Source organism: Citrus sinensis, chromosome 4 (assembly GCF_022201045.2).
Source record: "Citrus sinensis cultivar Valencia sweet orange chromosome 4, DVS_A1.0, whole genome shotgun sequence".
Lineage (NCBI taxonomy): Eukaryota > Viridiplantae > Streptophyta > Magnoliopsida > Sapindales > Rutaceae > Citrus > Citrus sinensis.
Window position 1 is genome coordinate 5464250 of NC_068559.1, and position 70551 is coordinate 5534800.

Consider the following 70551-nt stretch of genomic DNA (forward strand, 5'->3'; position numbering starts at 1 on the left):
TCAGATTTGATCCAATGGGTGATATGGTAACTTATGAGTTAAGGCTAGGCATATTCAACATAGTCATAATAAATGCCCATTGATTTCATTTATTGCATACAAGAAATTATATCTTCTCAAAATGCTATAATCAGAATTCCCTCCAACACAAGCATGAAAACAATTTTGTTCATTTAGGCACAAATTTTTTATTTCCTTTGTCATTTCATTTGTCAACATTGAATCGAAGATCAAATGCGAAAAAAATTCTCTAACTCGTAGTAAAATTAGTCTATTATATTCCATTTTCCATCCAATTCGATCAAGTTATGATATTTGTTCTTTTCCCCCAAAAACATCTTCTTTTTTTCTTTTTTTTTGGGCAATCGCTAGAATAATAACCTATCTTTCAAGACTCTAAAAATGAGAACAATTGATGTCATTATAGTGTTTGGTAAGGCTCAATTTCCTTGCACAAGAAAAAAGTGACAGTGATAGTGTAAGCACTCGCAAGGAATTTTGCTTCCGTTGGAAGAAATTAAGAGAAAGTTGGTAAGGTCGGTTGTGCCTGAGCCACACAAGAAAAAGCAAAATGAACCTTTTGGACAACTTATTCCTTATTCCTTGTCCACACTGCTTGCTGTTTCTTCATGTGTGTTTTTCAAAAATCTTTTAACTCCATTCCCAATCTAATAATGAGACTGATGTAATAGCAAACATATACAGTCATAAGCAAATCTTATGTAAAAGAAAAATTCAATCTCAGATATAGAATCATATGCAAAATTGTAAGTATCAAATAAGTTCAAAGATTATCTATAGATCAAATTCGAGCTGCCTTTGAGATTCAGTTCACATCTACTCGATTATGTTCCTCGAAATGAATGTCACTATTGGCTTTTGTATCATATCAATTTGTAAATATCACAGTTTGATCAAGATTTAAATTCCTTTTCTCAAAAAAGAAAAATGAAAAGGATAAAAGAAAAGAAAATAGTTTGAGAGACCCTGAAAGATTGCATGTATGGCAGAAAAACAAAATGGGAAACCTTTTGGGCGGAAAATAGGTAAGATAATCTTGATTCATTCAAGCAAAAATGAAATATTGGGATTTACATTATAGCGACTGATATAATACAAAATGCACAAATTACTCTTTGGTTTGAATCAAGGTATGCCTGGGTTAGATGCCCTGTAATCTTATAAAGAATAATCAGCTCAAACCAATATGAATACAAGCTCTATTTTCCTCGACTCTGAGGGAAAAAAGCAGTTCAGAAACTATGATCTCACTTTATCAAGCCGTGCTCTTAGCTCTTCTAGTTCTTCCTCATCATCTACACCTTCTGCGATAGCTTGTTCCTACAAAATTATGACGAACTTTAGTTGCAGTAGGGTTCTCAACAAAACCATGCAAGGAAACTAGAAAAGTAAGCAAAGTAGTTAAGCATACTTGCTGTGAGGTGCTTGCTCTCTGGGCAGGTACCCTTGACCTTTCTTTCCTGACAGCTTCTGGAAGCTGTGCAGCCGTCTCACCAGCTATTTCTGAAAGGACTTTATCAACTTTTTCTTCAGTTTCCTCTTCTATATCATCTGAATCCAATGCTGTGTCAATTGTATCATTGACCATTTCTTCAATAATTCCAGCCTGAAAACCACATTGACAATGAGTTACTGGGAATCCAGAGGCATTTTTAAACGATGTTTAACCTACACTTTGAAAGGAAGACGAAAAATCACAAAAGTACAAACAAACCAAGAATCTGTGATAGGGGAAGTAAATAAAAAGGCTCCAGTATAGTTTCCACTAGTGAAAATTCTGAATCTACATCATGTAAACTGCAAAGACTCTCTCCCTACCACGAATATCAAGCTTTCTTATTAAATCGTCAAGAGGATGCTCAGATATGCTTATCTGTTACTTGTTATTAATTATACATTCATTTTTTTTTTATTCGACATTTTTGAAAGAATACAAATCCTCAATTAATTATCGTGACAAAAGCTCCCTACGGAATATTGAAGCTGGATAAATCCTAAAGCATTATTATGACAGTTTATTTTGATAAACTCTTCAGTCTCAATAAGTAACATAAAAACCCCATCCTGACAATGATGGAAAAAGATGGACCGGTCACATTGCTGAATGTCAAAAATAAGAATACATGACATGAAATACGGAGAAGGATGTTTTCCATTCCCAAAGCATCAAAGCATCATAAAATTTAACTTGTCCGCCAGGCCAAAGGTAATAGTACCTTAGTCATTTCTTTGCTAAATTCTTGCATCGTGACAGCCACTTCTGGAGCTTTCATAAGGTTATTGACAAGCTTCATGACCTCGGTACTCTTGGACAAATGACCCACTGTACGTGCGATTGCTGCAAAATCATCCCAACACGTAAGTGCTGATGAAGCTATTTGAACGGACAAGAGAAGGGGAGGAGGAATTCCATCATAATTGTACATATGAAGGAAAACATGGAGAACAATATCACGATTTATTTATTAACAGCTATTCCTCATTTTTCACCCCATTATATCAATATTGCAGGTAAAAATACCGAAGAGCTCGTCTAAGAGATCCAACATTGGTCTAAAACCAGGTTTTTGCCACTGAAATCACATTTATAATTCCATAAACATTATAGCTGCTCTGGAATTGTTTCATTAGGTTAACATTCTGGTTTGAAACAGTTTCATTCCACATATCTGGCATGATATCGCTAGAATGACATACGTGAATGCATGTCAAGCTATGAAGTAACATACCAACACTTTCTCCAAGATGCATCGATATTGAGTTCAGTTGAGCCTTATTTTCATAAAGACGATTCACAGCTTTTCTGGACATCAAAATTTCCTTCGCAAGTGCCTGGCATATGGTAGCAGGCATGAAATGTCAAAACATTAAGAAATGAACGTAACCATAAGGTGCATAAAAAAACCTTTGGCAAAAGGAAGAGCACATCATAGCATCCCACGTGGCTAAGAACCAAGATTCTAATACAAAAATGCATAGGCTATAAGCAACTGTTTAAAATTTTGACTAGGATGCACAAGGAAGAATGCTAGCTATAAGCTTGACACTCCTGACTTCATCATATCTTCGGATAAACATCTGTCATCTTTCCCACTATTAGCATCTGGCATCATTTTTGCTATCGACAATGCTTGTTACTGTGCTGAAATCTATATTGTGGCTTCCTAATCCTAACATTCAACACCGATGAAAATCATAGGACGCTATGCAAATATATGGCAAAACAATATCAAGTAAGCAATTTTATGAATTTTCTAACAAGGCTCATAAAATGCAGCCGTAAATGAATTACCTTAGCAGAGCCCATGTCATTTCTCTTGGCAGACTCTTTAATTGATTTTTGCACATTTTTCTCCTCTCTCTGAATATCTAGAACACAACACAGCAACAATAACAACAACCCCGTATGAATTTTTTTAGCGTAAAATATCATCAAAAACACACAAACCCATCATTCAAAACACTAAATTCAACGCAACCCATGTTTCAGAATTTAAAATAATTTGAAAAAAAGAAAAGAACTTGCCTCTGATCGATCGTTCTATGTTGCGGCACTCTTGACGGAGCCTTCTTTGCCAATCTCTCAATTGCTGTTGTGGGTTTGGTTTTGGTTTTAACATACTCTTCATCTTATCCATCTCTTAATCAAACACTTATTCAAAATCTCTCGATCCCACACTAATAAAATTTCAAATTGGAAAAAAAATGTAACAATAATAAAAATAATGCTGCAAATGAACGAAGAACAACATTCAAAGGGAAAAAAAAATAGAATTGCTTAAGTCCGAAGCAGCTTTTTCTATTTCCGTATTCGATTTCCCAGATTTTTTCACTTTTTTTTTTTTTTTGGGCAGGAGAAAAGGAAAATTCTTCGAGTTGCCTTGGGCAGCCAAAACGCAGTCGTTTCACAAGTATTGTTCTGTAGTAAACCGCATTGCTTTGTGAGTTGGTCGGCAATTTTAATTTTATTTTTTTAAACCAAAAAAATAAAATATAAAAAATAGAAATACGTTTCGGTTGTTTAGGTCCATTTCCACACCATTTTAGAATTTATGTTTTAATGAGATCTTAGGTAAATTGTTTCAATCAAGCCTTCTATGGTAAAATATATCAATTAAATTTATGATAAAAATTAATCATTTAAGATCATTTTTTTCATTTCTAAAATATATAATTATTAATTAATTTTTTTCTAATTTGTTAACATATCTTTCTCAAAATGATAACATAATATAGTTGTACGTCAAAAAGAAAATTGTCAATTTAATTTTGAAAAACTTCTTTTTGCGAAAGCATTATTACCGATATTAAAAACAACTTCTTATGAACAAAGCACACAATTATTTTAGAAAAATTAAAAAAAAACCATTCAAAAATAAATAAGACAATTAAATAACAAACTAATTAAAAGGAGAATGTAAAGATAAAATATAAAAATTTAAGATGAAATCATAAATTAACTTTGATGGTTTTAAGTTTTAATCGTTAACCAATGACCATGAAAAGAAGAAAAAATAAACAAGTGATTTTTTTTTTAAATAATTATCACCGGTATTAAAAACAACAAATGATGAACAAGCACACAACGATTGTAGAAATTAAAAAAAAAAAAAAACCGATCAAAACAATAATATTTTCATAAAGCAAAAACACAACTAGAGAGCAAAACTAATTAAGAATAAAGTAGAAAGATAAAACCAGAAAATTTGATGTGGAATCATGAATAACTTCGATGATTTGTAACTTTAAGTAGTGTCTCATGGCTGTAGAAAGTATAAAAAATAAACAGGTAATTCTTTTTTTTTTTAAGTAATGTGTTTATTGTGCCATTGTTTTATGAGAAAATATTGTTAACGGAGAAGTTTAATTTTTTTTTAAACAAAGGTTTAAAAGGAATAAATAATGTTTTAATTAAAATTTATTAATTTAACGTTTCATAGAGATTTTATAGGGATTAGAATTATTAATACTAAATAGACTTCCTATGAGTTTTGATAATTTATCCAGGAAAAGATAATTACAAAGCAAAAATAAAATAAAAATTAATAAAGATACAATCATGATTGAGATAGCTATAAATTAAGAATTTATATCTTTTAAAATACAAAATAATATATTCAACATAAATATGAGGCCTTAATCTATAATGGTCATAAGCAAATGCTTAAGTTGCATAGGGGAAGAGCTACTCCTGAAAATAAATTATAAAATAAATTACAAATACTTACCTCATGTTTTCTAAAACTTTACTCCACTTTTTCTTGTTTGAAGGTAATCCTTTTTTATTGCAAACGATTTATAGTGATCTTCTCTCTTAATTTCAATCTTTAATATTTTTCATCTTCTAAGTTTCTTCATCCAACCGATTTCGTCATCTTTCACTCTCGTCAAAATCAGGCAATTTTCTATATCTTTTTTTTTTTTTTTTTGCTCAACCGAAAATTCTCTCTCATCTCGCTATGTATTTTTTCATTTTAATCTTGTTTTATTTGTCATACAATTGTTTTTCTTATCTTTATTTGTAGGAAGTACATAGTTATAGGTTAATTTTTTTCTTTTTCTTTTTTATTGTCTTTTTTTTTCTATATATTTTTGTTCTTCACACACGATATATGTTTTTATCTCAAATCTTTAGGGAAATATGGAAACACAACATATTTATGTGGCTTTGTACTAATATTTATAGATTTACATACATTGTGAATTACATGTGTAATCTTGTTTAAATCACATATATTGTAATATTTATCTTAATTATAGTTTAAAAACAATAACAATGTTAACTTTTTATTAATATTAATACTAAATTATTTAACAAATGTTTGTTTATGTATTCATAAAATTTATAATTTGTTTAATTAAAGGAGGTTAACTAAACAAAATTTATAGCATTAGTTAAAAAAAATTACTTTTTAACTATAAGTATGAACTAAATGTTTAGTAAAAACTGTTTTTGAAAATGGTACTACTAAATAATACTCATTGTTTTTACCTTTTTCAATTGTGTTCATTAAAACATACTACTATTTTCAGTTTTTAAATAATTGATACAGGTATTTTTATTTCTTTTGAAATTTAAACTCAGTGATACATGGATTTCTCCAAAATCAATTTAATGATCTCTTGTCTTTTGGCAAGTTTGTTTCGTCTTGTCTCTCTAACAAGTTAGATTGGAACTAGCTAGTCGTGGCTTTCTCTTACTTTTACCGTCCCTGCATCTTTGTTCTTTCGATGTTTGGTTCAAGTAGTCGAGGAGCTGCTGACTTACAGAGCGAATGTGCACGTTTGACACTTGATGAAGAGGAGGAGGGTGGACTTGAGGTGGCTGGAGAGGAGGCCGTAGATAATGGAAGAATTAAAGTAGACTCACGGTTTTGTCTTGTGGGACATTTCCTAACGGATAAGGTGATCAACTTTGTTGCAATGAAGAACACCATGGCAGCCTTGTGGAGGCCGAGAAAGGGTGTTTGCATCAAGGACCTATCTTCTACACTATTCTTGTTTCAATTCTTTCATGAAGTCGATGTAAGGAGGATTCTCGATTCTATACCGTGGACATTTGATCAACACATTCTGCTTGTCCACAGACTAGGTGCTGATGAGCAACCTCAAAATGTTCCTTTGTTCCACACTACCTTTTGGATCCAAGTTCACAATATGCCACTGGGCTTCTAGTCTGAAAGAATCTTGCAAAATATTGGCAACTACATAGGTTTGTTTCTAGAGTCGGACGAGAATAATCTCAAAGGTGTTTGGCCAAATTACATGCGCCTGAGGTAATCTCTCAATGTAAGGAAGCCTCTCAAACGTCGAATGCATTTGAAACGAACATGAGGGGATTGATTTTGGGTGGATTTCAAATACGAACGACTCAATGTGTTTTGCTTCATCTGCAGCCTTTTAGGCCACACCGAGCGCAACTGTCCTACCTTGTATGATTCCATAGAAAGTAATGCTGCTAGACCCTATGGTATATGGATGAAAGCACCCCTTAAGCGTGGTATGATGAACTCCGGTGAGCGGTGGCTGAGGTCAGAGCCACCAAGGATGGAGGAAGGCATCCCTGGTAATTGCCCAAAATCCGGAGTTGTTACGATAATGGGTGAGAATGAGGCCACAAAATCTGCGAATGATGGGAGTAAATTTTGTGAGAAAGAGAAAATAGATAGGTATGGGCCTATTGGTTTGGAACTACCTAATTCTGACATAGCTTGTAGCCAAATGGGAATTAATGGCAAGGATTTGGGTGCCTCTGCTAGTGGCATGGCTTCAATAAAAGTAATTGAAACTAGCTACGACTCACAATTAATCATCTCCGATGCGAAGCGTAGAAGATCGAATAATGGGTCGTTTTTAATAGTGGGTCAAGAAGAGATGGATATTTCGACCAGGTTGGAGAATGTAAATGATCCAAAAAAGGGACCAGCGGTGGGACCTGTAAACCAGGCCCACCGAGACAAATGAGTTGCCTAAGCTGGAACTGTCGTGGTTTAGGCCACCCACGCACAGTTCAGGTTCTTGTAGAGCTGGCCAAGCAGCATAATCATGCTTTTATTTTTCTAATGGAAACGTTGTGTCATAAGGATAAGTTAGATAAGCTGAAAATTCAGCTGGGTTACGTTGGTTTGTTTGTGGTGGAAAAGGTTGGCCGGAGTGGTGGGCTAGCTTTATTTTGGAAGCCTAATTATAAGGTTCAGCTTCTTAAGTTTGGGAAAACTTTTATTGACATGGCTGTAGGGAATTCTGAGGGGAAGCAATGGCAAGTCACGGGCTTCTATGGCTTCCTTGAGTCTACCCGTCGCCGAGAATCTTGGAACTTGATGCGTTCTCTTGCTTCTTCTTCCTCTTCACCTTGGGTGTGCATTGGTGATTTTAATGACCTCCTCCACTCAAGGGAGAAGCTGGGGAAGCATGTTCACCCGAATTGGAAGCTGCATGGTTTTCAGGAAGCCGTAGCGGATTCGGGGCTCTTCGACTTGGGCATGAGTGGGTATCAATTCACTTGGGAGCACTCTTGGGGGTCTGAAGATTGGGTTGAGGAGAGGATTGATCGTGCCCTTGCTTCTAATTCCTGATTTCATCTCTTCCCGAAAGCTAAGGTTAATAGTTTGGAAGCTTCTTACTCTGATCATCTCCCGATCTTTCTTGACCCTGCTCGAGTGGTGAGTTCTCCGAGGAATAAGAAGTTTCGGTTTGAGAATAATTGGCTTCGCGAGTCTGATTGCATAGAGATTGTGATGGATAGTTGGGTTTCGTCAGTTGGGATGCCCCTTCAAAACAAAATCGATTCTTGTGGTTCTGCTTTTTTTGTTGGGGCAGCCATTTCTCACGGGACTTTCGAGCTCGCATTTTGGATTGTAAGAAGAAAATAGCTTCGTTGCGAGGTACTCGTGATTCCGCTAGTGTGGACTGTTTTTTCGAAACTCGTAAACGCTACAACGAATTACTCCACAACCATGAGATCTTTTGGAAACAGAGGGCAAAATCCATTTGGCTTAGAGAAGGGGATATGAACTCGAGATATTTTCGTGCCATGGCTTCAGCTCGGAAGAAGTAAAATACAATTGGAAAGCTTCGAAATGCCCAGGGACAGTAGTGTACTACTCCGGAAGACATCAACGAGGTAATCGCCAATTACTTCACTCAGATCTTCTCCTCTGAAGGTGGCCCTTGTAATGAGGCCCTCTAGTGGGTTGAGCTAAAGATTTTAGCTGAGCAGAACCTTACTCTTCTAGAGCCCTTTAGTACAGCAGATGTCCGAGCAGCCATTTTTAGCATGCATCCAGATAAGTCTCCTGGTCCAGATGGTATGAACCCCGCCTTTTTTCAAAATTTTTGGTCTATTGTTGGTGGTGATGTCTCTTCTGCTTGCTTGAATTTTATTCACCAATGTGTGTTCCCTGCTGGTTTGAATGAGATCCTTCTGATCTTGCTTCCTAAAAATCCCAACTCGGATTATATTACTGAGTTTCATCCTATAGCGTTATGTAATGTTATCTATAAAATTGTTGCTAAAATGTTAGCTAGTCGGCTTAAGTTAGCCTTGGGGTCTATTATTTCAAAGTCCCAAAGTGCTTTCATTCTGGGTAGATCTATCACTGATAATGTTATGATTTCAGCTGAGGTTATGCACTATCTAAAGAGGAAAAGATAGGGTAGGGAAGGGGATGCAACTCTTAAAATTGACATGTCAAAAGCCTATGATAGAATCGAGTGGAACTTTTTGTCTTCTATTATGCTCAAGATGGGATTCAACCCTGATTTTGTTAATCTGATTATGCTATGTTTGTCCACCGTAACCTACAAAATCTCTCGCGATGGGTCGGAAATAGGCCCCATTGTTCCTAGTCGTGGTCTTCGGCAAGGGGATCCGTTATCGCCTTATCTTTTCATTATTTGTGCTCAAGGACTTAGCTCTCTCATCAATCACTACGAGGGAGCATGTATGCTTCATGGGATTAGAATTGCTCGGGGGGCTCCATGCCTTACTGACCTATTTTTTGCTGATGACTGCTTCATTTTCTTCAAAGCTAATGATCAAGAGGCCCGCGTAATGAAGGCTGCCTTATCTTTGTATGGGGCTGCTTCGGGTCAGAGAGTCAATTTCAATAAGTCCTTTATTTCCTTTAGTGCTGATACTAACAAAGTGGTTGCGCTTTCGATTTGCAGCCTCCTTGGGGTTCAGGGCACTGTCAACCATGGCAATTATTTGAGGATTCCCTCTTTTATTGGCAGAAGTAACTCTGCTGTTTTTAACTACATCCGAGAGAGAGTTTGAAAGCGGCTGCAGGGGTGGAACCAAAAGTTACTGTCAAGAGCAGGCAAAGAAATTCTTCTTAAGACAGTAGCTCAAACTTTGCCCAACTATGTGATGAACATTTATCTCCTGCCCATGGAGCTGTGTAGAGAGATAGAGAGAATGATGAACTCCTTTTGGTGGGGCAGAAAAAGGCATGGTAGTGGGGGTATTATATGGATGAAATGGGACAGGATGTGTAAACCAAAGACTCATGGGGGCATAGGCTTTAAAAGATTGCATTTGTTCAATATTACAATGCTTGGTAAATAAGGCTGGCGTCTCCTAACCAAACCCAATATTCTGGTAGCTCGACTTTTTAAGGCTAGGTACTACCCCAACACTTCGTTTACGGAGGCTCGGCTGGGAAGCAATCCTAGCTATTTTTGGAGATCTATTTTGGCTGCTCATTAGGCCATCCTTCGAGGTAGTCGTATTCAAATTGAAGGGGGTCGGCAAATTGTTATCGGAAGTGCCCCTTGGTTACCAGGCAAGGACAACAGCTTCATCTCTTCTACCTTACCTGTAAATATCACCTCTGTAACAGTTGACAGCCTCATAGTACCTAACCAGCGAAGATGGGACTATGATGTTGTGGATGATACCTTCAACATCAGGGACCGAGACCTCATTTTCCAAATTCCTCTCGGCTCAAGGCCGGATGATGATATTTGGTTTTGGCTGTCTGACTCCAAAGGTCTGTACACGGTTAAAAGCTGCTACCGAATGCTAGACTTTATGCTCTCTCCCCCAGCAGCAGCGCTTGGCGTAAATTATGGCATCTCCATGTTCCAGCAAAAGTTAAAAACTTCATCTGGCGAGCAATGGCCAATGTCATCCCAACTTCAGGCAACCTTTTGCAGCGTCGAGTTGAGGTACAAGCTTTCTGCCCCATATGTCACTCTTCTTCAGAATCTATTTACCATATCTTGGTGACTTGCCATTTTGCTAAAACCTGCTGGATTTCCTCTGTTATTGGCTTCAATGGGAGTTGCTTGAACTTTGTTCATTGGTTGGAGGATTTGTTTGCCCGCTGTAATTTAGATGAGTGTAGTTTGGCTGCTATGATTTGTTGGGGCTTGTGGTTGAATAGAAATAACAAAGTCTAGAAAGGAGTCAATGGGAGGGTCCAATCTATGTTGAATGTAGCTGGACAAAGTTTTTTTTTTTTGGCAGCAAGCTCGTAAGAGTGGTTTTTTTCTCCCTCTAGTGCCTGATTCTTCAGCTCATGGCTCTGTTTGCTGGAAAAAGCCTTGTGCTAGGTGGCATAAATGCAATGTTGATGCAACTTTAGTTAGATCAAGAGGTTTCATAAGTTTCGGGGCTGTAATTCGGTCAGCTGGGGGTGATTTTATCGCGGCAAAAAGCGACATCCTTCCTAGTAGATTCGACCCTCGTGAAGCTGAAGCTATCGGTGTTAAGGAAGCTCTCAGTTGGCTTAAGAAATTTTCTTTCAAGTCTGTTGTTTTAGAGATGGATAGCTTACTAGTCTTTAATGCTTTACATGATAAGTTTTATTATCCAAATGGTTTTGGCACTATTATTGCTAATTGTAGAGCCTTGGCTCAGTCCTTAGGAGAAGTGGCTTTCTCTTTTGTTCGTAGATCTGCGAACTCCGCTGCCCACACTGTTGCTTGGGTGGGGAGTTCTATGTCAGGTTCGGGAGAGTGGAGTCTTGTTCCTCCTCCTTGGTTATGTGATTCTTTGGTTGTTTAATGCATTTCTTCCTTTAAAAAAAAAATAATTGATACAGAAAATGATACTAGATGTGCACTTAAATATTATCAAATCATATTAGATTAAATTGGATTTGACTTTTCATTAGTTTGGATTATATTGGGTTTCAATAAGTGATTGGATTTTATTGGATTGCAAAATATAAAATCAATATATGATGGATTGCACTTGAATTTGATAAAATCTAATGGATTTTAACTATTGAACACCCTACTACAAAGGTTTATTTATATGATCGAAGTTTATTATGTTGTTATCTTCACTATAATCATAATCATAGTTTTGATTGTAATTAATAGTTGTGATGTAAAGTAAAAATTTTATTGCAATTACTATCAAAATTGTGTAACATATTTATTGAATGGTAAAATTATAAAACTCATCATCTAATAGATAAGTGACCCATAGTAGTTGGGATAATTGAAACTCCAATATTTGATTTGCTCATATTTTTTCTATTTTTACAATTAAAATTGTAATTCTTATTATTCCATATAATTGTTAAAAAATAACACTTTTATTAAAACTACGTGGAATTCAACAAAATAAATGACATGTCGTTTACATAAAAAATAAAATGACACCTTTTCAGCCAAATATTCTTAAGTCAAATGACATGATGTTTTCAATTAAAACATAAACAACGAGTCAGAAATAGGATATGCTACACATATTATTTTCGCATGTCGGTTAAGTGAGTGAAATAAATGATATGATATTTACCTTATTATCTTTGAAATGACATATCATCTTCTAAAAAATCTACAAACGACGCATAATTTTCCATACACGTCTCCTTTATATTTAACTATCTGAAAAAAATAAAACCTTATTTTCCCAAAAAATTAAAACCTAATTTTGTATAAGTGTTAAATATATAATAATAATAATAATAATAATAATAATAATAATAATAATAATAATACAGAGTACAATTAAAAAGTATTCAAATTTCATTTTTTTTCAACCATAAGATGATAAAAAAAACACAAGTCATGGAATGTGAAAGAAGTCGATATATTGCTTTTTTTTATAATGGTTAGTAATTAGAACTTGAAGTGTAATTGACGATTTTTATTTTAATCAAAATGTTTGTATCAGATCGAATTAAATTGGATTTTACTTCCACTTGTTTGGATTATATTGGATTTCAATAAATGATTGGATCAAATTGAATCTAAAATATAAAATCTAAGATAAAATGGATTGGGCTTGGAATTGATAATCTAATGAATTTTAACCATTGAACCTCTTAACTACACAGGCTTATTTATATGACAAAAGTTCATTATCTTTTGAGCGTCACTATAATCATAATTATATTTTTAATTGCAATTAATAGTTAGTTGTAATTTGCAATTGTTATTGCAATTACTATTAAAATTGAGTAACATGTCTATTGGAATTGGAAATAAGCAATTTTCAAATTATAAACTCATCTTCTAATAAATGAGTGATCTACAACAATTAGGATTTAAATTATGACTACAATTTTTTATTCACTTGTATTTTTTTTAAATTACAATTTTAGTGACTATTATTTCATGTAATTGTTAAAAAAAAGAACACTCTTATTAAAATCTTGTGAAATTCAATATAAAAGACGACGCGTTATTTATGAAGAAAACAGAGAGATGTCATATCATCTAACTGTTAGAAGTATGAACAACATGACATATTTGCTAAGACATAAACAACAAGTCATCAATATTATGCACCGACGCAAACTATTTTTGCTTATTGGTGAATGCATTGGATGACCTAAGTGTCATGTCGACTTTATTCAAAATCTCAAAATGACGAGTCATCTTTCATAAACGTCACCCTTAATTTAACTCTCTAAAAGAATAAAGTCTTTTTTTCCTAAAAACATATCTATTGGATTGTAAATAAGCAATTTTCAAACTATAAAACTCATCATCAAATAGATGAGTGACTCGTAATAGTTGAAACTGAAATTAAAACTCAAATGTTAGATTCACTTGCATTTTTTTTATACAATTATAATATTAATGATTATTGTTAATTGTAATTTTTTTTAAAAAAATTATTAAAATCATGTAGAATCGAACATAGTAGACGACGCTTCATTTGTCAAGAAATCGAACAGACGTCATGTCGTCTACATTTATTGCCAAGCATCTTGAGAAATAGGATTATATATGTATAATATATGTCGGATTCTTGTAATCATCCGGCCTGCGTTCGCCCTATTTTTTCTTTTGTAATATTGGTTTTTGAAACAAATTCACGAAGTCGAATAAGTTCATCTCACTTTTGCTTATAGGTACATAAATTAGTTAGGACATTGTAAGAATCTTGATTTCCTCAAGGAAAGTCTCAGAGAGTTGAAATTGAGCTGGATACAACAATGTCTTTTTCTTAAAATTCCTGTCAAAATGAAGAATTTAGAACTTCAAAGAGGAAAATGGAAGAAAATATCCTGACTAATCAGTGATCGTTAATCAAAATAGTACATTTAACCCTTGTAATACTAAATTAGATAAAAATTGAAGAATCAGCTACGCGAAATTGGATTGTGTACCAAGTCATAAAATGTTCAGCACTTTGAACTGTTAAACCATTCCCCATCTCCCTACTTGAATGCCGTAATGTTAACCTAGTCGAATAGTCCTTGATCATGCCAAATATCAACCAAAAAGTCGACCATCTCCTGCAACACCCACCCACAAATGAAGTGACATGAGAAATTCATCAAGAACTATGAGCCGTAATGGACGCACTTTCTGATTGCAGAGAAAAGAAATCAGTAATAAAAATCAGTGAAGGTGTGTATCGCTGTGGACATAAACTTACAGGTAAAGGGATTGGCTCAGGGAAAGGCCGGTTACTCAAGAGAAGCTCTTCATATGTTGTCGACCAGCTGCAACCAAAAATTGTTGAAGTTATTTTGAACCCACAATTCATAGAACAGCATGGAAATATAAGCTCAAGGCACATCCAAACAAGAGAGAAGGTAATGTCCGATTTTACATCCATGAGTGGGAAGAGAGGAGTTCCTATTCGAGGGCCAAGAGGACAATTGGTAGCCGCTAAAAGCTGCAGCTACTTACAGTAAACTGTTTCCAGGCACAAAAATTATATAGAAAATAACCATAATTATACCTTATTATTGGATCCTTGTCCATTCTTTGTGGCCGTTGAGATTGATCCCCCACCCACTTTCTTCTATTCTCATGCCAAGCAAGTTCAGCTACACAAGACATTCAAAGAAAATAATTGAGATCGTAAAATAAGTACAAAGGAAGATCACAAACCAAAAAATGTACTTTCAAAATGGTTACAAAACAAGGCAGAAAAATATATATGATACAATCATTCAACTCGATATTGCATCTTGATTTGCTTTTTGCCAAAACCCACTGAGCTCAGAATGTTTACTTATCATTGAACTTTTCAGAAATAATTATAAAACAAATATAGGTCTGCACACATAAATTTCTTAGTAGATAGACATCTTGAAACTGCAATTTTCATGATGATAGTTTCTGATAATGGAGCTAAAGTAATTCAGTTGGTTATGTTTGGGTTACATTCTGCAAGGCTGCAGTTAACACCTACAACATTTTGGACCCTTTCAATACAATTATGTCTATATTCAAGGGAGCTACAAACACCAGTAAGTAAATGACAATAAATGGAAAGAGTGGCTAAACTGAGACTTTCAGTTGTTATATTTGGAAATCTTGAGAACTCTCAATATTGCCTCAGGAAAAGATGTTGGATTGAATTAACAGTAAATAATATCAAGAGCGACTTACCATGATTAACAAACACAGAAGTGTCTGCATTCTTCTCCATTGACATATTTCTTTCATTGGCAGATGCAGAATAATCTATAGATTTCTTCTCATTGGAATGGGAACTTCTAGCATTGACATCCATCTTCTCAAAACAGAAAGACCATTCCCTTCTGCAATGACACAATAAATGATAACAAGCGCTCCTTTCTGCAAGATCCTTCAATTTTCTGCTAAAAGATATGGCCACTTTGACTGTTGCAAGATCCTTCAATTTTCTGTTAAAAGATATGGCCACTTTGATTGTTGCAAGACTTCCAGAAAGCTACTGCTCAGCATAAAACAATTCTTCTGTGCGGTAAAAAGATAAAAATGGAGACCAGTGAAAAGTAATTAATCAGTACCAAGTTTGCTCCATAAACTAAAAATAATAGTTCTACTCGCTAAGAAGAAGTGAGAAATTGTCTATCACATCAATTCTTATATCATAGTCGGCTTTTACCTTAACCATATTGGTAAATTATCAAGACCTATTTGAATCTCCTAAATCATGCCCCAATCTAAGTGCAAGACTCCAAAAATATGTTATAAGCCCTACAAAACAACATTGTTCATAACAGTTGGCTTCTTCAAACTGGTAATTGCCAACTTTTTTTCAAAAAAAAAAAAAAAATTCCCCGTTTCAGGCCAAAAGCATAAAAAATTTTACCAAAAACAACAGTAATATAGTTCATAAGTAAATGCTAACTTTAGTCATAGTTTTATTTGGCATGAGCAAACTGTCGGCGCTTGTATAATAATCTCAAATTATATTCTTACATCTACAATTGAAAGAAAATTTGGATACCAAGGCTGGTAGGTAACTCAAACTTTAATCTAAAACAGAAATTCTCAAGCCGCATGTCTATGACAATTTAAACATGCCTTGAATGTCAATAAAACTACTCTATCATACAATTATCTATATCCTCTAATCTATTACCCCTCGACCTGTTCATTATAGTTTCTGTAGCCATGTAACACCACATCTATAAATGCATAGTTTCTAGGGATCTTCACTAAAGAATTGGAACCTTGCAACTGCCTGTCAACCTCTCAACTTAAAAGGTTGTAAGCTACAATTTTTCCCAATTCCTAGTCAATCTTGTTAATAACAATTATGAGCACAGGCACTGATGCCGTAATCTAGCTAGATTCATTGTAGCATAAGTTCCTCTCCATCTTGTGAACAACCATACGATTCAGCACAAACTAAAAAATGAAACAATTATTATCCTTGATTAAAATTAAACATAAAAGACCAAAATCATCCCCGCACCCAGATAATCTCCCCTAAATCACTTTGTACCTAGATCTAGACAGACCTTCTTACAGTAAAACCAAGCTTCCGACTACTAACACTTCTTCAACAACACCAAAGAAACTAGATCCCGTACTCGTCGGTGACACATCCTCTTCATTTTACATAAACCCACATAATGTTATAACCTACGCTAAGTATTTCTCTATGGACATTGCACCAAAATCACCCTTTCGTTGAAAATCCATAAACAAAGAACAAATGCAAGAATCAATCCCCTGCCCTCCAGAATCCAATACATCAAATTCTAACTGCCCACTGCGTAGCTCAAAATTAGATCTTAAGATCCCCTATTTTCCGTCCACACTTTTCACCCGACATTAAACTTGACAATTCATTTTTTTTCCCCACTCATTTCTTTAAACTTAAAATAACAACATCCACAAAACAAGAAAACCAATAACACTTGTTAATAGCGCAATCGATAAGTAAGAAAATTAAACCCACTCAGACTCAAATTACACCCTAAAAAAATACGTTCTTCTCTAAGTATTGCAATGCATTTGGGGCAATAAAACAGAAAAACAAACCAAACCTATTTGAGAATCAAAAGATTCAAGCACAAACATATTAAAAAGGAAATCAAGAAATGATAGAAAAAGAAAATAGAAACTGAAATGAAATGTTCGGAGCCATACCTGCTGTGGGCAATATACAACAGCAACAACTCAAAATTGTTCCATCAAAGAGATTATCACAAAATGCAAAATTAGATTTTGATACTCCCTACCAAATGGGGTGTTAGTTGATATTAATACAAGTCAATTTTTTTCCTTTCTTTTTTTGTATTTTACTTTAAATGCTTCCCGTTGTTTTGTTCGCTTCTCGTTCCAGTTCCCGGTTTCTGTTTTTCCTGTTTTCTGTTTTTCACTTTCTCTCTCTCTCTCTCTTGCCAGTCGACGTGGAATTGATTTGGAGTGGCCTTGGATAAGCTGTTTATCCGCTAAATGACTGTTATGCCCTCCACTTACCTGGATATTATTGGTAGTGGATGGGTATTTTCGAAAATTAGTCGTCTCTTATTAGGTGAACACAATTGACCGAGAAAATGGTAGCACAATTCCTTTCCAACTAGAAAAATCGTAAAATTTTAATTAAAATTTTTCGATCGAGTTGGTTATTCAGGTTCTATCACTGACCAACACGTGGCTTGATGATTATGTTATAAAATTATTTGCGAAGATTAAAAATGGGATAATCTAAACCTACTTTTATAAATAATTTAATTGGCTACCAATCACCAGCACCCGACCTTAGCTCAGTTGGCAGAGCGGAGGACTGTAGTTGGAAATCACCAATAGCCATCCTTAGGTCGCTGGTTCGAATCCGGCAGGTCGGAGTTTTTGTTTTTGTTTTTCCTTTTAATTAAAATAATTTTTTTATTCAAATGTTATTTAAATACAATTTTATTTATTTATTTGTTTATTATTATTATTATTTTGCTTTCTAGATACTTAAAATTCCAATGGCCATTTCAATTCAATTTAGTGTAGTACACTTTGTTTTGATATTCTATTATGCTCTTCTCTTGGTTTGTATTTTTAATTAGTTCTTTTAAGAGTTTTAATGATTTTTATCCACTGACTTATAAAAATATTGCATTTTTAATATAAACCTTATTGATAATATGTTTATATTATCTTTTTTTTTTGCTTTCTAGATACTTAAAATTCCAATGGCCATTTCAATTCAATTTAGTGTAGTACGCTTTGTTTTGATATTCTATTATGCTCTTCTCTTGGTTTGTATTTTTAATTAGTTCTTTTAAGAGTTTTAATGATTTTTATCCACTGACTTATAAAAATATTGCATTTTTAATATAAACCTTATTGATAATATGTTTATATTTTGTCACAACATATAAATAGTATTGAATTTAACTATACTTTCATTTTCTATGACGTACATTTACATTTACGTGTGCATAATACAACGATGGAATTAATAGTATAAGATACAATATCTTAAAAATGTGAATGGAGATCAAAATAAATTGCTATGGTTGTGTAATAACTTATTGGGAAAGGCTTCAAGTCCCAAGTTTTCTGCAAGGTATTGGTAGGTTGATTGAGTTGGGTGAATGCTATCCCAAAATACGAATTGTGAATGCTTTGCACAAGTTGGAGTTGTTGGATTGCATAAAAATGCTGCCTCAAAAAGTCCTGTACCGCAACACCCTCTCTTTGTTTCCACAAATCCTGTTATTTCAAGACGGGAATTTCATAAAAAATCATAAATACAAGTAATTATGCAAAAAACTGAAATTTTCTAATTGATACACTTTGATGATCTATTCTAATAAGAACATGAAGAAATTAAATGAGCTTCGATTAATGATAAAAGGATTATAATCAGTGTCAGGACTAGGCGTCGTTGGTAAAAATATTTTACAACAATTGAATTTTTCGAAAGTTTAATGTTTCCTAAGGACAACCACAAAGATCCTATGATGGGTAGTGCAAGAAATTGAAATTTTAAATTCTGCTCACAAAATTCGGGAGGCATTTGATTTACGCTTCGAAAATAACAAAAGAAACATCTCCTAATTGTGATAGAAAATTAATCGAGAATTAAATCATTTTATAGATTATATTTCGTTTCTCAAAGTTAGTTTCCTAAATGTGATTTAAGTTAAGTATTTTTTTTTGGGTTAATTTTTTTTTAAATATTTTAATAAAAAGTATTTTTAATGGACAATAACCAAACCTTTGTGGCCATCTGTATTTGAGCTTACCGTATTTTTGCGGATGCTGGATCAAGTCAATCAGTGCCTCATATATGTTTGCGTAAACGATGGTGCTTCTTGGCAGAAGTGCTTTCATTTGATTCAACAGCTTCTGAAGCTTGTGATTATAGGCTTGAGCATCTGAGTTCTGATCCTCTACGCACTTCCTTTTGAATGGATCCACATACCTCACTGTCATTTGCAATGGCAGGCATCCAATCGGAGGCAACCCAGCTACCACAATCGTACGGCAACCAAGATCATATACTTCCTGCAAGAGCACGTACATACCCACGTCGCTCACTTAATGAAACGTATTATTATATACGGTGGAATCACAATCTATCAATGAATGATTGATGATGTTTAAATGCAAGTTTAATGTGTAACATCATGTGACGATTTCGTTTATGATACGAGGTTAATATGTGTTACCTTGACAAATGATTGCAACTTGGCTAGCAAGAAATCTTGATACTCACTGATAGTGAACTGAAATTTTCTCGTGGGCAGATCATAAAAATTGAAAACTAAGTCATTAGTGCCGGCACTAACGATAACCAAAGACTCGCTGATTATTCTCTTGGCCTTTTCTTCCCCTACAATACCCTTGAGCCTAACTATATACGCTTTAAACAGCTCAATTTGCTTAGACACCAGGATGACCTTAGATGCCGCAGTTGTCAGCTCATCGAAGCCCGAGCCGGCCGACGCGAAGCTGACACCGGTAAGCAGTTCATCATTTGAGAGAGTTGGATCAAGAAACGGAGGAACAGTTTCTTTGATGCCAAGAAGTGACGCCACGAAGTCGGGCACCAGTTTTCCGTTTGAAAATCGGCCCGTGGGAATTTTCCCGGGAAAATCTTCGCCGTACGGATAGAAATTTCCCTTGAACAAAGTCTTGATGTAGTTGTTGTTTCCAGTGTCAACAGTTGAATCGCCGAACACAAGAATGGCTGAAGGGAAAGCTGAGTTGCATGTTCTGATCGTAAACATGATCAGAGTCATGATGATCAAGAAGAGGTTGGTGGATGCCATTGTTAATGATGTTAATTATGTACAGTGTAACGAGCTTGGAAATGTCAATTAATACACACTTATGACTTGCCCTAGGTGTCAAGTTATATACAATAAAATTTTCAACTTTTTTTTTTTTTTAACTTTTATTCTACTAAATTTTGGCTGAGAAGATAAGCGTTTTTTTTCTGGGTGGATTTTAATTTTGAAGTGTTGGGAGTTGGAATTCGGATTGTGGGCTGGATGTTGCTTGGTACTTATCTAATTTAAGTGCGGGTATTTTCAGAAGCTTAAGGAAACTAAAGTAATTATATAATAATCAATCAGTATATGTGTCATCCATCGATGGCCTCGCCAAGGAGTGAAGCCTTGGTGTGTGTCAGAGTCGCCAACTTAGTCTCCAAACTACTCATTGTTCTGTCAACGTCAATTTACCAAAACTTAAAAAGGCGATCACTATATTGGAGCATATCTACCGTGAAATATAAATCAATTATACTCGTAAAATAATAAATTAATAATAAAAAATTTATTATAATTTTAATCGTATGATTATAAAAAAAAGTATTCTACCTTAAAACAACTCCAACATAACCAAACCCAACTTAAAATTAATATTTTCATTATACATTGTTTGAATTTGAAGATTATGAAAAAAAAAATGAAAAAGAAAATACCACTAAAAAAGCAAATCGAACACTTGTAGAGGTGAAAAAAGAAGATCATCATCTGAATCTTTCTGAAAGTTCACACACTACAATCGTGAACGATTTAAAATAAGTTTCTATTTTTGGGGATATATATACAAAAGTTTGATTCAACCTAAAGGGTTTTTGCTTTGGGGGGTTTGTGTACTCGTGAATTACGCATTAAAACTATGATAAATGGATCGACACTGATCACATACAATTAAAAAGAACTTGCATTAAATGATTTGATCAACACATGAATGCAAGCAAATGCATTACTGTCTTTTATGTAAAAGTGGAGAAATTTTAGAATATATCTGAGGTATAAAGTTAGTCATATAATAAGTAAATAATATCATGACATGTGTGTATTTATTTTAAAAAATCATCATGTAAGTGGTGATTGTATTAAATTCAACTATATATGTCATTCATGCATTAATTGGTTGTAATACATCTGAAATATTTTACAATTTCTCGTTAGAGAGCATCCTTGATTTTAAAACTAACTACTGAGTTGGCTGTTCAGAGAGGTTTGGTTAGCGAGTGATCTCATATATATTTTCGAGAGGGTAATGCCATTGTTGACATCATGCATGGCTAATATAACGAATATTAATTTTATATAAATAATGTGCTTTTAAAATAGTTTTTAATTTTTGTATAATTACTAAATAACACTATTTGCAAAAAAATCCAGATAATTACAGACAACTGATTATGTTATCCAGAAGATTTGACATACTTGGCATTGGCTGAAAGAGCCAATTCAAAGGGTGGAAGATGCTTTTAAAGAGTGGCTCGATGAAGCTCGAACATGCTGCATGCACGATTGATGGAGATGCTCTATCTTGGTATCTCTTGTGCATTGCACTCTCCTTGTTCATTCGTCTGCGTAAAATATGAAATTATAATCTATTTTTTCAACCGTTTTATTGCATCAGATTATGTAATCATTTAGAGTTACCAAACATACAGTGTGATCAATTTAGAGTATCTCTAAAAATTTTTATTAATTTTATTCTTTAAAAATTTATTTACTTATTTATGTAGTAAATAATAAAAAAATATGTTATTTTCTAAAAAAAATTTTAAATAAAAATAAATTAATATTATTTTAATCAAATAAATATTTTTTTTAAAAAAAATAAATAGTAATCAAAACACTTCTCTCTCTTCAATAAAAAATAATAAAATATAAATTAAAAAGAAAAAAAAGGAAATCTACAAAATTAAAGAGAGAGAATTATTATTTAAAAAATTTTAATTAAAATATTTTTTTACATTTTATATACTGATGTGCCTTTTTAAATTAGTAATTAAATATTATTTAAAATTTTTTTTTGGAGATGCTCTTAGGTAACAATGATTATTTCAAAATCTATGCCAAAATAAATTATTATTGAGGAATTTTAATACAAATTTCGAACAGGAATTTGGATTTGGTGTCGAATTTTTATAATTTCAAAAAAAAAAACTCATAATTTTTTTTTTAATTCTGTGAAATTGGTCCAGTCAAAGCCATACGAGGCAACGCCATGTAGGGAGGCACGTAGACAATCTGCTGATGCATGGGGTGCCATCTGTTATTCATTCAGCACAACCTCTGCATGCAGCCGACTGGGAAATCTTATTACCAGTACTCCCTTTACCGTTTTTACCCTTAACCATTTCCCAAAAGATAATTTGTTATAGGATTTTCTGAAGGATAAAAGCGTAATCAGACCAACCGAATACCAACTTTGACGCCTCTATTCATATATGGCATGAAGCCAAAGGTAGAACCTGAAGAAGCCGAAGAAGAAGAAGAAGAAGATGGCAGCAACACAAAGCCCAGCTCTAACATGCGCCATCGGAGTAACCCTCTTGACCTACGCACTCACACTCTCTTCAGCTCTAGTTCCACAAAACCCGACCATACGCCAAGTCACAGACAATCCCGGTCATCTGCTTCTGGGATCTGCCACAGAGAACAACTTCAAGATTTTCATGCAGAAGTACGAGAAAAGCTATGCTACTAGAGAGGACTACGTGCACCGGCTGGGGATTTTCGCCAAGAATATGATCAGGGCCGCTGAGCACCAGCTGCTCGATCCGACGGCTGTGCATGGGGTCACCCCTTTCTCTGATTTGTCCGAGGAGGAGTTTGAGAGTATGTACACTGGGATGAAAGGTGGGCCCCCTGAGATGGACGGTGGAGGTTTGGAGAGTAGTAGTGTAAAGATGATGGAGATTGATGGATTGCCTGAGAATTTTGATTGGAGAGACAAAGGTGCTGTCACTGAGGTCAAGATGCAGGTATTATACATTTGATCATTGGACAATTTTGTTTATTTTTTTATTTTTTTCTCTCGCATGAAGTGATTTTATTTATGGGACTTGTTTTTATTATCCAATGACATGAGTATGATACGGTGATTATTTGGCCCAGGCATAGTCGAGTGTTTATTAAGTGATCGAGTCCTTTTCAAGTAGTTTTATTTGACTGGCCATGAAAATTCAAATTCCAACTCAAACTTATGATGAAGATATAAGGATAAAAAATTATTTTGGTCCCACACCCTTTTAAGAAGAATTATAAAAGAAATATGATGATTATTTTTCAATATCATGTTTGTATTTTGGTGTATTTTAATTTTTTATTAGTATTGATAAATGATCAATTTCATTATTTGTAAAAAAATACTTAGTCTTTGGGATTCGAACATTAGCATCGATCCTATGCCTAAGTAATCATTCTGAGTCAAGAGTTTAACAAAAGCCTAAGCTAGTAACTTGATTGGTCATAGTGGAAATTCGATTTTAGCATTCAAAGTCTGAGATTGAAACAGTATCTGTACTAATACCGGTGGCTGGGCAATGGGCATATGTTTTTCGATTTATTATTATTTGCTCATAATTTTTTCGGCTACTTAACTACACTCAAATGGACTATATATATATATATGCAGGGAGCATGTGGGTCATGCTGGGCTTTTAGCACTACAGGAGCTGTTGAAGGAGCCAACTTCATTGCGACTGGGAATCTTCTGAGTCTTAGCGAGCAGCAGCTTGTAGATTGTGATCACTCGGTTAGCTTGCTCCCATGAAATTTTCTCAAAATAATATATATTGTGCTTTTGGTTTGGTTACTATGTATAAAATTGGAGGAAATGTTACATGTTTAGAATTGTTTCAATGCGTAGTGTGATATAAAGGAGAAGGGTACTTGTGACAATGGTTGTTCTGGAGGCCTCATGACAAATGCATACAAATATTTGATCGCGGCTGGAGGGCTAGAAGAGGAGAGTTCATATCCTTATATTGGGAAGCGTGGCAAATGCCAATTCGATTCAGAGAAAATAGCCGTTCGAGTTGCAAATTTTACCAATATTCCTGTCGATGAGAACCAAATTGCTGCACATTTAGTCCACCACGGTCCTCTGGCTAGTGAGTTTTGCTTGTCTCTGTTATTTCTTTCATTTATGAAATCCATTGGATTATCTCCAAAGCTTTGCACTCAAATCTGCTAGAGTAGAAGCAACTATAGTTAATACAGTTAAAAATAAAATGAATCAATTTGAACAGATTGCCACCTGTTTAAATAGTCAAAATTTGAATATCCTATCTAAATGATTAAATGAAAACTAGAAGGACCCTCTCATTGATCCAAGATTTTAGTATCAGCAATGGAGTGGATTGATCTCAAATATAAATAATGTATGGAATACTATCATAACTCTGTTCAGTCATAAAGAGCTCTGATATTTAGGTTACTGAAAAAAAAAAAAAAAAAAAAAAAAAAAAAACTGACTTATGCAACAATGCGCAGTTGGGTTGAACGCTATATTCATGCAAACATACATTGGGGGAGTCTCATGCCCCCTAATCTGCGGCAAGAAATGGCTCAACCACGGCGTTCTGCTTGTCGGGTATGGTGCCAAGGGCTTCTCAATTCTTAGGCTTGGAAACCAGCCGTTTTGGATCATCAAGAATTCGTGGGGCAAGCAATGGGGAGACCATGGGTACTACCGGCTCTGCCGAGGGCGTGGCATGTGTGGAATGAACACCATGGTTTCTGCAGTGGTCACTCAAGCCTCCTCCTAAACTTGAAGTCCCTCTTATTAAGTTGGAATATCTACAGAAAGCAATATAGACAGCTCATGTTAAATGGTAGCTAGTTTCCCTTTTGTTCTTGTTCGTGATCTTCTAATTATTGAAGCTTTTCCGGTTTCATAATTCCCTTTTCTCAAGTAAGTTCTGGATTAGAGTTGAAAATGCTTTTCAGACCTGCTCTTCTACATACTATTGTGTCTTCCAGAAAGTATTTTGCGTATATTTTATCTTTAATTTCTGTTGCATTGCGTTGCTAAAGACAATTGATTTTGGAATTATCAACCGTCTCGCAGATCTTAGTAAATAACTACAATCGTTTTTATATATTTTATATGGGTAATTATTCACCGATCATTTTTTTTAGATTTTTTTTAAAAATATAATTTTTTTTTTCTGATTTTCACTTGAACTTACAAAATGTATCGTTTTTCTACTATCGTCTAAACAATAAATTTTTCTACTGTCGTCTAAATTCTGTACATTTTTCTACTGTTGTCTAAACTTTGTAAAAGAAGTTAACAGGATATTAATAAAATGATTATTTTATTTTTTAAAATTATTATTTCACCTTAATTAAATAAAAAATAAATTATTTTAATTTTAATTTTTTTTACAATTTACACATTAAAAAATAAGTTTAAAAAATTTGAAAATAAGTTAAATAAAAAATTTGAAATATTTTTTTTTCTACTGTGTTTAAATGAGGATGATTTTTACTATGTAGGTGAAATAATAATTTTATCCTTATAATATTAATAAGGCTATAATAAAATGTAAATAGAAGTGAAAAAGTATAAAAAACTGTAATTTTTAATAAAAATTAATTAAAAAATAAAATATGTATATTTTAAAAAAATTAAAAAGAATAAGTAGTTAATTTTTTTATTTTATAATGTATACGATGATATCGTCTATTCTTGCCACCCACCTAAGCTAACTGGCGTGGTGAGAGAGGGCCGGCACACCGACGAACCAATCAGAAAAAAAGTAAAAAAGAAAAAGATTAAATTCATTGCTTGCTCGACAAGCAATGAAGAGATTTTTACTTGGCCTTAAAGTCCTGCCAAAAGAAGGATCTTTTGTTGCAATATTTGGGATTTTTTTCAGCACCATTCTTACGAATGATTTATTATTAATAATTTTTTTTTTAAATTTAAAAGGCTTGGATGAAGTTACAATCACTATCACACGACTTATTAAAATATTAAAATTCATGATTTTTTTGCTGCTGGAATAAAGTACGGTCACGATTTATTATAAAATTCGGGGATGGTTTTGGAATATGTAGTAATTAATATGTTACTGTTTCAACATTAATCCGTATTTTAATTAAAAAATGAATGATAAAATGTTGACTAGCAGACAGTGACCCTGCCCAAGTCAAGGAGATTAGTTTAATGTAATTCTCAAGGTGGTGGGGGGCGGCGGCGGCATTGTCTTAGTTTTAACGGTTAAGAAAGGGCGTTGTCTCCCAACACAAGCACACCACAGTTGAAAATGACACGAACCATTTTGATTTGATGAGACTTTGAGTGTGTGTCAATTTTTTCATTATAACGTAATCTTCATTTTCACCCGATTTGATATCGTGATTCGTGCCTTCGACCTACCCGCTATTTACAACTACAAAAAAATAAAAAATTTATTGGAATTTCTTAGATCGATTTTATATTTACAATCTCCTTAGTTTATTTAGATTAAAGTTTAATGTTTCATGTCGATAAACTAATTTATCCTTAGTTAGATTAAAATTTAATTTTTTATTTAATGTTTCATATCGACTATGAGAGATTTTTTAAATTAATTTATAAGTTATGGTTCTCTTAACTAACCAAATATATTTTGGATCGTAAAATTTAACAAAATCATGATAAGTTGTGCATCCACACAGACAAGAATTTTGTGTTCAAAACGGACAATATTTACTTATATCTAGTAGATTTGAACAATTTATTTTGCCATAACAAAAATCCTATAACATTTAAAATAGATAATTTCATATATGGCCTTTTGTTTTGGATTACTGCAATTGCATTTGCGGGGTAAATTCTGTTGGTACAAAATATTTTGTTCCCTTTGTTTTCTCATAAATGTTTTTTTGCCCCCCATTTTTATCATTGTCTATGAAGTTTCATAGCTTTTTGGACTGAACGATTGGTGATTAGACATGTCTCTGCTCTTTGTTCTTACATGAAACTTCCTCTTTTCGGATAAGATTGTGCCACATTAGAGCATTCAAATGAAGTAATGATGCCCCCCAATTAATTTCTCCTTCTAAATGAGAGCGAAATAGTAAATCTCATATTTGAATATAAAAAAAACATGTCAATTTTATTAAAATTAAACAAATAAGTGATCGGTTGAACATTGATTAGAGGATTTTTTTTGGGTAGATTTTTTTACTTTACAAAATTATCTTTCAAAAAAAATATTTAACATGTAAAAATTTTACTAATATTATAATTAATGATCTCTATACAATGATAACATAATTTAGGAGTCTACCGAACATACCTTAGAACTCTGCACTCGTTAAAATGACTAAAAAGTGACACACACACACACACACACACACACACACACATATATGTATATATATCAGCCTAAGGTTTTCAAGGTTTTGGCTTAGACAAAGTGCATCTATAACACTTCTACATCTGCGGTGTTAATTTAGCTAATGTAATTTTAAATAATTAAAAAAATCTTTTTAATTTTAGCTTTACTTTATTTTTTCATTTTTTTTTTTGAAGTCTTGCCTCTTAATCGAATAGAATAAATTGTTAAAAGTAAAATAAGAAAAAATTGATAATACTGATTTTTTTTTTCAAAGCCACGCGAAGTATGGTTCTACTACCTAAAGATAACATAATTTAGGAGTCTGTTGAACATATTTTAAGACTCTGCACTCGTTAAAATGATGAGTTCTACTTTTTTTTTTCCTCAAAATAAAATGCTCTAGTAAATCTTTTGTTAGAAAAATAAATAAATGTTCCTTTCAAAAAACAAAGGTTAATCTTTCTTTCAAAAATATATGATGATGAATAATAGTAAATGACGGGGATGATGATCCATTAATTGCGAGGATAAATTGTCAACTAAATGAACGGAATATTCTCCGCGAAGCATGTGAAAGAAAAAATATATAAATAAATAAACTACGTGGAAGAAAACATACGACGTGTCGATTTCCCAGTAGATAAGGAGTGCGAAATTAGTGTATAATGGCTGGTAGGTGACCGGTCTCCTACCAAATAAACCGCCAAAGAATCGTGATACGAGTTATTCAATTCTTTATAACTCCAAGTTACCGGGGTACGACACATTGGGGAAATTTTCGGATGCATCACGATATTTCCAAGAGATCGCCTTACATGATCCCTTGCATGGCCGGTCCGAGAATCTTCTTGTAAGAAGTTTCAGCTGAATTTTTGTTTTTTTTTTTACAAGTGCTGTTTTTAGCCAAATTCTCTTTTTATTATTTATCATTGTAGGAAATATCCATTATTCCCTAAAAAGTGTCACATATTATAAGTAATTTTATGTATGAACTATGCTCATATTATGTCATCTTCAAAATATACAAATTCAAAAAAAGAGTATCAACTAGTACGTTTTGTCGATGTTATCCAACTATCTAAGTCGAAATTAATGATTTTTGTGCAAATTTATTAATATCAATTCTCAAGCCAAAAAATATTGATCGTAAAATACTTTTCTAAAAAGAAATTGGCATAGAGTAAAAAAAAAATTCCTTTTAAAGCATTTGAAATTATGATAAATTTTTTAATTATAATAAAGTTAGTACAAAATCAGGGACATTTTATATTTCTATTTATTAATAGAATTTTTATAAAAGCAACTTTATAAAATATTTGAATATACTGCAACCAAATTCATATAGGTTTCAATATATTAAAAACTGTATTTTTTATTTATTAGTATATTGAAATTTGTGTTCTTTTATTCGTTAGTAATATTCTCATTTTGTTAATAAGAATGTCCTCACTTGAGAATACAATCCTCACTTGAGAATACAAACACACATATATATAAAATTATAGCCTAATGATAACCCAATTATCTTCCCTTTAGGCAAGCAAAGTTTAAATTTTAGATCTCTTGTGTCCACTAAAGAGATTCTACTAACTAAACTAGTTGGCAACTACAATATAACCATTTTTTTGAATCATTTTGTTTAGTAAATTGTGTATAACAATTCTATAAGTGTAGTATTTACTCTCTCTAAAATGACAAGGTTGGTAGCTGTTTGCACTAATATTTTATGATAGTTTCATAGAGTGTGAATAATTAAGATTATATTTGAAGAATAATGATCATGTGGATGAAATACTTAAAATATAATGATGTTCTTAATTAGTGCTGTCGAGTTAATTATATATATATATATATAACAGAAAATAAATTTAATGTAGGATAATTAGAAAGTCCTTCTAGACTTGAAGTTCAGCCCAATTATACAGTGATGTTAAATTAATCACCTAATACTTAGTATGACATATGCTCGATATATCATAGTTGAAGTATAGTCTAAAAATATATTCTCCAAAAAATCAAGAAAATTAATCCCACCATACAAACTAGTAAAAATACTCAAATCCGGTTGAGAATGTATCTATTAGACTCCTATTAAAACAATAAAGTGATTTGTAACAATATAATTTAAAATAATTAGGGAGCATTAATCCTAAGCTCATATATAGAAATTATTTAAATCTTGCAAAATTTCCCACCTCTACCTTTATTGTCTTGATCAGACCATCACGTCAAATTCTCACCAAGTTTAGAACATCTCCAAATGCATATATCTCTTTCTCATCTCACCCATAGATTGCAAAGAATAAAAACGAGAAATTGAAAAAATCAAAGCGAGTTGAGAGGGAAAGCCAACGCACATGACTGGTGACACAAAACAGCAGATTTAAAAAAAAAGATCCAGTGAGGGAGTCCAGACCCCAGTTAATATTTCTTTTATTTTTCTTTATTGTTATTTTTGTTTCTGTTCACTCTTTTGACGGAATCTCCAATCCAAAACTTGTAACACAACACCAACTCAGAAAAATGCCCATCTGGTTTTTTTTTTATAATCTGTTTCCAAGAATTTTAATCTATTCTCAAGGTTAAAATAAAAAAGAAAAAATTGAAGCAAAAAAAAACAGAGCAAAAAGCAAAGCAGAGGAAAAACAGAGCGGAAGCAGAGTGTGATTAGTTGATGGGGTTAATGTATGAGGATGTGGTGGTGATAAGTCAAGCAGAGAAGCCAGGTGATTGTACTGTGATCACCGTGAACTGTCCTGATAAGACTGGCTTGGGCTGTGATCTTTGCAGAATTATTTTGCTTTTTGGGCTTAGCATTTCCAGAGGAGGTAACCAAAGTTTCTTCGTTGGCTTTGGATTTGTTTCTGTTTTGCTTTCTAATATTTATGTGAATTGTGGAGGTTTTTCGAGTTTGTTTTGAAATTGTAATAATGGGATCTGAAGTCTGGAGAAACAGCTAGTGGGATATTATTGGTTTTGAATTCTTGTTCATGTTTTTGTTAAATTTTGAAATTGTTAGTTCAGGGCTCCAGTTGACCTTCACTCTTGAGGCTTGTTGTTATGTTGAAGATGGGTGCTTTTAATGCCTTTTTTTTTTTATGTTCTTGTTGAATTTAGGGTTCCATGAAATGAGTCGATTTGATTTGATATTGAAATACAGGACATTGGCATTAGTCATTTTCTTTAAAATTATTATGCTTGAGATTTCAGGATTTAAGATTACTAATAAATAACAGTTCGAAGTCATTTTAAATTTTAAATTTGTGAATTTATTTAGCAACTGTTTTGTGTTGGTTTCCTTTGCTGCAGATTTATCAAAGGATGGTAAATGGTGCTACTTAGTCTTTTGGGTAGTGGGGAAACCGACCACAAGGTGGAGTTTGTTGAAGAACAGGCTTTTGGAAGTTTGTCCTTCATATTTTTCGACTTCCCGAATCTACTCTTACCGGCTTGAAAACCAGCAGCAGCCAAAGCCACCGGATGTGTTTCTTTTGAAATTCTGGTGTTTTCAAGACAGAAAAGGACTCTTGCATGGTACTCCTTTTTTTTTGCCCCTCATATCACTTTTAGTTTTCCTCAGAAAATGTTTTCAAGTATATTTGTCACTCCTTCCTTTACTGGATTTTTCATATTTTTGCATACATGTGATCGAAGTGGTATTCATGGAACAGATCAGATATATCTTTCAGTTATTTTGATTTTTTGCTTTTTCACACCTTGTAGATGTAACTGAGGTTCTTTGTGAGCTTGAGCTTACAATAAAGAGAGTAAAAGTATCCACTACCCCAGATGGGAGAGTAATGGACCTCTTTTTTATCACCGATACCAGGTTTGATATTCTTGAAACTTTTTCCTTTAGTGCTAGACTTTCAGCTTCTTTGTTTGTTCTGTTTTCATTTTTTTTTTAACTCTTTAAAGTCCTTTTGATTGCTCAGAATACAAAAGAAAAAGTAAAGAGAATTTAGATTTGTAATTGGCAAAATTTTTATGTCTCTCAAGTGCTAATTGAGTTTTCAAATTCTCTTCAGCCTTCTCTTGTTGTAACCAAAGAGAAGAATAATGAGATTAATGTTATTGACTTGTAAAAAATGTCTATGCTGTACATGTGAGTTAGGTTAATCCATGTAAGAGGTGCAGACATAATAATGTTGAATGGAATCAGTTTTCCCCAGTCCTGGCATCTATTTTGAATAAAACAAAATGATAGCAAATGGTTATGCATCTAATTTCCCTCTAACCTACCATTTTATCTTTTTGCTGCTGATTCAGATTGTGGATCTATCAGTCTCCTCAAATAGGCACAAAAAAACCAAAAAAAAAAAAAAGGGAGTGGGTGATACTGTGTTTTCATAATATTTTTTTCTGTAAAGGTCAATGAAGTGGATGAAGCACTGCACACAGGCTACTATTAAATCAATGTGTTGAGGTTTGCCGATTGCAGTCTTCATAGATTTGCAAATGCTTCAGATTTTGTTAAACTAACGATTTTAAACTTGTAACTTGGTGTTAGTTCAAGGAGAAATGGCTTCAAGTCACCATGTTGAGAATCATTGCGTTAAACTGATGAACAAGTTGCATGTAGTCCAATGTCATAAAAAGTTTCAGTTAGTTACGAATTCAAGTGATGCTGGTATTGACTGTTTATCTTGATTTGTAAAGAAAAATAGTGATGGTGTAGCGGTTACTTTTCCATTAGAGAGATATCATTGCACCCAGAAATATGGTTTAATCAACGCTATTCCTTGTTCCCTCTGGAAAAGTTATTGTAGCTGGTGACTTTGCGTTGTATGTATGAACGATTGCAGTCATTTCTTTATTTTTCTTTAGGGAGCTACTTCATACAAGAAAAAGGCGGGAGGAAACAATTCATCATTTGGAAGCTGTATTAGGGAAAACCTTGATAAGTTGTGAGATTGAATTACCTGGCCCAGAAATCACTGCTTGCTGCCATGGATCCTCATTTCTTCCGTCTGCAATTACAGACGAGATGTTCAGTTTGGAGCTGCCTGCCGAACAACCAAATGGATTTCTTGCTTCTGCCCCTGTATCCATTGCGGTGGACAATTCATTTAGCCCTTCTCACACACTCATTCAAATCCTCGGTCAGGACCACAAGGGTCTCATTTATGATATGATGAGAACTCTCAAGGATTACAATACCCAGGTAGTTCTTTAAGTCATTTACTTTTGTATAGACACAGATTCATTGCCTTCGAGAGCAGTTCTTAAACTGATCCTGGAAATAATTTGTGTTTCATTACAGGTCTCTTATGGACGTTTTTTTGCAAAACCGAGAGGTAACTGTGAGGTGGACTTGTTCATAATGCAAGCAGATGGGAAGAAGATAGTTGATCCAAGCAAACAAGATGCATTGTGCTCTCGTCTGAGAATGGAACTTCTGCGACCCCTTAGGGTAGCTGTTGTGAACAGGGGCCCTGATGCTGAGCTGCTTGTTGCCAATCCCGTCGAGTTATCTGGCAGGGGCCGGCCTCTTGTTTTTTATGATATCACGCTGGCTCTCAAGATTCTCAGCATATCCATCTTTTCGGTACTACCTCTAATTCATTTTCTACCTTCGTAAAATTGAATCTCTTTCGAAGTAATCCAACAAGTGATGCTATCTTATTGTGTATCTTATTGTGTTCTGATTATCTCAGGTAGAAATAGGGCGATACATGATCCACGACCGGGAGTGGGAGGTATATAGAATCTTACTCGACGAAGCAGATGGCAATCTTGAGCCAAGGAACAAAATCGAAGACCTTGTAAGAAAAATACTAATGGGTTGGGAATAGAATCTGTTAAGCTACTATCTCAGTTAACGATTATTAAAAATCTTCACTATCGTTGTACAGCTCATCTTCTTACTTCTGTAGCCATTTTAATCTCTTACCATAGTCTACAGTTAGTCCTACTAACTCACAATACTACAATGTAAATGTTGAAATGCTATTATGAGAAATGATACGTTAGTTCTTTGTTCAATTTCCCTCTCTTTGTTTGACATTTAAGCAAACGCTTCAGAGCTCTGCACTGAATTTTATCGGCCCGATTTGTTTGACCCAGATTTTCATTGACAAATTAGCTGGGTTTTTTGGCTTTCAAAAATTAAATAATAATTTAAAATATAAAAAAAATCTGACATATAATCAAATATCAATATACAGCCAAAAAATTAATTGGGTAGAAAATTTAAATGCAAAAAGAAAAGTCTTTCCAAAGAGTTCCTAAAAATGAAGCCAACACAGCACAACTCCAACACTTCTTCTTGACTGTTTGTAATGTTGCATGTGTGGTCCGATGCCCCACGTGGGCCGATGGCCTTTTGCTTCCACGGTTGTTAAACGTTTGTTGGGACCCACTTCACCATCTTCCCTCCAATCCCATCGGAGATACCTTCGAATCTTCCTCTCCAGTCATATCCTCTTCCTGTTTTCAATTTACAAAAACAGGGAAACACCCTGAAAGCAGAATCACAGAAAACAGAAAAATAGTAATAAATAGTTTAGACCATAGACTAGCCTCCTTCCCTGTATATATTTTTATCTCCAAAATATTCCTAAAAATATTCCTCGGCTTTGTCTTTGCTTCTTCTTCATTTTCTGTACAAAAAAATAGAAAAGCAGAAACTTTTTTTTTTTTCTCTCTCTCTCTCTGTTTTTTTTTTTTGAAAATGAGAACTTTGAATTCGCGGTTTATGCTTATAGACATAAACAGTTCATGGCATTCTGCAAACCAGGCACCAATCTCAACTCTAAAGTACATCCAGAACACCAATTTCATCACCTCATTCTCTTCGTCATTTCGTCGAACACGTCGCGCGCGCAAGACGCTCGTCTCTCAGAAACCAACGCCGCCGTCGATTCATCCGCCGACTGTTAGGCGGCCGAGCGATTGGGCACCGCCTAGAAATGGGTCGGTCTCGGATTCTCCGAACTCGGCCTCAACTTCGAGGTCTGGGGCGGATATTGAGCTGGAGTTGTTTTTGAAATTGTTGCCATCGAGGATGAGGAGAGAGTTGTGTATGCATAGAGAGCTTGGTGACTTGATTGAGGTGGTTATGGACTTGGGAAGAAAGCCTCTTGCAAGGTTTCCTTCTGGGGATTGGGTGATTTCAGAGCAAATTGTGAAGCATGAAGATTTAAAGCATGCGGTATCTAAGGTGTAATAAATACACGTTTAATTTTACTCTCTTGAGTTTTTAATATGATGGATCATATTATATACATAGAATTATTTCTTTGGATTATGTTCCAATAGAAACTATTTTTGTATAATATTACCATTGTTAAGTGGCTTCTCTTGTTTGAAAGTGACTGCTGTATTTTAAAATTATCTTGTATTATTATGACTTATGTATCAATAAGATCTTACATACTGTTTGATGTATTTATATTTTAAATTATTGGAGATTGCCAATCTTGATTTTCTTGTGTTTCCACATGCTGATTATTGGTAGATGTACTTACATTGTTATATCCTGCTGTAAATAATGGTTTGAAATCTGCATGCTTGGTTTTTGAATTATGAAATTTGTGTGTAGGTAGAGGTTTGTTGAATTTTTTTATGTGAATTTAATTTATCTTTTTAGGTTGGTGACTTTTCGGATGATAACCGTTCGGGTATTGATAGATCTTTACATCGTATAAGTGCTATTCGAAACCGTAAAATGCAAGTTATTGGTCTCACTTGTCGGGTGGGTCGAGCCGTAGCTGGAAGTGCTGAGATTATATGTGACTTGGTTGAAGGGGGAGGTTCCATCTTGGTCATAGGTCCTCCTGGAGTTGGTAAGACAACTTTAATCAGGTATAGAAGATTTTCATGTCAGTACTCAAAAGATGGCTTTTTTCATCATATATAAGCTCTTGCTAAGGAACTGTCCATTATATATAAGCTACTGATTCTGCATGACTATGTTCTATATTTATCTGTCTATTTATATCTTCTTTTTCTTAAGACCTATGAAAATTCCTTGTTTGCTTTTCTATGCTATGTTTGATTTTATTCTTAAATTTCAGAAGGCGTATCCATTGTAACTTGATCAAGTTTTGGAATGGGAAGAAAAGAAGAAATGAGAATGAATTGATGTTAACTTAAGTACTCTATAATTCACATGTTTCATATCACACTGTTTATAAACCTGAAGAGTCTTTGTTTGAGCAGAGAAATAGCAAGAATGTTGGCTGATGACCACATGAAGCGTGTAGTCATTGTAGACACATCAAATGAGATTGGAGGTGATGGAGATGTCCCTCATTCGGGAATAGGTCGTGCTAGAAGGATGCAAGTTCCTAATGTTAACATGCAACATAGTGTGAGTGTTAAACTAAATTCTCCCCCTTTAATTGTTGCTATCATGTGTCCGCATGGAATGAACAATGGAGATTCTTTCCAAATGATTTTTCATTGTTAATATTCTTTTATTTCATTTCTTTGCAGGTTATGATCGAAGCAGTCGAAAATCATATGCCTGAGACCATCATAATCGATGAAATTGGAACAGAGCTTGAAGCTTTAGCTGCCAGTACTATTGCTCAACGTGGAGTTCAGTTAGTTGGAACAGCTCATGGAATGACTATAGATAACATAGTTAAAAATCCTTCTCTGCAGATCCTTGTTGGGGGCATAGAGGTGCAATTGCATAGCTTCTTTGTCCTTCACATTATATTTTGTCTTCATGAATGCCAATGCTGCAAATAAAAGTTATTCTACATGTTAGTTGTGTGTTTTGGGATATTTTTCTTTTCAGTTCATTTTCTTTGTTCTCTAATATATGCCTTGCCCTGTCCAACTCAACCCAACTTTGGTGTATGTACGATTTGAATGCAAAATCTCTTTTAGCACCCTAATTGGCCTTACTAGTTGACTAATTAGTACCCACTTCAATTGAATTTGGTCAGGGCAATCGGTGTTCTATTTAAAAAAGGAATTCGTAATGTTAACATTTTGATTGATTTAAACTGGTTCTTCTTGAAATAGAGTGTAACTCTTGGTGACGAGGAAGCAAAGAAAAGGAAAGTGCAGAAGACAATTCTTGAAAGGAAAGGGCCTCCTACTTTTACATGTGCGGTTGAGATGATATCTAGGACTGAATGTCATGTTCATCACAGATTAGATGCAACAGTAGATGCTATACTATCAGGTATTGATTGACCTTTTTCTTTATAAACCTGTCTTCCTCAATTATTACTATTATTATTTTGGAGGGGAAGGGGGAAGTGTTTCTATTCACTTACCCAAGATTGCAGTTTTGAGGCAAATATTTGTCTAAGATAGAGGCACTTCTGTGTGATAGGAAAATTGCCACTGTTTGAAGTCCGCCAAATGGATGCTGAACATCATGAACCTCTGAAGGTTACTCCAATACTCGGAGGGAGCCATCCAGAAGAATCTGAATTGACTATAAATGAAGACAAAAGTGCTGAAATGGAGTCTGATGAGGACAGTGAAGATGAAGATTATGCTTCAAATCAGTTCAAGAACCGTAGCATCAAGAGATCTGTGAGAAAGCCAAGCCCACCAGTTTGTGTCTATACGTACAGGGTAAACTGTCGTAAACTACTTTATTCCATATATGTTCTACATTAGTTTACATATTACAGTAGTCAAGGTTACTTCTGGGCATTGGAGTTTTATGTGTTTGGGTTGACTAGGCTTGAACGAAATGTGAGAATAATAACGTTTCTGTTATATTATGTGGTTTAGATCCTTGAAGCTGATCTGTTACAAGTAGCAAAGGTAATGGGGCTTGAGGATGAAATAGATGTAACTGATGATATTGGAACAGCAGATGCCATTCTTGCATCCAGTTCTGAAATGAAGCAGAACCCTTGGATCCGTGGAGTTGCTAAATTCCACCAGTTGCCGGTATTTGTTATCAAGGTATCTTCATATTTTTTTTTTCTTTTTTCCTTTTCATCCATGGATTAATCATATTCGGAGAAATGATATTCTTACTATTGCAAAATTTTATGTGGCTATAAGCCAGAGATTATAATGTGGCCCCCTGAATTAGTTTTGAAACATAAAAGCTTTCAGCAACAATAGTATGGCAATGGTGTTAGTAAAAAGAAGTGTTTATCATTATAATGTCCTCTTTCTGATATCGCAGTCAAATACAATGGCACAAATGGTCAAGGCTGTTCGCATGATTCTTGGAATGGAATCATTTGGCACTATATCAAAACTGCCAAACAAAAGCACCTCTGACATTGAAATTGAAGATGATGCACCGAAAAGAAAACCCACCCTAGAAGAGATCGATGCCTTGGAGGTATTTCGATAGATGTTCTTCTCTGTACTTTTAACAATTGGTAGTCAAAATATAAAAACCAGCATCCATGTTGGCTGCCATCTGAAGGCTTACCAGTTAAACTGACATTCTGCTCCACACAGATATCTTTGTATTTACTTATTTCTTCTTTTCCGGGCAGGAGGTTCGCCTTGCAATTGAGTATATCGTAATTCCTGGCGGAGAGGCGGTGGAACTTCTCCCTAGACGCTCAGAAATAGTTGCTCGGCAACTTGAGCTCGTGGAAAGCTATCAATTGGCGGCTGAAAATTCAGGTACTGAGCTGAACCCCAGGTTGCAGATTCTTCCACTGAGATTAAACAAAAACAAAAAGTCGTTTTCAAACTCTTCGAAATCCAGTTCAACTTCACCGAAAGAAACACTCGGAAAATCACTAACTAGCAGCGATGCAGGCACCAGCTTTACCCGTCTACCCTTCCTGCCTGAATAGTTTGATCATATCTCAAAAGTGTAACTAACGTGTCTTCAATCTTTGGTTGATACGTGTACCGATTCTGTGTACAGTGTGTAGTTAATATATTATCTTGCGATGCAAGCGAAATTACAATGAATAACAACTCGTTGCCATTGCTTCATCATTACAAGGAGCGCAAACTTCTTTGACCGTGATACTCATTCTCTAGAACCTGAGCGACCGGAGACATGAATGAGAGAAATGTTGTCTTCGTACATTGTTTCCTTAAAAGACATCCACCAAACTTGAAACCAATACAGAGCCATGTATCCCAATCAGATATGCAAAAGAAATCTAGCTAATGCATTGGAGAATATTTTAATAAAAAATAAGAGTAATTGCCACTTCTCATGATATGATTGGAAGAAATGAAGTAAAAATATTATTACTACAGTTTTTTAAATTTGCTTCCCATCATTTTTTTATTCAAATTTCGAAGGTTAAAAAGGTAAATTAATATTGATGGTTTAATTTCGTTGTGATGATACAAAATATTTTTGAAAACGATGAGGCCCAACAAACGGGCCCATAAATCTAACCATTTTAGTGCATTGAGAGGTGGTACCCAAAATGACCGAGCATTAAAAATGCCTTTCATGAGGTACAACCATACGCAGCAGCAATAACCCATCATCATACCTAACCCAGTACGTTCCCGAACACGTCTAATTAAACAGCTCTAGGGTTTCGCAAAGTGAATACACGACAGAAAATATCAACAGCGAATAATAGGTAAAGCGAAAAAAAAATAAAAATTCCTCAAACGACTTTTCTGTGGAAACAAATAGCGCTAATCCGTCGTCGTTTACGTGCAGTGATTGTTTGCAATGGCTGGAAAAGACGAGAACAGGATATTCGTCGGAGGGCTGTCCTGGAACGTCACTGAGCGACAGCTCGAAAACGCGTTTGATCGTTTTGGAAAAATAATCGAGTGCCAGGTACCACTTTATCGTTGTTCATAGTTTTTATTTATTTATTTATTTATTTTTTACTTATGCGCCCTTTTTTTCCCCGCTGTATTATTGTGCTCTGTTTGGATTTTGAGAAACTCGAGCGGGAACGGAGTATTTTTTTTTTTTTTTGGAGAAAGCGGAATGTAAATGAATGACTTGTTCTCTTTTTACTCACAAAATTTATGAATTTTTGTAGAAGAAAAAAGGTGTAATCTCTTCACGAATATTGAGAAAAAAAATTATTGATAATGATATGTAGTGAAGAACTGAATCGATTTTAATAAATTATGATTTATTACACAGGCTTTTTGAACTGATTAGTTCATTGTCAAAAGATAGAACCACTGGATTTGCGTGTTAGAGTCCTTTTGAGAATCACAACTTGTTCTTAATGCATTAGATTTACAACGTGATGTCATTGAATCTTAGTTTTGATTTTTATCATTTGGCTTGGACCTCAAATAGTTTGGTATTGACATCTAGTTGAGTTTGAGTATTAACATCACTGAAAATTATGTTGCTTCGTCGGTGTCTTCTTTTCTTTCAGGTCACGTGTTGATCGATCAAACAATTCTACGGTGGTCTTTTTTATTGTCATCTTTACATGTTTCTGGCAGCTTGCCTGCACGCATGAAAAAGTACAAAAGAATTTGAGAAAATGTTTCATTATTTATTTGAAAATTGAAGCATAGTTGATTTCAAATTAATTTATAATCTATGTTGAGGTAAAGGTCCCACAGCTTGTAATTCATGATAAGCAACGTTTGTACAGGCTATGTATTTTGATCGCATTTGTTATCATTCTCAATTCTTCATCTTCACTATATTAATTATTCTGCTTATTTTGTTGTTTTGCCTGGAATGCTCGATATGATCTTTTGACATGCTGTAGATGGGGTTTTTAGAGGTCCTTTTGGTCAGAATCTTCTTGCTGAAGCTCAGTGTTATTTATGTGATTAGATTAAGATGGATGGTTATTTTTAGTTTTTCCAGCCAGCTAGCATTGACGTGAATGGACGGTCTTTTGTCTATATGGATTATTATGGTTCACAAAAGGCAGTCAAATTCAGATACCTGGATTTGGAACATTTAATATCTGCAGAAAGAGTTCTTTTATCCATGGAATGTAAGTTGATTGAGAACCATGAAGATTCCTGCTCAGAGGCTTGGAATGGATGTAATTTAGTAAAGTGATCAACCAATGGTCAAGTCATGTGAGGTAGCGACTCTGAGATGCTTGTGTCAGAAAAGTTTCTGTTTTTCACAGCTTTCATCCACCTGGTTTCTGTAGCTTGGTAAACTGAAGGTTCTAGAGTGCTTAGTCCTCAATGACCGATCACTCCACTAGTTAGCTGAAGGATAGAGTTCAATTAAGCCTGATGAAAGAAAAATTGCATGTTTTTCCATGTGGCTTTCGGACTAGCGTTGTAGCTGGAAGGAAAAAGGCCATTCTGCAAGTTCTGTGAGTTGTTTGATATAAATTTTTAAGCTGGACAGAGTGTGTTAGTGGGTGTTGATTTCTTCTTATGTCGCTCAGAGAACCAGAGGATTATCTGGTGCAGTCGAAAGAGTCATGTGATGTGTATGCTTTCAACAAGGGCTGCCACATTGCGATGTTATGTTGATTTACTTGTTTTCACTCTAGATTATCAGATTTATCTTGTGCCTGATGCGTTATTTTGTAGTCTTCGTGCATGCATATGAACCTTGATTTTTACACTATTCTGATAGCATTACATCCAAGAAGCCTGAGGCTTGATTCCAGTTTGGATTCATCAAACACAAAGACGAATTCTATACAATGCAGAGATGGTCATCTGCTTTTGAGGGAACAGCATTCTTTCGTTCGTTTGGTGTGGCAGACTCGTGAAATTCTGATATTCCAGCTTTTCAGCCTTATTTTTGGAGCTCTTTGAACTTCTTTTATTCCTGCTACAGCATTTAGTCTATGTTTGATTGGACTAAATGGATCAGAACAGTTTTCTGTTTTCCAGAGCATGGTTATGGTTCTGCGCCATTCCATAATTTTTAAGCTTCTAATCAAATGACAGTAGTTCAGTAGTTTAAGAAGACTTGTCATTCTGCCAACTCTTTTTACTTTACAGTCAGTGAAGGGAAATTATTTAATTTATTCAGCTGCAAAGTTTAATCTATTGAATCTGGAGTTTGGGTGCTTATAGTTGCTGGCTGCTGTAATTCTCTCATCTTCCTCTTATCATCTGAGAAGATTCAATTCAAGGACAGTGATGCATATTTAATCACCTGATATGAAAGCACTCTATAGGCTACGTTTTCAGAGGTTGTAGGTTCATCCCCAAGTCCAGTATATCTTTGCTAGAAGTTGTCTTAACTTTTTTATCTCAGCTTTTGCGATGGACGTGTGGGCAAAGATGTCATTTACGGACTGCTTATCTGAAGGTTTTTTTGATACCCTGCTGACTAGGATGATGAATTAATAATGTACAAGGAATGAGAACCAAGAAGAATTTGGGAATAACCTGCACAGTGAAGAAATTGTGTGATGATCGGTGGTTGTTTCTATTGATATTAGTTCTTCTGGACAGAGATCGGTTTTTGAAAAATATGTTTTTTTCATGGTGACGTCTTACTGCCTGTTTTTCACTTGTTTGGATTAAGGAATGGCAGTTGTTGTCACTGCAAGATGGAAATCACCCCAGTATTCAAAACATGACAGTTTGTGGTTCGTTTAATTACCTATTGGTGGGAACCCAACCATTTTTTAGAAACTAGCACTGACGTCTGGTTCAAAAGGCTGATATATCTGACTGTATGATCGGCTATTATCAGTTGTTCTCTTGAATAGGATTCTATAGAACGGGTATCTGGGATTTTGTCAGATGACAGATATACAATTTTGAAGATTCTTCTTCTTTGTTTAAGAATCCTTTTCAATAACAAAAAATGCAGCAATGCCTCACACATAATAACGATTTGAAAGTAAGTCTTTTTTCCCCCCTTTCCCCCCGGGATAGGAAAGTAAGTCTTTATTTGCTTGATACATTCTGATTATGTAAGACTTTACTACCTTATCATCTTGATGTGTAATCTCTGGAACCAACTATTTCCTCATTTTTGAAAGTTATTTCAATGCTATTCTGCTCCTTGTTAATATCTGTCATTTCAATGCTATTCTGCTCCTTGTTAATACCTGAATGCTATGCCTGAATCGCTATACCTGAATCCTATTATATACATGTTACGATTCCCAATATGCTTTGAGGTAAGTAGTCATTAATCATCAAACTGCGACTTTTTATGTTTTGTCAAACAATCTGGTTTACTGCATGGCTATGGCTTTTTAACCTCTTTTTTTTGTTAAATAACTAGTCATTGTCATCTGATTTACAAACTGTCATTAGCTTCCGCGGCTGGTTTTATAATGTTACATACTTTTGAGATTCTTTGTTACAAATCACTATTTAGCTATTGTGGAGCAAGTTTCAAAATGTTTCTGGGTTATTCTTATCATTTATTTTGGAAATGTCATCCTACTTATCTCATCTTTACAGTGGTGGCAATTTCTTAGTGTCCTATTTTGCTATGGTTTGGGGTCATCCATGGTCGTCCTGTTTCTTTGAATCAACTTCTCTTGTGTGTTTGTGTAGATCATGTTGGAAAGAGATTCAGGCCGTCCACGTGGGTTCGGATTTATTACATATGCAGACCGTCGGGCGATGGATGATGCTATCAGAGAAATGCATGGGCGCGAGTTTGGTGATAGGGTCATCTCTGTGAATAAGGCCCAGCCAAAAATGGGAGGTGAGGTTTCAGATCATGGCTACAGGGGAGGAGGCTACTCATCTGGTGGCAGGGGAAGCTATGGTGCTGATAGGCCTGGAGGGCAAGATGACTGTTTCAAGTGTGGTCGCCCTGGACATTGGGCCCGAGATTGTCCTTCAGCTGTAGGTGGCCGAGGTGGGGCTGGAGGTTCATTTTCATCACGCTCCAGATTTGGAGGGGTTGGTGTCCGTGGTGACTACCTTGGAGGAGGTCGTGACCGATACATTGATGATCGCTATGATGGAGGACGCTATGGAGATAGGGATCGCTATGATAGCAAGGATAGCAAATATGGGAGCCGCGATCGCTATGTTAGTGACAGGTATGTAATTTTATATGATGAACTTTGCTCAATACGATTGTAATGTTTAAGCCACCTATAGATCTACCTACGCTTACCAGTCTATCATTATTCTCTTTTACTTGTGCTGTCAATTGGGAAACACTATTGTTTAATTTTTTTTTTGATAAATAGGACTTAGCTTAAGTAAAATGGCTGTTGGGTTGATGAGAAGGAAAGAACCTCCATTGATTAAATGTTATCTGTATGAATAATTTAAACTAGTTGGCAAGTTGGTTGTTATTTCAAAAAATATGGTGCAACTCTCATTTTGGTACACGCTACAAGAGAGTTAAATGTAGTATACCAAAACGCAAGGGTATTTTTCCTGTCTCTTTTAAATCTTTTGCAGCCATCTTTTCATATACAGCTTGACAGTAGTTAATCCTTTCATTTACATCTAATTTTTATGAACAACAATACAGGTACCCACCTGCTGGAGATCGCCTTGCAGGTGATAGGTATGGTGGTTCAGATCGTTACCCTGTGAATGGTTATGGCAAAGAGAGGGGCTACGAGAGAGATGTTGGTGCTCGGGCAGGCAGTGATAGGTATGCAAGTGGAGGACCGGCACGGGATGATGGAAGAGGATATAGGAGCAGAGCTGCTCCTTACGATCGCCCTAGCAGGGGGGACCGTCCTTCCTTTGACCGTTACTGAGTTACATGTATTTCTGTGAAAGTTTTAGGTATGAACACTATGCTAGGCACTGGTTTTTGAATCTTGGTTTGTAGGATGATGCATAAGCAATGATTTTATAATTCGAAGTTGATTTAGTTTTCATTTGTTTGTTTTTTATTTTTCTCACTTAAAAACCCAGTAAGTGCATACTGCAAGATTTGAGAAAACTTTTGTGTTTGCTCAGAAATGTTAAGAAGTTTTTTTGGAAATATATTTGATACTTTCTGGAGAGACGGATAAAATCGATATTTCGAAAGTATTTCGTGTAATGTAAACATGTCACGAACAAGTAACAAATGATTTTAGTACTAGAAAAGGACCTATATACTCTTATTTTAGAACCTCTGTGGACAAATGTGCGGGCTTATCAAAGTTTTTAAAACATGGATCAAAATGCAAAAATTTCAAAAGCGAAAAAAGGACCAATCAATCTAGTAAAACCTGTTAATTGATTTGTTTAAAGTCTTCAAACTAGCCATGTGGGTATGGTGGTAACAGCCTTCGTTATGGAGTTGCTTTTTCATGTCTCTCAACGACTAAATTTTAGAAAAATAAATGGAAATCCAACTTGAAATCCATTCTCCAATTTTGCCTTCAGCTAGATCATGCATATTTTAAGAACTCTTGAACTTCCGTTTGCTTAGTTCGTTTACTAATATTTTTAGTTGGGTGAAACTGGTCAGTGCCAAATATAGACGCGCTTCTAAAAGTGTAATATCACGTCAGAGCAGAGAAAATAAACAGAGAGATTGTCCGAATTAGCAGCTTAAAATTTGCCATGCACACTTGGGAATGAATTGTATTAAAATCCCTTGTCATTTGAACTTAGAACTTGAGCAAAATTTACATGGAAAATTGAAGGTTAATAAATAAAAGTAAAAAAAAAAAAAATATTAACAAAATATTTGCACAAATTCTTTAAAGGCTCCAGCTACCTTGAAATGGTGATAAGTAATCCCCTTATTTTGTCTTTTAGAAAAGCTATCATTGGATTGAAACTCTTGTGATCTAACATCTAAAATATAATAGGTTAGGTAAAAGAGGTTAAGTACTACCGGCGTTTTTGGTGGCAATACTTTTTATTCTCCGATTTAGCAACGTCCATAAAAAAAAAAAATTAAATTTTGTTAAGGTGTAATAGAAAAAAATCTGATAGGTAGCCAATTAAAATGAAAAATTAGCCTTAACTTTAGTAACGAAACAAACATGCTCTGCATCTCCAACATTATATTCTTTTAAGGGCACTGAAACAAGAAAATTATCCTTTAATGGTGTGTTTATTTGAGGGTTTATAAAATGAGAATAAAGGAATGAGAATGAAACCTATATTTATTTGGCAAAATATAATTTGGGAATGAAAATAAAATGTTTGGGTCCCATACAATTTGAGAATAAGGAATGTGAATCTCATTCCCAACCCCCCATGGGAATTACCTTTATTCAAATCACAATTAAATTTATTATTTTAAATATCATTATTATTATTATTATTAAATTTTATGAACTTTATTATTTTAGTTATTATTAATTATTGTTATTATTATAATTATTATTAACATTTATTATTATAATAATAATAATAGTTAATAGTTATTAATTTTATTTTTTAATTACTATCATTTTCATAATAATATTTATACATGTATCTAGTTAATGAAAATTACATTATTTAATACTATGGGTATTTTGGTAAATTGATTCTTATTCTCATTACTCATTCTTATTTATTTTGCTAAGTGAACACATCAGTGATATTCTAGCACATTCCCATTCCCATTTATTTTTGCCAAGTAAACATTGAAATTTCATTCCCATTCCAACCAATTTTCATTCCTAGCCCATTCTCATTCCACCTCATTCTCATTCCATAAAGTAAACGCACTATAAGAACCTTAAACACGAACAAGAAAGGCAATTAAAAAGTAAGCATCTTGTATTTTCAGCTTGGGCTTGCTTAGGCTTATATTCAACCGCCTTTGCACGTACTTCTGCTTGTTGTGTCTCCTCTTGCTTCTTCATAAATTCAAATGCCGATAACAATATGTGTGTGTGGCCTCACTTTTACTAGTTAACTAGGAAATAAAATGAATTTAGTATTATCCTTTTTTTTTCCTTTACACTCGATGAAACTAATAAAAAATATGAATTGATTTTTTTAAATGAGGCAGCCTTATAAAACTAATGTTATTTATAAAAGTTAACTATTTTCTTGTTAACTTTAAAAATATATATTAACGTGTATAATCTAAGTGTACAGACCTTATACCTTCACTTGAGAACTCCAATCAGCCTCCAACAATTCTTTAATGCTCATCCTATTGAGGAACATCTCTTCCTCAAAAGTAATCTTATTCACATTCGAGCTTTCAATAACTTGCGAAATGTTGGAGATGGTAGAAAATCTTTCAATTAATGATGCTACCTAATCTATTTGAAGATTTATGTAGATTTTGCTTGCACTTGTGGCAGAGAAACTAACCTCACCTGTTTAGAGTAAATGTAACCTAAAACAAAACTTGAACAAAATCCAAATTTGTGTATAATATTAAGATAGCCACATTGCATTTGAAAATGTTGATTAGTGGGATCTAAATAAAATAATCACCTTGAAATTTTTTAATGGTTGTAGAAGTTACTATCACAATACAAGGACCTCGTCTTTCTTGTATAAGTTTGGATCAAACATCTCCCTTAACTTTTCCCATAAAGTAATATTTGTTGTTATCGAGTTATCCATAAAAATTAACAAAAGTTAATAATGTAAAGAGAAACAATAACTAAAAAATAACATAAATAACTAAAAAAAACAATAACTAAAAAAATATATAATTATAGTTTTCTTGATTATATTCAACTTACTAATCTGTTAAAACTTTTATATCTCTTTTTTTTAACCAGCTCTAACAATCTCAATATCACCCACACCACATAAACTTCCGACAACATCTATAATATTATGGGAAAATAATATAAACATGTTAAAACACAAGGATTAATAATTTCTAATATATACTTAAAGATTAACAAACATTAATAATTAAAAAAATTACCTGAGAGGATTGTGTTATCATTCACACGTAAATCAATCAAATTCGGAGATACGAATTGGAATCCATTGATCGAAATCTTAACAGTTCCTTCTTCTAACCTCTTAAGAGAAGTTATAACCAAGAAAATAATCTTATACTGATTTGAAAGTGGTCTGTACTCGCCTGTAGTTGAAACAACTTTCAAATTCTTGACTCTGTACAAAGAACCCTCACTCAACATGTGCTTAAACCTTGTCACTAAATTTTTCCTGATTGTTGTATGCATTAGATTTTCCTATGAAAAAAAAAAACACATGCTACATTAAGTGGATGACAATTGGGAAAAAAATTAGAGAAAACAGTGGGAGAATGAATTTTTTATATAACCTTTTCATCAATAAAAGTCATGTCCACACTAATCAATTTTCTATTCTTCTTAGTATTAATAGACTCCCACATCCTACAAAACCTAACCTTTATCATCCAATTATCTTTATCATTGTTCAACTCATGAAGAAAAGAGTACTCTATGAAGCACGCAATACCAAAAATTCAAATAAATCAAACAATAAAAATACAAGAATTTTTCTAAAGAGGATGTTGGTTAAATTAAAAAAAAAACTAGAATTTAGTGTTTAGAGAGTTAGAAGAAGCCAAAAGGCACTAAATAAAAGATTGCATAATTAAATATGAGATTATGACATTAAAATTAGGTCCTAGTGGCATTATTGAGGGAAGATGAAAGAACCTCTCATTCTATGTTAATTAGTTGATGTATTTTAAGTCCATAAAGTTTTATTGCTAGCATAATAAAATAAATGAATGTTTTAAGACTTATAATTAATTATTATTAATGGTTATATATTGTTGGATTTAAATAGAAAGATTCATCATTCTTCTTAGTATTAGTAGACTCTCACATCCTACAAAGTCTAACCCTTATCATCGATTTATCTTTATCATTGTTCAACTCATGAAGAAAAGAATACTCCATGAAAGTCATGTCCACTTATTGCTAGATCCTAGCAATTTAAGCGATAAAAAAATTAGTGAAAGTTCAAACCCAAATTGAATTTTTTTTTTTGTTTTGAAAATTGTGTTCACTTCTTTCATCAAACTAATGACAACAATCAAATAAAAGTATAAGCATTATCTTCAGCTTAAAAAAAATCACACCACACAAATAAGTTAAGTAAAATCATGTAAAATGATTAATTATTAGAGCTACATTAATCGAGCTACTTTTAGAAATGATACGTCAAACCTCAAAACCTCACATTTAAAAGTGATTCTCTCGTAAGAAAATAAACCACAAAATAACAGTCACTCTAAAAAGTGGTAGATTTAGAGAATAATAAAATAATATCACACACTCTCACCAAGAATAATGCCCACAACTTAGAAATGGAATGATCTTAAGTCCAATGAATTACTAGCCAAATTTATTTTTATTTTTATGCATCACCACATCTTTTGGTTCATGTTACTAGCTTTTACTTCAGACTATAATTCTCTAAAATCAAGAAGGACTTTAATTAGGGTGTAACGTAGGCTAGGATCATGGCTAACAAAAAAAGGGTAATAAGAAAATAAAAATATATGTTTGAAAAATAGGGGACTTTTTAGAGATTACAATGTGCTTTTTTTTTTTGCTTGGATTTGTTTTTTCTTTTCTTTCTTTTTATTATTATTATTATTATTATTATTATTCATTATATATATATATATATATAGCACCATTATTAGAAATATATAATCATCCCTATTTTCAAACATAATTGGGTGGTGAAAAATATAAAACATAAGGTAATATTCCACAAGATGATAAGTTGCCAAAGAAAAAGTTTTTTTTTTTAATATATAGGCTCAAAGGGGCTAACTATGAATATTTTATAATAGAGTTAGTTAGAAAGGCTCAAACAGATCAAAGATGGCATTCGGTCATCTTTTAAGGCTCTAAATAGTCTTTCATATCCACTAGTTCAATGAACTTTCAGATGTGGCTGCACAAACTTTTTTTTCTTTTTTTTTACTTTAAAGAAAATATAGAGATCTTGTACAATAAATTGTGAAGATGTATAGGCAAACAATGTTACTCTCCAAGGATAATAGTCTCAAAAACTCGCTTGGACTTTTCATAATATGTACATTCCTCCAAATGACTTAATCAATTTCACTCATCAAATTTCTCAATTTACGTTTCAACATGCAAAGGAGAAAACATAGTGTAACTCAAGGTAAAAAATAATACAAATGCCAAAATTTAAAAATCATCATGTTATCCAATGTTAAAAGATCACACAGAAAAAGAATTTTTTTTTTGTATTTTTGCTTTTTTTTTTAAGTTAAAGAAAACAAAAAAATTGGGTCTGATTGCAGAAACGTAAGAGAGATGATTAAGAGAAAAAGAGAAAAAGAAAGAAAAAAAGAAGTTAGATTTTTTTTAAAGAAACAAAACACTAAAATTAAAAAGATGCGTTTCTAAAGACACCACATTCTATATTTTACTATCTTCGACTCAAATTTTTATCCAAAGATAGTCTTTACAATAAAAATTAGTAAAAACATCACCAGGACTGAGATATTCTATAGTTGTCAACTATTCCATTCCCCTAACCTGAAAGAGACATTGTCTGCAATGTCTTAAAAGAAAGGAGTAGAGTTTAAAAGATATCACTTTGCCATTATTGGAAAAATTACAAACGGAGAATTAAATCTAATTTACACTTTCTACGAGGGTTACTGCCATCATCCTCAGTTGCCCAATCCAACGCCAAAGTCATAAGATCTAGCTTTGGTTTGTAAACTTGCAAAAGATTGAGTAACTTGTTAGCAGTAGGAGTATAAATAAAGAGTTTTTTCGCTGAGAGTGGAATGAAATAATTTTTAATTGCATGATTAAGAAATATTATTAAGCCATTATAAAAGTTATTAACATTTAACAAACCAATATGTTTTTAATGGATATTCAAGTGAGCCCAAGAAGTAAATGTAATTAGTGTCTCTAAAGTTACAAGATATATTGGCAAGAAAATGAAAGCGTCAGCATGATTTAACATTTTATATATTCTTTCTTACATACTTGAGACAACTAACTCTTCTCTAGCTGGTGGGTTTGGTAGACATGCTAAAGGTTTTAAGGCTTTGGGAATAATACCTCTTCTTCGAACGAAAGCAGTTTCAGAGACAAGCTTTGATAAACCTTGATCACCTCCTTCATATACAAGACTTAACATATCGAATATTATTTCTTGCATACCTGAGACAACTAACTCTTCTCCAGTTGGTGGGTTTGGTAGACATCCTATAGGTTTAAGGCTTTTGGAATAATGTCTAACACTTGGCTTCCGCGAACGGAAGCAGTTTCGGAGATAAGTTTTGATAACCCTCGATCACCTTCTTCATATACAAGATGTAGTTGTCTCTCTGTTATAGCACGACCAAGATCTATGGTTGCCTGAACAAACTCCTTTTACTTTTCATAGTGAAATCCAGAAAGCACACAAATATTCTTAAGTTGTCTGCTTGAAGTTGTTGCCATTAGAACAATTCTAAAAAGAAACAATTTGTGAGTGCTTGAAAAAAAACTTCTATCTAAGGATCTTTGTGACATACACAATGATACACATATGTAAATGTGGTGGTGTATTTGTCAAATGACTCGTGAAGCTTTCAACTCAATAATTCAAAAGTAAACAGAAAAAAGAAAATAATGATTAAACATAAAAAAACACACAACAATAATAAGAATAATGCAAAATATAAAAGAACAGTAAAATAAAAGAATATTTACTGGTAGTTGTGATTATGACTCACATCTTCCTATGATTTTATGTCCAGTAACGGTTTGAACGCCCTCTATAGGTCGAAGATAGGCTTCCCATCTAGTTTTCTTATAAACTGGCAAACATAGTCTTTTAAAGTCTGATTTCTAAGACTAAACTATGCACTTTCGTTTTTGAACAAATTCCATAAATTATGAATTTCACGTTGAACATATCCACTCAGATGTGTCTCAAGAGATCGTAAGATATCATCCAACGATTCTTTACTCATGTAATTCTTAACGAATTTGATTTTATCTTCAAGATTTATAAAAACCATTCCTAAAGTTTTGTGACGTGGTTTTTTGCAAGCAAGTCTTACACAGTTAGGACATTTAGAGCAAAGCCGCTTAGTTCTTCTTTTTTTAGGAAATGTACGTTTACCAAAACCAGGCATGTAGGAAATAAATGGATAAAAAAACTCACCTGTCAGTCGAACCTTTGCTTCAATTAACCAACGAATGTCAACAGGAATCTAATTGATCATTAACAAACGCAGTCGTTCATAACGAGTTTTATAAATCTTCTTAAGAACATTTTAGGGAGAAAAGGAAAACGCTTATGCAGTTTATGTTGTATTTCTTCCATGTTTGATTTTGAGGTTCAGTTATTGTGGAAAACTGAAAATACCGACTTAAAAAGTCACGGAGTACCGTTATCCGTCATTTATACGGGATAGTGAATCAAAACAAATCAAAAAAACGAATCAAATTTGCAAAATCAAATCAAAAGTGAAGAAGAAGAACAAAATAAAAACACATAATGAATATAACTCACCTTCGTCCTTTTATTGAATTTAGTTCCTTCAATTGCAGTTCATAAGTACCATCCTCTATTTCTTTGAGTTATCTTTCTAGATCTTTAACGTGAGATACTAACCTGGTGGTTGTAGGTCACAAATATTATGTGATTTACAAAATCAGAGCAAGTTCCTTAGGTGAAAGTTTACATGTAAATGTTCTCTAAGATGTTTGAAACTGATCATTCTCGTGGAGGTATTCATGACATGTATAAAACATCGTGAGCTAAAGCACAATTGTCAAACAACACACTTAAACAAGAGATAACGTAATGCACTTCATTCAAGACATAGGGAAAAGAAAAAAAAATCAAACAAATCAAACAATGAAGTAACAATAAAATAAATTCACAAAAAGTTAAAAAAAAGGCTTAATCAAGATTTGGTGGGTCACTGAAATTGATTTCGGTGTCTGCTTCACGTGGTTGGCATTCCATCTATTGTTTCAATATTTGAATATTAACTTTAAATGTGACACCATCCTTTAGATTCTCAATTTATACGGCTCCATAGAGATAAGTTTTTTTTACAACAAATGGATCATTCTACTTTGACTTTAACTTTCCTAGAAACAAATGAAGACAAAAATTATAAAGCAACACTTTTTGACCAATTTCAAATATTTTCCAAAAAATTCTTTTGTTATGAAAAAATTTAGTTCTTTCCTTAATAATTCTAGAATTCTCATATGCATCATTTATTAATTTCTCAAGTCCATTTAATTGAAATTTACGCACATTACCAGTAGCATCAAGATTTGAATTAAAAGCTTTAATGACCCAAAATGATTTATGTTCAAGTTCAACCAATAAGTGGCAAGATGTTTTAAAAGTAGTACGATATGCCCAAAGTACATTAGTTAGTTGATGAGACCAATCTTTACGGTTTGGATTAACTGTCTTTTCTAAAATTTGTGTTATCTCCCTATTTACTAATTCAACTTGACCACTTATTTGAGGGTAATAAAGAGTAGAAACTTTATGTGTAATTCCATATTTCTTCATTAATGACTCAAATGGCTTGTTACAAAAATGTTTGCCTTCATCACTGATAATGGCTCGAGGTATTCCAAATCTGCTCGAAAGATTTTCTTTTAAAAAGTGGATCACAATCTTGTGATCATTGTGCCGACAAAGAATCGTCTCAATCCATTTTGAAACATAGTCAACAACAACCAAAATATATACAAATCCAAATGATGATGGAACCATAAAATCAATTTCCCAACAATTAAATATTTTAATGACAGGAATGAGGTTTAAACGCATTAGGTTTCGCTTTGAAATAGACCATACCATTTGGCAATTCTTACATACTTTGCAGAATGCATGTGAATCTTTAAATAATATAGGCCAATAAAATCCAGCTTGCAATATTTTTGCTTTTGTCTTTTTTGAAGAAAAGTGGCCACCATAAGCTTTAGAATGACAGAATTGAATAACCCTACTTACCTCGTCGTTTGATATGCATCTTTGAAAAATTTGATCAGAACAGTACTTAAACATATATGGATCATCCCAGTAAAAACTTTTCACTTCCGTTAAAAATTTCTTCTTGTCTTGGGAACTCCAATCATATGGTAATTTATCTGTTGCAAGATAATTAACAATATTAGCATACCAAGGCATTTTGTTTATAGAAAACAAAAATTCATCAGGAAAGAATCATTGATGGGTATTGTTTCAATTGAAAACTCATTTGTAAGTCTTGAAAGATGATCTGTAATAACATTTTCAGCACCCTTTTTGTCTTTGATTGTCAAGTTAAATTCTTGAAGTAGCAAAATCTATCGTATCAACTTTGGCTTAGCATCCTATTCGGACATTAAATATCTCACAGCAGCATGATCAGAATAAACAATAGTAAATGAACCAATTAAATATGAACAAAATTTATCCAATGCAAATATTACAGCAAATAGTTCTTTTTAAGTTGTAGTGTAATTCATTTTAGCATTATTAAAGTTCTACTTGCATAATAGATGACATTGGCTTACCTTTATTTCTTTGGCCCAGAACAGCGCCAACAACATAATTACTAGCATCACACATTAGCTCAAAAGGTAAAGACCAATCAAGGGGTTGCATCATTGGGGCTGAGATCAAAAGACTGATTATCTTTTCAAAAGCTTGTTGATAATTTTTAGTCCATTCAAAAGGTGTGTCTTTTATTAAGAGATTATAAAGTGGTCTAGATATGACACTAAAGTTTTTTATAAACTTCCTATAAAATCATGCATGTCCTAAAAAGAACAGACTTCTCTAATTGTCTTTAGTGAGGGTAATTTTGAAATGACTTCAATTTTGGCTTTGTCAACTTCAATTTATTTTGAAGACACAATATGGCCCAAGACAATTCCAGAAGTGGTCATGAAATGACATATTTCCCAATACAAAGCTAGCTATTTTTCTTTGCACCTTTCCAAAACTCTTTTTATATTATCAAGACATGTATTAAATGAATTACCAAATCTAGTTTCAAGCATGTCACTAAAAATGATTAACATGCACTTTTGAAATGTTGCAAGAGCATTACAAAGTCCAAAAGGCATTCTTCTAAATGCAAATGGCCATGTGAATGTGGTCTTTTCCTGGTCTTTTAAGACTATAGAGATTTGATAATAGCCAAAGTAGCCATCAAGAAAGCAGTAGTGGGGATGTCCAGCTACTCTTTTGATAATTTAGTTTAAAAATGGAAGGGGAAAATGATCTTTTTTAGTGGCATCATTTAATTTTTTGTAATCAATGCACATGCGCCAACTAGATGGAATTCATATTGAGATTGATTCACCTTTTTCATTTTTTACAATAGTGATTCCAAATTTTTTTTTTGTACTACTTGTGTTGGACTTACCCATCTACTATAAGAGATATGATAGATAATTCCTACATCTAGTAGTTTAAGGACTTTATTCTTTACCACTTCTTTCATATGAGGGTTTAGTCTTCTTTGTGATTGACGGGTTGTTTTGGCATTTTTCTCTGAGTGTATTTGGTGTGTGCAGATTAAAGGATTAATGTCTTTTATGTCTTTTAAGGTCCAACCAAATGCAGTTTTATGTCTTTTTAGTACAAACAACAACTTACCTTCTTGATCATGCGTGAGTTGAGAAGAAATTACCACCAGATATGTTTGCTGCTCTCTAAGATAGGCATACTTTAATTCTTCTGGTAAGGGCTTTAATTCGAGCTCTGGTGCTTCATCTTCGTTTGGTTCTTCAGATTGTGTCATATCTTCAAAGTTTGATTGGTCATCATCACTTATAGGTACTTGCACAGAATCAAGTATAGAGCATATGTTAGCAGTATCACAATTTAATTCTTTACTTGATTCAACAGAATCAGCAAAAAAAATTTCAATAGAGTTTGTAAAATTCTCATCCTCAATGTGTTCTTTAATGATTGGCTCGATGATATCAATCTCCTCATTCTCATTATCATAATCTTCTTGGTGGTGAGGTCGTTTACACATGTTGAACATATTGAGTTCAAATGTCATGTTGCTGAAAGATAAATTCATTACCCTATTCCTGCAATTAATCAAAGCATTAACAGTAGCTAAAAATGGTTGATCCAATATAACAGAAATTTGTTTGCATTCATTAGCATTTGGTTCTGTTTCCAGAACAATAAAATCCGCAGGCTATATGAATTTATCGACTCATACTAATACATCTTCAATTATTCCTTTTGAAACCTTAATTGATCTATCAGCAAGTAAATGAATGGTAGAAGTTAGTTTTAACTACTGAGATTAAGTTGTTGATACACTGAGTAAAGAAGCAAATTAACACTGGCACTAAGATCAAGTAGAGCATGTCCAATTTTATGATCCACAATAATGCAAGAAATAGTTAGACAACCAAGGTCCTTATATTTCAAAGCACCATTGGTTGAGAGAATGGAACTTACATGTTCTGTTAGAAAAGCTTTCTTTTGCACTTTGCACCTTATGTTTCCTTTTCACCGTGAACAAATCTTTCAGAAATTTAGCATAAGAAGTCATTTGTTTAATGACATCCAACAGATGCAAGTTGACCTTTACTTGTTTAATGATTGAAATTAAAAAGTGTACATTTAATAAGGATGAAATTATTAGTTTTTCACTTATTGTGTCGATTAATGTGCTCATTATTCTTAAATATCTTAATACTCCCCAACTATATTTTTATGTTAAATTAATACGCAATATGTTAATTTTTAACTTGTAAATATTTTTAGGAATAAAGATGAATTTGGAATTGAAAGCAGGAACAAAGAAAGACTGCTGAAGCAATTTGGAATACATAATGCAGGAGATGTTATAAATAAATATTTAAAAATTGAAAATAATAAATAATAAAAAAATAAAGAGCAACAATGCTCGTGATGGTCAAGTGGCCATCTTGGCTACCTGACCATCACACTCTTTAATGTACATATATATAAAAAATAAAATAAAATAAATAAAGAATGCATCATTCCTTGCCTTTTATAGGCAAGGAGATGTAGAGAGTTGGGAGAGCCAAGGGGTAGAGAAAAAGCCGAGAGAGAGTAGCTGTAGCCGAGAGAGAATAGAGTGCAACTTAGGATTTCTTTCTTTCTTTTCTTTTCTTGTCTCCTTCTGTATCAATTTTCCTTATAACATATTTTAAAAGTTTATCAAATAAAAAGAGTGTCGTGTTTTCTTTCAATATGAGTGACTAATTTTGCTAAGCTGAGGTGAATGATGAAGCTCAAGGTTTCAAACTATTAAACTTATTACTTTCTTAAGTGAGTTTTTAAGTTTATTTTATTTTTTTAGTTATTTTTATGTCATGTTAATTTATAGATTTTTTTGGATATGTATGGTATTTTGATATAATGTTGACACATTAATACAGTTGTGGCACATTAGGTACTTTATTCCATATTTATCCACACACATAGTTAGTTAAAAATTAAATGATATAATAATTAACTGGTAAAAGTGAGGCAAATTAGAAAAAAATTGAGAAAGTATTAAAATTATAGTTTCAATACTGAGAGTAGATCATGTAACCTTAGGATATTTTTAAATTGATTCCCTATAATTTCTTTTCTCGCAATTAATTTTCTTTGTTTTAAATTGACTATTAAATTTTAAATTTCCTATGGTTTGACCCCGGATTCACCGGGTTATATTATACTTGGGAGTAATATACTTTTGAGTTGTGTCATTTAAAAACTTCATAAATTTCTAGACCATGGTTTATTTTTTTAGCTTGATTAGTGCTTGAGGAAATGGGGGTACATGAGGAGAGTTTGTTATTTTTTCATGGTTTAAAGGTTCGACATATTCTTCCATTTTCTCTGAAATTGAATTTTTACTAGTTTTAGGAGGATCCAAGATATGTTTTTCGACAACTTTACCACCACGAAGGGTTATAATCGATTTGACTTAGCTCATATTTTGGTTTCCTAAATTTCCCATTTGAGGAAGTTGTTGACTATTGGGGTTTGGTTCAGGTTGAGCAGGAAACTTTCCTTTTTCATGCATGGTGAGAGCATATGTAAGTTTGAAGATAGTTTCTATCAAATTGATTAAGGTTTGCATTGTTTGGTTATTTATCGACTCTTGTTTTTCAATAAACGAATGCAATGTGTTTTCCAGAGTTTTTCTTGTTGATGGGACATATGGTGGGTAACTCTGGGGGCTTTGAAAATTTAGACGTTGAGGAACTGGTTGTGAAGGTTGTGCATGATTGTCATTTCTTCAACTGAAATTTGGGTGGTTTCTTCAACCAGAGTTGTAAGTTTGGGAGTATGGATTTGGATTTGGCCTTTTGAAATTGTCAACGACATTTACTTGTTCGTGCAAACTTTCTCTCAGAGCTGGTAACATTGGACAATCTTGCATAGAATGGTTAGTAGAATCGCAAACATAACATGAAATATTTTGAAAAGACTTTACATGATCATTTTTTTTCAACTCTAATACTATGACTTTTCTAGCTAAGGATGCAAATTTAGCTTGAAGGTTATGGTCTTCCCTAAGGTTGTGCATGCCTCCACCAGATGGAGATGACTGGGTGTACTTGATGACTCATAAGACCCAACTGTATCCTAGTGTTGTGCATTCTCTGCTATATAGTCAAGATAATCTAATGCATCTTCAAGACTTTTATCCCTAAACTTACCATTACACATTATTTCCACGACTTGTCTATTTTGGTGTTAGTCCCTCATAAAAATAAGACACTAACCTCCATTCTTCAAAACTGTGGTGTGCAAATGTTAAGTAGCTCTTTATACTTATCCCAACTTTGGTATATGGTTTCTCTTGATTTTTGAGTGAAGGTGGTGATTTTTCTTTTGAAAGAATTTGTTCTGTGGGGAGGAAATAATTTGTTCTGATAAATCTTGACCTAAGATTTTGTAGCCAAGTTTTAACTTTATCCTTTAGTTAGAAAGGAAAAAACTTAAGTTTGATTATATTCATGCTACAATTTTGATAAGTACATGTGTTATAGACTTCCTCAAATTCCCTTAAATGCAAATATGGATTTTCATACTTAAAACCATGAAAATTAGGCAAACATTGAATGATATCAAGTTTGAAATTAAAACATGTTGCATCAGGAGGAAATACTATGCATGATGGTGACCCTGTTCTAGTTGGATGCATGAAGTTTCTAAGGGTCTTAGGTTGTTCATGAAAATTTTGCAAGGCTTGGTTATCTTCGTGCTCTGAAAAAATTTCAACTCCTATGTTAATCATATTTAAGGGTGGTGAAGATGATCTTCTAATTAATCTGTCACTATTTGTATGAGATCAACATGACATGCAATGCTAACGATGTATGCTAAGCAAATTAATGATGCATAAAACACTAAATGAAAATTGCAGAAATAAAAACAAACTAGAAATTAAATAAGCAAAAAAATGCGAAATAAAAATAAACAAACTGACATTGAAAAAAAATAGGTCGTGAAACCAGCCATAAAAACGAGGTAATTAAAGGAAACAATTAACAAATATTAGGTAGTATTTTAGAACCAGTCATAAAACAAAGAAATTAAAGAAAACAATTTAGGCGGTATTTTTAAACCAGTCATATTATAAAACATAAATTAAATAAATTAATGTACAAGAATAAACAATCTGAAATTAAAATGTTAGGTAGTAGAACCGATCATATAAAAAAATAAATTAATTAAAAAAAATTTAAATAACAATCAAGCGGTTGAACCGACCATTAAAAGTAAATGCGAAAAGTAAATTGCAGAAATTTAAAGAAAGAAAAATTACAATTTTTTTTAATTTTAAAACTTACCAGCCAATTAAATTTCAATTATTGGGCCTTAATGGTTATTTTAAAAGTCAAGTCATTGTCCGTCAAGTCCAAAAGTCCAACAAATTCGGATTGAGGATTGATTTGCAAAAGTTGCTGGGTTAAAATGACGTTCCTCACAAATTTTATAGATAATGTTAAAATTGAAATACTAACTAGGCAATCCAAGAGGGGGGGGTGAATTGGGATTTTAAAAATTAAGCTAAGCAAACCACAAATCCAATCTAATGCCTTAATAAATTCGAAAACAATAAATTCAATGAAAGCACAATAATAAATGAGTAAGGGAAGAGAAAGCAAACTCAAGGATTTTTACGTGGTTCGGCAATCCCCGCCTACGTCCACGCCTCCAAGCACACCGGGCTTGAGGATTTCACTATCCAAGCCTTTCCAAGGCTTCAAACGTTTACAATTGACTTCAAGGTGTCAATGAATCTTTACAACAAGAGCTTATCTCTCCAATCTCTTCACTCCAAGTGTTTCTCACACTTGTACTCTCACAATTTGATGAGAAATGAAAAATACAACAATCAATCTCTCTTTAAGAGTGGATATACAAATTGAAGAACAAAAATGATTTAATGAATGATGATTCATGAAGTTGAAGCTCAATATATATTGTGTGCACTTGTTCTTGCTTGCTTGGATTTTGCCAAAAATGAATTGGTTTTGAGTTTATATAGTTTGAACTCAAAAACTAGCCGCTATGCACATTCTGGGCATATCCGGTTTGCCGTTTATGGAATTCGATAAGCCGGATTTATGTTACCGTTAAGGCAAAATTTTGAATTTTGCCTATCCAGCTTGCCGGTTACGAAATCCGATAAGCCGTTTGCGTTCCGGATGCTTACTGCCCCGTATCCGGTTTTCCAGTTTTTATATCCGGTAAGCCGGATGCTACAGTAACCTGCACAGTGCACTATTTTCTAAAATTATAGTTTGACCCCAAAACTTTACAAAACTATATTACGGCCCAAAACGTTATGAAATTTTACAAATATGTCCAATTTTAGAATTTTTAAGTAATGCTTTGTTAATCTCAAAACTTTTTGAAATTATGATATAGCCCAAAAAGCTGACACTTTTCAAATAAGTCCATCTTCAAAATTTCAAGCAATACTTGTTTATTTCAATGTTTTCAAAATTCTTTCAATTAAACCATAAACTTTGAAAAACAACTAATTTCATAAAATTATTTTTCCATTAAATATGAAACATTTATAATGTGAAAATAATGATTTATTTAAAAAGAATAAAAACAATCAATTTCATAAAATCGTTTTTCCATTAAATATAAAACCTTTATAATGTAAAAATAATGATTTATTTAAAAAGAATATTAAATAATTTGAGCTTAAAAGATTAATCATTCTTAATCTTGTTTGTTATCATCAAAATCAATATTATGGAAACATATATGTTAACAATCTCCCCCTTTTTGATGATGACAAACATTTCATGTATTTAAAGAATGATTCCACAAAAATAATTTGAGCTTAAAAGATTTATCATTCTTAATCTTGTTTGTTATCATCAAAATCAATATTATGGAAACATATATGTTAACAATCTCCCCCTTTTTGATGATGACAAACATTTCATGTATTTAAAGAATGATTCCACAAAAATAATTTGAGCTTAAAAGATTTATCATTCTTAATCTTGTTTGTTATCATCAAAATCAATATTATGGAAACATATATGTTAACAATCTCCCCCTTTTTGATGATGACAAACATTTCATGTATTTAAAGAATGATTCCACAAATTGCTCCCCCTAAAAATAATCTTCTCTTACAATTTGCCAATTAGCTAAATTAACATATTTAAATATATGGATTTTTCTCCCCCTCATCATCAAAAAGAAAAACTTAATTGGCAAAAAAAAAATATCAAAATTTTTTTTTAATAAATTTGAAGACATGTATTCTTCTCCTCCTTCATCATAAAAAAGAAAACGTAAAGGAAAAGAATAAAAGTAGTAAATTTGTTACCCATGTTATTTGAGTAGAAATTTTGAAAGAATCTCCCCCTAACAACAAGCATCACCTCAAATATAAATTTAATAATATTACTCACAAATTATCATCATCATATAATCCATCAACCATAAAATGATCATGAATTATTATTCCATTAATTACCAAGTCAACAACTCATAACATAAATTTATCATATAAAACACCCATGTAATCAAATCATCATATCTCAAAATCATCAAAATCATCATCATAATCAAATATCAATTATCAAAACAATTACTCAAAATGCATATTATCCAAAATCATATTACATGCTCCCCCTAAATATATGGCCAATTTAAAATTTTAAAAAATGATTTTATCTAAAAACATATCATATTTGTCTCCCCCTATCAATCATCAAAATCAAACAAAGTTATCATGATGAGTTGACAAGCTATCATCTTAAATATAAAACCATGTATCATGATACAGTACTATTCACGCGTGAGAAGAAACATATAATTTAAAAATCATAGCAAACATCCATATAATCCAAAATGCAAAATAAAAGGAAAAATAAAACAGTCCAAATATAAGTATAAAAGATTACTTGTGAGTTTTATGATGAAAATAGATGTCAAAGATGATTTTAGACACAAGAATGGATGGGGAATAATTTGTATGAATCAATTTGGATTGAAAACGAATGAGAATGATGGATTTTGGAATGAAATCAAGTGAGGAGTAATCGGCTTTTAATGAGAGAGAGATAACCGGAATGCCGAAAGAGAGGGAGAAGATGAATAGTTGAAATAGCACCCGAATCCGGCTTGCCGGATTTACTAACTGGCTAGCCGGTTATTGGGCAGAATCGTGAAGCCCGTAAACGGTTTGCCGGATGCCTTTAACTGGAAATCCGGTTGTGTTGCAACAAATCCATTCACGTGAATTCGGCTTGCCGATTTTTGAGAACCGATAGGCCGGTTGTGAGGCAGTGAGCATTCAAAATGCATCCAGTTTTCCGAATTAGAGGAACCGGTTATCCGAATGTTGTCCCGAGAACAACCAAAGCTAATCCGGTTTTCCGGATTGAAAATCCGGTTATCCGGAATTTGTCCCGAGAGAAATCAATAAGGAAAAATGTTTTTTCGGATCAATGGAAAGGGAATATTTGCTAGCTCTTATACTTGTACTACACACACCATTTTATTTCCGGCCTTAAAAATTGATTAATTTTAAATCATTTTGAGATTTAAAATTTTTCAATAAGTCATTTAATACATGAGACATAAATGCATACAAGACCAAGCATATGAAATCGTATCAAACAATGATGTCAATTTTATAAATGAATGATGATATAACACAATTAATGGCATATGAATTCACACATATATAAGAGATGGACAATGATGATAGACAATTAAGAAGATGAAATCATAGACTATACCATCATCAAAATCAAACAAAGGCATCATGATAAATCACTCAATATTATACACAATGATAATTCCATCATGTAAACATACAAGCATACTTTCGCAATTTCATTTATCATGATTCATTCAACAAAATTAATATGGCAAGAATTGTTACCAAAACAATTAAATCATCTTGCCTCATCTTTTTCTCCTAGATCATGCTCAAATGATTATCCTTACAAGCTTTCATCAAGGAACTTCTCCACCATTCATTGATTGTGGTACCTACAAAACAAATTCAAGTTGTGTGCTTTGGTATCCAAATACTCTTGGATCCTTGAACGTTAGATTTAGTTCCTTTTGGAACCCAAATATATTTTGCTCCGTAATACGCATTTCTCTTAACTGGACATCTAAAACTCATATGACCATTTCTATTACAATAATGACAAATAATCTTATGATCACTTGTGGAGGTAGCCTTAACAAAATAAGTTTTATAATATTTTTGTTTCAAATAAGGCTTATACCCAAGTCCTCCTTTCTCAAACACACATTTTTGAGTGCTTAGTAATTTTTCTAAGTTCTTTTGACCACTTGTGAATTTTAACACAATTTCGTTGAGCTCATTACTCTTTTTCTTAAGCACTTCATTTTCTTTCATTAATTCATCAACACGTGATTTCTCATGCTCATATGAAGTACTTTGTTTGCATTTAAATGATGTAATTCTATCATGCAACATTTTATTATCTAACTCTAGTCCTTTAATCTTTTCGTTTAATGAATCATTGCATTTTTGTAAAGCATCCTTTTCATTATTCAAGTCATCTACATATGATTCTAAATGCTCATGTGAAGTGCTAGGTTTCTCATTTGATAATGCAACTCTATCATGCAATGTTTTATTCTCTAATTCTAGGCATGTAATCTTTGCACATAGAGATTCATTTTCATTTGTGAGCTCTACCATTTTCTTTTTAAAACATGCATTCTTTTTACCAATTTTCATCCACTCATCATACAATTCTTTAAACGCATCATGTAATTCATTATAAGTAGGAAGATCGTTTACCTCATCAAGTCCATCATCCGAGTCATCTCCAATTGCCATAAGTGCCAAATTCGACACTTCATGAAATTCTTCCTCCTTTGTAGTCTCCTCATACACAATTTCGAGTTTTCTCCAAATTTCATAAGCATTAGAACAATTTGAAACTCTATGAAATTCCTTTTTATCTAAGGCACAAAATAAAGCATTCATAGCCTTGGAATTTAAAGACATCTTTTTCTTATCCAACTCACTTAAAGCATTCTTCCTAGGAATGAATGAACCATCACAAACTATTTCCCATAGTTCATAATCTAAGGCTTGTAAAAACACTCTCATCCTAGTTTTCCAATAAGGATAGTCATTACCGTCGAAAAATAGAGGTCTAGTGATAGGTTGGCCTTCCATGATGGTTGAGCTAATTTGGGTTGCTATAGATCTTTAACTCTAGATGGTTAAGTCTACACAAGAGCACCTTGCTCTGATACCAAATGAAATACTAATTAGGCAATCCAAGAGGGGGGGTGAATTGGGATTTTAAAAATTAAGCTAAGTAAACCACACACAAATCCAATCTAATGCCTTAATAAATTCGAAAACAATAAATTCAATGAAAGCACAATAATAAATGAGTAAGGGAAGAGAAAGCAAACTCAAGGATTTTTACGTGGTTCGGCAATCCCCGCCTACGTCCATGCCTCCAAGCACACCGGGCTTGAGGATTTCACTATCCAAGCCTTTCCAAGGCTTCAAACGTTTACAATTGACTTCAAGGTGTCAATGAACCTTTACAACAAGAGATTATCTCTCCAATCTCTTCACTTCAAGTGTTTCTCACACTTGTACTCTCACAATTTGATGAGAAATAAAAAATACAACAATCAATCTCTCTTTAAGAGTGGATATACAAATTGAAGAACAAAAATGATTTAATGAATGATGATTCACGAAGTTGAAGCTCAATATATGTTGTGTGCACTTGTTCTTGCTTGCTTGGATTTTGCCAAAAATGAATTGGTTTTGAAGTTATATAGTTTGAACTCAAAAACTAGCCGTTTTGCACATTATGGGCGTATCCAGTTTGCCGTTTATGGAATTCGGTAAGCCGGATTTATGTTACCGTTAAGGCAAAATTTGGAATTTTGCCTATCCGACTTGCCGGTTACGAAATCTGGTAAGCCGTTTGCGTTCCGGATGCTTACTGCCCCGTATCCAGTTTTTTGGTTTTTATATCCGGTAAGCCGGATGCTACAGTAACCTGCACAGTGCACTATTTTCTAAAATTATAGTTTGACCCCAAAACTTTACAAAACTATATTACGGCCCAAAACGTTATGAAACTTTACAAATAAGTCCAATTTCAGAATTTCTAAGTAATGCTTTGTTAATTCCAAAACTTCCTAAAATTATATTATAACCCAAAAAGCTATGACACTTTTCAAATAAGTCCTTCTCCAAAATTTCAAGCAATACTTGTTTATTTCAAAGTTTTCAAAATTCTTTCAATTAAACCATAAACTTTGAAAAACAACCAATTTCATAAAATCATTTTTCCATTAAATATGAAACATTTATAATGTGAAAATAATGATTTATTTAAAAAGAATAAAAAGAATCAATTTCATAAAATCATTTTTCCATTAAATATAAAACCTTTATAATGTAAAAATAATGATTTATTTAAAAAGAATATTAAATAATTTGAGCTTAAAAGATTAATCATTCTTAATCTTGTTTGTTATCATCAAAATCAATATTATGGAAACATATATGTTAACAAAAATTTCAAGAGAAGAGGGGTGCTAACTGAAGTTTTGCAAAAATAGAATAAAATAGAATAACAGAAAGAAAGTAATGACAAAAAAAATTAATAATAAAATAAAGACAAACTGACACCAAACTTGGAAAACTCCCCATCAATAGCGTCAAAAACTTGACACGACTTAAAAGTGTATTACTCCCAAGTATAAGAGTGTTTAGTTATAATATAACCCGATGAGTCCGGGTCGAACCACAAGAAATTTACAATTTAGTTGTCAATTTGTTAAATAAAGAAAATTAATTGCGAGAAAAGAAATCACTAGAAATCAATTTAAAAATATGCTAAGGTTACGGGATCCACTCTCAGTATTCAAACTATAATTTTAATACTCTCTCATTTTTTATATTTTACCTCACTTTTACCAGTTAATTATTATATCATTTAATTCTTAACTAACTATGTGTGTGGATAAATATGGAATAAAGTACCTAATGTGCTACAACTGTATTAATGTGTCAACATTATGCCAAAATATCATACAGATCCAAGATAATCTATAAATTAAAATGACATAAAAATAACTAGAAAAGAATAAAATAAACTTAAAAACTCACTTAAGAAAATAAATTTAATAGTTTGAAACCTTGAGCTTCACCATTTATCTCATCTTAGTAAAATTAATCACTCATATTGAAAGAAAACAAAACACTCTTTTTATTTGATAAACTTTTAAAATATGTTACAAGGATTTTGATTACAAAACAAAACAAGAAAAAAGAAGAAAAAGAAGCAATTCCTCAGTTTTACCCTCACGTTCTCCCTCGGCTTAGCTCCTCTCTAACTTTTCTCCCTTTTGGCTCTCTCAACTCTCTGCATTTCCTCAATTATGTTTTCCAAATTGCTTCAGCAATCCTTTTTTGTTCCCGCTTTCAATTCCAATTCCATCTTTATTCTTGAAAAATATTTACAAGATAAAAATTAACATATTACGAATTAATTTAACATAAAAATATATTTGGGGAGTATTAAGATAATTTAGGAATAATGAGCACATTTATCGACACAATAAGTGAAAAACTAATAATTTCATCCTTATTAAATGTATATGTTTTAGTGTCAATCACTTAGGTACCTATATACCCAACTAAAGTTAGTGGAAGTAATATTTATTAATCATTTCTTTATAATTGGCACATAGTAGGTTGTCGTCTTAAAATTGCAATTTCTTGATGTATACTTATATTTTTAAAATTTTAAAATGTAATATGATGTTTTAGTTTTGTTTGTATATTATATCAACTAATCCCACCGTATGCTTTGCAATCATATTATTCTTCTCCTTCAATAACATATAAAGGATCTGAAAATGGAAATTTCCAACAATTGCTACATCAACAATGTAATGAAGAGAACAATCACTGTGATTGATGTTTGATTTGTATTCTATTCAAATTATTTTCTCTATCATTTCGGTTAGATTTGCTTTATAGTGATGAATTAATGATATATGAATATTATGTTTCTGTTGGCATTAATCATTACACTATTATTATTATTTTCGATAATTTTTGTTGATCGATGGTATTTTTGATAATTTGTTATGACATTTTTTGATAATTTTCGATGGCATAAATCATTGCAATTTGAATGTGATTGTACTCATTGTGTGCTATTTTGACATCCAATAAAGATTCATAAGATTATTTTAATTCTTTCAATATTAAAACAATAATTTGAATCTAATTTCAAACTTAATAAAGTGAAACAACTCAAAAACTTATAATTCGAAGGAAAATGTTACTTATATGTCTACAAGTTTTTTCTCAATACATAGAACAAATTGAAACAATTTAAAAATAACACTTCAATATAAAGCATAGTACAACAATCAAAACTATTATAATGAAATCATATCCTAGCGTCTATCTCTTTCGAAGTTCATTGTCAAACAATCACCTTTGCACTTTACATTCTTGCATATGCTTAAGTTCTTTATGAAACAATTGATATTTAATAGATAAACACTCAATCTCAAATGCCAACTTTATAACTTCCTCTACTAACAAGTTAATTTTCTCTTCACTGGGTTTACGGTCTTGTGTCCATGCAAAGTTTTTGCACCCTCTACATTTCTAAGATTTGCAATCTGGGTTCTTTGTAATACATGACATTAACAACTCTATCTGCTCACTGCATTCGTTATATATTTGTACTGAGTTTCGAATTTTATTTGTGCCAGATAACATTGTCATTAATAGACTACTTAAACTACCAAAAAAAAGAAGAACATAGCTCTAAAACACAAAACACTATGCAACAACTTAAACAAAATACTTTCCACTTTATTTTCAGCCAAAAAACATAAAAAAAAAGGTCAAAAAAATTAAATGCATGAATAAGAAATTTAATTATGTAAAACCGACTAATTGGACAATGAAATTAACAAAATTCAAGCAAATTCTGGGGATAAATGAGTTCGAACAAGATCTAGAGTTAGCAAATATGAGACAAAGTACAAATGCCTTTTAACCATCGATTGGGAGATTTGTTAAAAACTTTGATAATAGTTCACAACTAGAAGAATATGACATCGCTCATTATGCATGTGAATTAAACTCTTATATGAAAAAAAAAACAAAAAAAGTAGATTTTACATGAAGATAAGAAAATATTTTGTAAAAGTATAGACCGAAATGATTTTGAAGAAAGAACAATTCCAGAAGCACACATAATAAATCTCAAAATTACAAGAGCTTAGAAAGTAGAATGCAGTAAATGACCATGCAAATTGCTGAAATTGGAACCAACATTCCCAAATTCACAACAATTCTATGTCACAAGGAACCAAATTCAACAAATTTCACACAAATTAAACAACTTTCCTAAATTCATAGCAATTCTGCATCATACTAAACCAAAATTCAGCAATTTTCAAACAAATTACGCCAAATTTCTCAAATTCACAGAAATTATACTAAGAAACCACCTAATTCAACAAGCAAAACCCTAATCCAACACACCTACCAAAGTCAATACACCCAAAACCCAAATCAAACCACATGCAACAAAACCAAACAACCCAATTCACCCTCAAAACAAAGATCTAAACTTTAATAACAAAAATTTAAGAAGTCAATATATTTATAGTATCACCTCAAAACATGTCGTCGTCGGCAATGTCACACTAGGGGCTCTTGTTCATCTCTGTTGTTGTCAGCGGTGTTGGTGATAAGATGGAACTGCGGTGGTGGACGGTGGTAGTGTTGGGTTTGTTTTCTGAGAGAGCTGTTCAAGAGAGGAAAAGAGTGCTGCTTTATAGTGACAAGGAGAGTGGATGAAGATTCACTATAAGAATAATATTCTTTTGCAACCATATTTTTTTGTGACGACATAATTTTGTCGCAGAATGTCACTTCTTGGGACCAAAGGTGATCTCGTCGCTAAATGTCTTGTTTTCCTGTGACCAAATTAAGTTTATCGCATAAGCTCACTTTTTGCGACCAAACACAATTTTTGTTGCAAAAGCATTTGCCAAATATATTTATTTATTTATTTATTTGCAACCAAAAACATTTTCGTTACAAATTCTATACTTTCAACAACCACTTCAAGATTTCATCGCAAAAAAGAAAGTGATGAAATTAATAAGTAACTTTTCCCTTGGGACAAAACTAAATTTTCTTCCCAAATATCTACTTTTTGCGACCCCTTTCAAATTGCCGCAAAAAGTCAAAAGATTTTGGCGAGAAATCTACCGTCAAGCAAATTATAAAATATATTCATAATACTTTTTGTGACAAATCATTATTTGGTCGCTAAAAATAAAATATTTTGGCGGTAATTAAATCGCCTTACATAATTAAACTCAATTTGAACAACTTTTTTCAACCAAATTTAAAAGTTGTCGCAAAAAACTAGCATGTTATATATATTTGCATTATTCTTCTCTCTTTCATTTTTATCTCTAAGTTCTCTCACTCTTATAATTCTCATTCTCTTGTTCTCACTCTATCTTCCTAACTTATTTTCCTCACAAACTTTTTTATTTTTTTATTGCATAATTTTTTTTATTATCATGTGTAGAAGTTAACTAAACTTTGTGCTTTGTATTTTTTTTGTAGAAATTAAATATTGAAGATCATATAAAAAGAGGTGAAGAAAATCAAGAGATTTATGAATAAATCTAATTGTTCCAACTATTGCAATGTTATTTGAAGATCTTTGCGTAATTGTTCCAAATGTTACAATTATGAATTATGCTAAATAATATAATTTCATTTGCTAAAATTTTGTGTATTTTTTATCAATAATAAATTTTTAATTTAACTCTTCTACTTTCATGATGTTGGTTATAATTGTTTTCATTATTAAAGAAAAATTAAAAAATTTAAAATTTTGTAAAATTATAATTAAAACATAATATTATATTTAAATTTTTTGCTACTAGTTTACGTATGGTCGCAAATATTGTAAATTTGCAATGAAATAATTGGTTGTAAAAAAGTGACGGAGACAAAGTGAAATTATATTATGCGACCATTTTTTATCGCTAAAAGTTATTTTCAGCAACCAACTTATAAAATGGCCGATGTTACTTTTCCTCGATAGACTTAATGTTACCAACTTGCGATCATAAATTTTTGGTCGCAAATTATTTTTATGACGAAATTGATAGCTTCTGCTACGAATTTATTGGTTGCAGATGACCATAATTCTAGTAGTTTGACGACGAGTGAGGGGGTTTGTTTGCCGAGAGAGCTGTTCGAGAAAAAGAAAGAATGCTAATTTGCAATGAGTTCGAGAAAAAGAAAGAATGCTACTTTGCAATGACAGAGGAGAGTGGATGACGATTGATGAGGGAGTGAGGATCAGCTGAGAGGAGTGCTATTTTTTTTTTTTTAATTTCATTTCAATTTCTTCCCTTTTTATTATTTTTTAATTTTTCACATTATAAAATGAAGAGAGAGAGGGCACAAAAACGGCAGCATGGGATGCCGATTCTCTCGTCCCTCTCTCCACTCGATTGACATTTAGCATTTTCCTCAGTAAAATAACTACCAATGTCCGTAAATTAACTTACAAACGTGACACACAAGTTTGAGTTATTTTCAT

The 70551-nt window shown here is 32.9% G+C and overlaps 7 protein-coding genes and 1 non-coding gene across 13 annotated transcripts; 5 read left to right on the top strand and 3 right to left on the bottom strand.

The window, feature by feature from the left end:
• Positions 1 to 1065: 1065 nt before the first annotated feature.
• On the bottom strand, positions 1066 to 13348 carry LOC102616042 (vacuolar protein sorting-associated protein 24 homolog 1-like). Of its 2 annotated transcripts, XM_006485522.4 has the most exons (7): positions 13333 to 13348; positions 3548 to 3673; positions 3314 to 3390; positions 2751 to 2853; positions 2238 to 2359; positions 1433 to 1627; positions 1066 to 1341 (listed from the first exon to the last, which is right to left on the bottom strand). In XM_006485522.4, exons 2-7 carry the CDS (start codon positions 3657 to 3659, stop codon positions 1261 to 1263), a joined length of 690 nt encoding a protein of 229 aa, XP_006485585.1. In that variant the 5' UTR covers positions 3660 to 3673; positions 13333 to 13348; the 3' UTR covers positions 1066 to 1260. The 2 variants fall into 2 exon arrangements, with proteins under 2 accessions (XP_006485585.1, XP_024956177.1); XM_025100409.2 differs by lacking the exon at positions 13333 to 13348 and having other exon boundaries at positions 3314 to 3382; positions 3548 to 3933.
• Positions 13349 to 13626: 278 nt separating this feature from the next.
• LOC102615251 (hypothetical protein) lies at positions 13627 to 17564 on the bottom strand. Of its 4 annotated transcripts, none has more exons than XR_371414.4 (6): positions 17314 to 17564; positions 15337 to 15666; positions 14681 to 14768; positions 14372 to 14438; positions 14100 to 14228; positions 13627 to 13945 (listed from the first exon to the last, which is right to left on the bottom strand). XR_371414.4 is itself a non-coding variant. In XM_052440305.1 (6 exons), the coding sequence occupies exons 3-6, from the start codon at positions 15458 to 15460 to the stop codon at positions 14175 to 14177; spliced, it is 333 nt and encodes a 110-aa protein (XP_052296265.1). In that variant the 5' UTR covers positions 15461 to 15666; positions 15818 to 15909; positions 17314 to 17564; the 3' UTR covers positions 13627 to 14174. The 4 variants fall into 4 exon arrangements, 3 of the variants coding, with proteins under 3 accessions (XP_052296265.1, XP_006485583.1, XP_006485582.1); XM_052440305.1 differs by adding an exon at positions 15818 to 15909 and having other exon boundaries at positions 13627 to 14228; XM_006485520.4 differs by having other exon boundaries at positions 13627 to 14228; positions 15337 to 15663.
• Positions 17565 to 17922: 358 nt separating this feature from the next.
• TRNAY-GUA (transfer RNA tyrosine (anticodon GUA)) lies at positions 17923 to 18014 on the top strand. Its single transcript is given in 2 exon segments — positions 17923 to 17959; positions 17979 to 18014. It is a non-coding gene; the product is annotated as a tRNA-Tyr (tRNA).
• Positions 18015 to 18550: 536 nt separating this feature from the next.
• Positions 18551 to 20878, bottom strand: LOC102614955 (GDSL esterase/lipase At2g30310-like). Its single transcript, XM_006485518.4, has 3 exons — positions 19836 to 20878; positions 19410 to 19671; positions 18551 to 18873 (listed from the first exon to the last, which is right to left on the bottom strand). The coding sequence occupies exons 1-3, from the start codon at positions 20436 to 20438 to the stop codon at positions 18659 to 18661; spliced, it is 1080 nt and encodes a 359-aa protein (XP_006485581.1). The 5' UTR covers positions 20439 to 20878; the 3' UTR covers positions 18551 to 18658.
• Positions 20879 to 22870: 1992 nt separating this feature from the next.
• LOC102609994 (probable cysteine protease RD19D) lies at positions 22871 to 25388 on the top strand. Its single transcript, XM_006485592.3, has 4 exons — positions 22871 to 23404; positions 24058 to 24177; positions 24292 to 24535; positions 24918 to 25388. The coding sequence occupies exons 1-4, from the start codon at positions 22922 to 22924 to the stop codon at positions 25190 to 25192; spliced, it is 1122 nt and encodes a 373-aa protein (XP_006485655.1). The 5' UTR covers positions 22871 to 22921; the 3' UTR covers positions 25193 to 25388.
• Positions 25389 to 30118: 4730 nt separating this feature from the next.
• Positions 30119 to 33742, top strand: LOC102614654 (hypothetical protein). Its single transcript, XM_006485517.4, has 6 exons — positions 30119 to 30585; positions 31067 to 31291; positions 31481 to 31586; positions 32585 to 32921; positions 33021 to 33305; positions 33415 to 33742. Exons 1-6 carry the CDS (start codon positions 30432 to 30434, stop codon positions 33550 to 33552), a joined length of 1245 nt encoding a protein of 414 aa, XP_006485580.1. The 5' UTR covers positions 30119 to 30431; the 3' UTR covers positions 33553 to 33742.
• A 496-nt stretch (positions 33743 to 34238) lies between these two features.
• On the top strand, positions 34239 to 38647 carry LOC102614364 (protein SEEDLING PLASTID DEVELOPMENT 1). The gene is made up of 9 exons (XM_006485516.4): positions 34239 to 34919; positions 35349 to 35563; positions 35921 to 36071; positions 36197 to 36388; positions 36737 to 36899; positions 37053 to 37300; positions 37463 to 37639; positions 37869 to 38030; positions 38191 to 38647. The coding sequence occupies exons 1-9, from the start codon at positions 34431 to 34433 to the stop codon at positions 38497 to 38499; spliced, it is 2106 nt and encodes a 701-aa protein (XP_006485579.1). The 5' UTR covers positions 34239 to 34430; the 3' UTR covers positions 38500 to 38647.
• Positions 38648 to 39087: 440 nt separating this feature from the next.
• LOC102613878 (glycine-rich RNA-binding protein RZ1C) lies at positions 39088 to 44400 on the top strand. 2 transcript variants are annotated; one of them, XM_006485514.4, is made up of 4 exons: positions 39088 to 39255; positions 39339 to 39461; positions 43103 to 43599; positions 44043 to 44400. In XM_006485514.4, exons 2-4 carry the CDS (start codon positions 39351 to 39353, stop codon positions 44275 to 44277), a joined length of 843 nt encoding a protein of 280 aa, XP_006485577.1. In that variant the 5' UTR covers positions 39088 to 39255; positions 39339 to 39350; the 3' UTR covers positions 44278 to 44400. The 2 variants fall into 2 exon arrangements, with proteins under 2 accessions (XP_006485577.1, XP_052296071.1); XM_052440111.1 differs by lacking the exon at positions 39088 to 39255 and adding an exon at positions 40369 to 42434 and having other exon boundaries at positions 39335 to 39461.
• The last annotated feature ends 26151 nt before the right edge of the window (positions 44401 to 70551 follow it).

Coding starts and splice junctions, on each gene's coding strand:
- LOC102614654 (XM_006485517.4), top strand. CDS start 30,432: ATGGGGTTAATGTATGAGGATGTGGTGGTGATAAGTCAAGCAGAGAAG. Junction 31,292..31,480: donor CAGAAAAGGACTCTTGCATG/GTACTCCTTTTT, acceptor CACACCTTGTAG/ATGTAACTGAGGTTCTTTGT. Junction 31,587..32,584: donor TTTTTTATCACCGATACCAG/GTTTGATATTCT, acceptor ATTTTTCTTTAG/GGAGCTACTTCATACAAGAA.
- LOC102609994 (XM_006485592.3), top strand. CDS start 22,922: ATGGCAGCAACACAAAGCCCAGCTCTAACATGCGCCATCGGAGTAACC. Junction 23,405..24,057: donor TCACTGAGGTCAAGATGCAG/GTATTATACATT, acceptor ATATATATGCAG/GGAGCATGTGGGTCATGCTG. Junction 24,178..24,291: donor TTGTAGATTGTGATCACTCG/GTTAGCTTGCTC, acceptor TTCAATGCGTAG/TGTGATATAAAGGAGAAGGG.
- LOC102614955 (XM_006485518.4), bottom strand. CDS start 20,438: ATGGCATCCACCAACCTCTTCTTGATCATCATGACTCTGATCATGTTT. Junction 19,672..19,835: donor AGTTGCAATCATTTGTCAAG/GTAACACATATT, acceptor GTGCTCTTGCAG/GAAGTATATGATCTTGGTTG. Junction 18,874..19,409: donor CCAGCATCCGCAAAAATACG/GTAAGCTCAAAT, acceptor TTGAAATAACAG/GATTTGTGGAAACAAAGAGA.
- LOC102615251 (XM_006485520.4), bottom strand. CDS start 15,460: ATGGATGTCAATGCTAGAAGTTCCCATTCCAATGAGAAGAAATCTATA. Junction 14,769..15,336: donor TTCTGTGTTTGTTAATCATG/GTAAGTCGCTCT, acceptor TGTCTTGTGTAG/CTGAACTTGCTTGGCATGAG. Junction 14,229..14,371: donor CTGAGCCAATCCCTTTACCT/GTAAGTTTATGT, acceptor TGGGTGTTGCAG/GAGATGGTCGACTTTTTGGT.
- LOC102613878 (XM_006485514.4), top strand. CDS start 39,351: ATGGCTGGAAAAGACGAGAACAGGATATTCGTCGGAGGGCTGTCCTGG. Junction 39,462..43,102: donor GAAAAATAATCGAGTGCCAG/GTACCACTTTAT, acceptor GTGTTTGTGTAG/ATCATGTTGGAAAGAGATTC. Junction 43,600..44,042: donor GATCGCTATGTTAGTGACAG/GTATGTAATTTT, acceptor ACAACAATACAG/GTACCCACCTGCTGGAGATC.
- LOC102614364 (XM_006485516.4), top strand. CDS start 34,431: ATGAGAACTTTGAATTCGCGGTTTATGCTTATAGACATAAACAGTTCA. Junction 35,564..35,920: donor GGTAAGACAACTTTAATCAG/GTATAGAAGATT, acceptor TTGTTTGAGCAG/AGAAATAGCAAGAATGTTGG. Junction 37,301..37,462: donor TTTGTGTCTATACGTACAGG/GTAAACTGTCGT, acceptor TATGTGGTTTAG/ATCCTTGAAGCTGATCTGTT.
- LOC102616042 (XM_006485522.4), bottom strand. CDS start 3,659: ATGGATAAGATGAAGAGTATGTTAAAACCAAAACCAAACCCACAACAG. Junction 3,391..3,547: donor CATAGAACGATCGATCAGAG/GCAAGTTCTTTT, acceptor GTTGTGTTCTAG/ATATTCAGAGAGAGGAGAAA. Junction 2,854..3,313: donor ATGACATGGGCTCTGCTAAG/GTAATTCATTTA, acceptor ACCATATGCCAG/GCACTTGCGAAGGAAATTTT.